Below are 72,089 nucleotides of genomic sequence, written 5' to 3' on the forward strand. Positions count from 1 at the left end.
CCTTTTATAGTTTAAACAAACTCAAAACTGGGTTTCAAAAATTATAAGATCAAAGGACAATTTTAATGTTACAAGAGAGATTAAAAAAAACTTTGTCCCAGAATCCTCAGCATGCTGAAATTAATTTTTTTCTGAAAGGGTTTAGGGATTCAGGATGACTTATCACAGAGTAAGCAGATTTTCCAATCTATAGTGTTGACAACTACTATATTTAAGCTAATATCCTAATTTTAAGAAAGACAGTCTTGAATTAAAGACTGAATATCAAAATAAATTTAAATCAAAGTCCAGGCACCTAATCTCCTCAGTTAGAAAAGGGTATTCTCCATACAAAATGCTATGAAGGGAAAAACAGTATCTTGACAATGGAGAAATCTCAGAGATACTATCTTTTCCAAGATATCAAAGTTAATTTCACCAGTAATAGGACAAAGATACATTGTTTGCTACCTAAGAGATGAATGAGAAGACCACAGTATTATTTCTGTCTTATTCTGGCCCAAAACACAAGATCTGAATCAAATCATGAGGAAGTATCAGTCAAACCCAAACTGAGGGGTATTCAACAGAATAACTGGCCTGTCCTCTTTCTAAAAATTTAAGTCATAAGAGAAAGACTGAAGAGTGTTTCTAGATTAAACATCAAGAAGTCATGACAGGAATTCCTGCAATGGCAGAGTAGGTTAAGGATCCAGCATTGCCACAGCTGTGGTATAGGCTGCAGCTGGGGCTCGGATTGATCCCTGGCCTGGGAACTCCAACATGCCTTGGATATGCCTCAGGTATGGCCAAAAGGCAGGGGGAAGATATACAATCTGTAAGCCTGGATTTAAAAATAATTTCTTTTTTCCTTTTATTCACTTATTTATTTATTGTCTCAGCACCTGTTGCATGTGGAAGTTCCCAGGCCAAGGATCAAACTCTTGAGTGCCAAAGCAGTGACCAGAGCCATAGCAGTGATAACGCTAAATCTTTAACCCACTGAGCCACCAGGGAACTCCTCTTTTTTCCTTAAAATTTTTGCTACAAAGGAAATTAGTGGGACAAATGGTGAGATTTAGATAAGGTCTCTATAGATTAGGTAAAAGTATTGTTTCAGTGTTAATTTCCCCATCTTGATAACTGCACAATTGTTAAAGTCCTTGTTTTAAGGAAACATACACTTAAATTTTCAATGCTAAAGGATCATCATGGCTGCATTTGAGAGTCTGAGTATATATATAATAGCATACATATACATGAAGACAGTATGATAAAGCAAAGGTGGTAAATTGTTACAGCTGAAGAATCTGGGGAGTTCCCAACAAGCCTCAGCGGAAATGAATCTGACTAGTACCTATGAGGATGCAGGTTTGATCCCTGGCCTTGCTCAGTGGGTAAAGGATCCAGCATTGCTGTAAGCATGTGATCGAAGACATGGCTCAGATCTGGCATTGTTGTGGTTGTGGTGTAGGCCAACAGCTACAGATCCAATTTGACCCCTAGCCTAGGAACCTCCATGTGCTAAGGGTATGGCCCTTAGAAAGACAAAAAAAAAAAACAAAAAAACAAACAAACAAAAAAAAAGAATCTGGGTGAAGGATATACAGAAATTCTTTGTACTATTTTTGCAAATTTTCTCCAAGTCTGAAACAGATTCAAAATAAAACAAAAAAAGAAATACGTGATTCTTCCGGGGCAACAGTGTTTTTTTGTGGCTGCTCTGGACTTCAGCACCAGGGAGTTACTATAGGTGGGGGTAAAATGCCCTCGGCAGACCTCAAGAATTCAGCTCTCTATCCTCATTTTCAATCATATGCTATCGACATGGAGTTCAGATGTAAAAACATGTAAGAAATAGCTGTCCAAGGTATCAAGAATTTCAAGAAAAAGTACTTACCACTTTTTAAAATCCCTAAAGTAACGTACTAAAGTACGTTAATAAAAAGGTTCATGTAGAAGGTCATAAATCAATACTCCTTACCTTCCCACTATGAAGCAGAGCATGCATGGCAGCCTCCCTACAGAGTGCTGTCAGGTCTGCACCAACGTAGCCAACTGTCATTTCTGCAAGGAGGCTCAAATCCACCTGACTGGAGATGGGCATCTTTGAGGTAATCACTTGCAGAATCGCCTTTCTTTGTCCAAGTGTGGGAGTCCCAATGACAACCTATATGCAAAGCAAAAAGAAAGTTTACAGCTTAACTCCCTCTGTTTCTCTGACTCTCCATCTCTCTCAGCCCACCCTCGATTCCTCTAAAGGTAGCTTCTCTCCTACTAATACTTTACTTGCCTCACACACACAAAAAAAGTTTACAGTTTAAATTACTGTATTTTTAATCCTCACCAACATGTATAATAATTTAGTGAACAAATTTGGAACTATGACTATGTACTCTCAAGCATACCTTAGATTCTGAATATATGAAAATCTTTATTTTCCAGAGAGGTAACACTGGCTAAAAAGTTGCATAATTGGAGTTTCCCTTGTGCCTCAGCAGAAATAAGTCTGACTAGTATCCATGAGGATGCGGGTTCAATCCCTTGCCTTGCTCAGTGGGTTAAGGATTCGGCATTGACGTGAGCTGTGGCTCCCATTTGACCCCTAGCCTGGGAACTTCCATATGCTACAGATGCAGCCCTAAAAAAAAATAGTTGCACAATTCAAATTATGTATCACTTAATGTTCGTTATTTTTGAGAGTGCACCAAGTTCTAGGAGCTGTATCCTTGGGAGTACGGACCTAAAGCTTACTCAAGAGACAAGTTCTAAATAGTGCAAGGAAGAAATCCACTCAAGTGCTGAAAAGATTATGCTAAAGTGTGCAATTATCATCTGTCTCTTCAGAATCCTACCACTAGGTTTAAATAGCACTTAAATAACTACTATTCCAACTATTTAATAGAAATCAAGAATCAGGCTAAGGCTGACATTTGTAAAATAGGCCAGCTTTGAAGAGTCAACCTTTCCAGCAACTCAGGGAGCAACTGTGGGATAGGATGCCGGCGTACAGACAAGGAATGAATAAATCTAGAAAAGGTAATTTGTCTGCTCTGACTCACTTCTTCCCTGCCTTCTCCCTTATTTCAACACATTTGTTTCTTGAGGCTATCCTTTTACTTCAAATTCTAATTACAAGTCCGTTAAGAGTTTAACATCCTTGTAGCCATCCTAGTTCTCTTAAAAACCAAAATTACTGATTACAGCATTCATCTTCAGAAACTGCACAACTAAACCCTAATGGCCACTTTGCTTTTCAGAACACTCTGACTGGAGAGATTGGAGGGGGTGGGGGTTGTCTTCGGCTCAAAGATCACTTAGGGACCAGAGAACAGGTTCTCTGCATTACAAAGAACTCCACTCCAGCCTCAGCGACGTCCAAACCTACGCGGCAAACGCCTCGGGTCAGCCTACCAGGAATAGATGGAAGCGATGTTCCCAGTGGCCAAGCTATTTTACCTCTCTGTCAAATCTTCCAGGTCTGCGCAGCGCTGGGTCTAGCGCGTCCGGCCGGTTGGTCGATCCAACAACCACCACCTCGCGGTCCCCACTGATGCCGTCTAGCAATGTCAACACCTGGGCCACCACGCGACTCTCGGGGGCTTGGTGTGGGCCGCCCCGCCGAGGACATAGGGCGTCCACCTCATCCAAGAAGAGAAGGGTGGGCCGGCGGCCGGCCAGCTCCTGGGCGCGCTGGAAGACCCGCCGCACGTTCTCCTCGGTCTCCCCCGGCCGGGCGCCCTGCAGCGCGGGAGCGCTCACTGCCAGCAGCTCTGCGCCCGCCTCCCGGGCCACTGCCCGCACGAGCTGGGTCTTGCCCACTCCGGGGGGGCCAGCCAGGAGCACACCGCGGGGCACTGCTAACCCAAGGGAGGCAAAGGAGCGGGGGTAGAGGAGCGGCAGGCGGAGGAGCTCCCGCAGCGAGTCGGCCGCCTCCGCAAGGCCCCCGAGGGGCACCTCGGGCGGCGGCTCCGATTCCGATGGAGGCACTCCGCTGAGACCGATGTGGGTGCGAGGGGTGACCAGGCCCGCCGGATCGGGGCTTGGCGCCCCGCTCACGATGTGCAGGGCTGCCACCGGGCCGGGCGTGCCCGGAGGAGCAGCGACCACGTGGCCCAGAGAGACTGGACGGTTCCTCAACAGCTCCTGGGCCGCCTCCAGCACCGCGGCCGGATTTGGGGAATCCGGCGCGCCTGCCCGTTCCCGCAACGCCGGCCACACCGCGAGGCGCCGAAGCGGTGGGCAGGGCACTAAACGGAGGCAGCTCAGGCTGAGACTCCCCCGGGCCCCCGGATCTCCCATAGCAGCCCCTGGGCTCGCGCACTGCAGATCCAATTGCACAAAGCCGTCTGCTCTGTCCCGCCGCGGCCAGGAGGTGCAGAGGCAAGAGCCGCCATTAGGCAGGGAGATCTTCACCACTGAGCCCAGGTGCGCGCCCAAGGAGCGGAGGGCAGCTGGGCCCAGGCGACAGCGTTGGGTGCCCTGGTCCCCAGGGTCCACGGGTAGCAGTTTTAAGAGTGGCCCTTCAGCAAATGGACCTGTGTCCGGAGCCATGGCAAAAGAGAAGACCCGACGCCCAGGAAAGTGCGGTAGGAATTCCCCCCGGACGACAAAGGCCGGTACACCGTGCTCCTCGGCCGGAAGTAGGTGATGCGCAAGCGCCAGGGAGTCGCGGTTGCGGGCTTCTGACTGGAGACCGAAAGGACCAATCAGAAAGTTAGATAACGAGGTGCCTTTCCCGGCTTGTTTGCCGTGGAGTCTCATTTGATAAAATCCAGATTTACCCGCAAGGCTTTTCTTACGGATGTCAGGAAGGCAGCGTAAGCTAATTTAACTAGGTCATTAAGCCTGTATTTTAGGCTTAAAGGTTTGAGGAGTCACCGCAGAGCATACTCTTTCCTTGGCTGGTGGACTGGAGCATCACTATCTGCGCTTTTGGAATATCAGCCCAGAGACTGCTATTTTGTGAAGAAACCCCGACTGTCCTTAGGGACACAGTATTTTAGAGTGCTCTGGTGCTAATGCCTTAGGCGACTTGGAGTAGCTGAGACATACAACTTTGGCACCTTCCATAATCTGGGTTCCAACCTTTTTGGAAAAGCACCACCATAGCCAGAGAGAGGATAGCATTTTGAACATCTTGGAGCCGGGAAAGAAGGAAGACCAGGCCATCTGATGCATTTGTGGCACACCAATACATTTTTTTCATATTCCTGACTTCTCCATTGAATGTTCTTTGACAACAACTTAGTTATAACTTGTGTTCCTGAGATAAGTAATTACTGTCTCTCTGATGTACGGCAGTACTAAGTCCTGTATTGGGGCAGTGCTTGTTTACATTATTAAGACCTCCCACCTAACCTCTTTCCACATTTCCTCTCCCCTTCCCACAGGGAATTACTCTTTTCTCCTATTTTTTTTTAATTGTGCTTATGAAAAAGAGCTAGGAGTTCCTGTTGTGGCTCAGCAGGTTAAGAACCTGACTAGTATCCATAAGGATGCATGTTCAATCCCTGGCTTCACTCAGTGGGTTAAGAATCTGCTGATACTGCTGGAATTTGGGTTGCTGTGGCTGAGGCTGGGCCTTGGCTACCACTCCAATTCAACTCCTAGCCTGGGAACTTCCATATGCTCCAGATAAGGCCCTAAACACACACACACACACACACACACACACACACACACACACACACACACACACGGCTAAATAGAAATTCCCTGGTGGCCTAGCAATTAAGGCTATGGATAACAAAGCCAAGATAATATGCCTTGTTTTTACCCTATTCACATCTTTCTACCTCCATTTCCCCACTTTCACTGTAACCCAAATTTGTGAGGTTACAAAATTAAAATTGCAGGTAGATGCTTCAATCACTTGGATTTGGGTTTTTGCTCCCCTACTTATGCAATCAATTGCAGACTCTATACCCATGTCTTTTTTTTTTCAGGGCCACATCTGCAGCGGCCATATGGAGGTTCCAGGCTAAGGGTCTAATCGGAGCTGTAAGTGCTGGCCTATGCCAGAGCCACATCAATGCCAGATCCAAGCTACAGCTTCGACCTACACCACAGCTCATGGCAATGCTGGATCCTTAACCCACTGAGCAAGGCCAGGGATCAAACCTGCAACTTTATAGTTCCTAGTTGGATTCATTTTCGCTGCGCCACAACAGGAACTCCCCCAATGTCTTCTCAATGGAAAGTACTATCAGATCTGAGAATCTTAAGGCCAATGCCCATTCCTGGCCTCGCTCTACTCGAACCTCAGGGCAGACTCTATGACTGACTTCTGATCACGGTCACTTATCTGGTCTCTGCTGTATGACTCCAGTTCCTGTGCTGGAACAACTTAAAAAGAACCAGAAAGTAGCATTCTAGGAGGAGGTCCTGAAGTGGGTAAATCACCCATGACATCCTGGTTTCTTCTCTCTCTTAATCTTATTGCCTTCTGTTCTTTTTGGAGAATAAAGCCTCCATATTCAGACTTTTCAAGAACACCTTTGTATTTTCTGAAATAAAAAGTGTGGACAAAGTGCGCATTAAATTATTCTATCATGATGCCTCTACCTCACAGAGTTTCTTTTATTCTGGTTCCAAGAAGCTTGGGGAGCCAAACTAGGAAAAGAAGATCTAATGAGGACATAACTGTCCTAAATATGCAAAGGGAGGTCATATAAAAGAGTTGGCAGATTTATGTATATCTATGGTGTGGGACTTGCCAGGAATTCAAGGTTTAATGGTGTAAACCCAAGAGCCTTCTTCCTCATATTTGTAGTGTGGTCATGTGCAAGAAGTAGGTGACTTTTTAAAAGACAGAGCCAAAGGGCATAACCAAAGCCAATATAGGGAAGCAAATTTAGTTAAATCACTCTTAGCATTTTCTGAATTTAGTTTAAAACAAATGTAGAGGTGTTCCCATTGTGGCTCAGTGAAAATGAATCTGACTAGGATCCATGAGGACACAGGTTCAATCCCAGCCTTGCTCAGGGGGTTGAGGATCCGGTGTTGCCCTGAGTTGTGGTGTAGATTGCAGACACGGCTTGGATCTGGCATTACTGTGGCTGTGGCATAGGCTGGCAGCTATAGCTCCAATTCAACCCTTAGCCTGGGAATCTCCATATGCCATGGGTGTGGCCCTAAAAACACAAAACATAAAAAATAAAATAAAACAAATGTAGAGCCTGCAATATTAGGATATAATGTGAAGGAAATCACATGCTGCTCTGGACTGGTCTGAAAGGGTGTCTTTATTCAAGGACCTTGTAGGACTCATATATCCAGGAAATATCCACTTCTCTCTACTCCTAAAAGGTTGAGTTCTCACCTTAGGTTGCAAAGAAAAGCAATCAGGAATCCTGTTCCTGGACCTTTAGGTTTTATCCACACATTTTCAGTGAACTGGAAAAGTGGCTTTTACAGACAGTGAAATCCACTGTATCCCTTAAGGTCAGACCATCTGCAACACTAATATTTCCATTATTCCTTCCTTCCTTCCTCCTCTTTCTTCCCTCCCTCCTTTCTTTCTTTCTTCTTAGGGCCACATCTGTAGCACGTAGAAGCTCCTGGTCTAGGGTCAAATTGGAGCTGCAGCTGCCGCCCACTGCCACAGCCACAGCCACAGCCACAGCCACAGCCACGCCAGATCTGAGCCACATCTGTGAAGTACACTTCAGCTCACAGTAAAACTGGATCCTCAACCCACTGATCAAGGACCGGGATCGAACCTGCATCCCCATGGATACTAGTTGGGTTCTTAACTTGCTGAGCCACAACTGAAATTCCTATTTCCATTATCTTAATATCCACATTTATCATAACATTCAATGACACAGTATTCTCCTTGTATGAAACTATTCTAATAAGAGTTGTGTGGTTCTTCTGCTTATGTGTTTATAATATGACCCCAAATTTGGTAATTCTATGAACTGAAGAATAGCAATCAAAGCACCAAAAGGTTGAACCACTAGAGGGAGTCCAGAACCAAATAAGCTCAAAGCTACAAGATCCCTTGAGTTTGAAATGTTCTCAACTGTGGCTTCTAGGTTTTCCCCAAGATTCACACTGAGGTGTATGAAACAGTCTGTTGTCTATATACTCTCTTATTTTCACATAATTTCTACATGCCCCAGGCCATATATAACTTCCAAGTTTAATTTAATTGCCATATTAAATATCAAAATGAGACTCTCCAAATAAAAAATTTGGTAGTGGATCAAAATAAAAAGAAACTGAATTTATCTTGCTATAGCCTGAAAATAATTCTAGCTCTGAATTGTTTCAAGTAGCTTGTTAAAAAAAATCTTTTGTGAGATTTTCCTGAAGAGATACATTTAAGAAATAGCTTCCACTTGACCTCAGTTGCTACACTCAAGGTTACAATCTATCCAACATTAACTATGAACATTCATAATTAGTAATGTCTAATATTAAAAAGAAATTGTTGGTCTCATCCAAAAACTTCCTCACAGACCAAGTGGATATGCCAGTTCATGGCCAAATGGCACCGCCAGAGGCAGGAATTAGGCATGCTCAAATTGAAGGAAGCCATGAATGACTCAAGCTAGGCAAGCCCCTGGATGAAGTAAAGCTGGTTTGCAACCAAGGAACCTGGGACGGGAATGTAGAGAGCAAGCTGTAGCCAGGGCTGGAGTGGTCTGGCCTGGTTCAAACTCTGCTCAAGCAGGAGTTTTTCCATGACAAGGAAAAACCAGCTGGTTTGGGGTCTCTGCCTTTGCCTCTAAGTCCTGAAATGACTTTTCCCCCCAAGGTTGCTAATTCAAGCATAAAATTAAAAAAATAGTTGGAACCTATTTCTTTTTTAGAATAATGATTATGTATTATTTGTGTACCTTATCGTCAATAACATTACATATTAAATATTTTATTTCCAGATGTGAAACATATCATAATTGTGAAAAATCTAAAGAAATTGGTTAAGCCAGTAGAATGAGTCATCTGCAGATCCATAAATGCTAACCTCTCTTACGTTTCCATTTTCATGTTATGTTTGACCCTAACATATTTGAACAGGAGCAGTGATTGTGAGCTGTAATACATCTGCAAAGAGATACATTTAACCAGACTTGAAATGGCATGATTTGCAAATGCTTTCACCTCAATATGTTCATGCAGATATGTTACATGACTTATTCCCACAGACATTTAATATGCCAAACAGACTTTCTCCTTTTAAAATATATAATGAAAATCCCCTAAAATATGATGTAATTTAAATTGTTCTTTAAATTTTTCCATCTTTAGCCTTTCTCATATATCAGGAGTAGAACTGTTGTTGACAAGATTCAGGGGAAGCAGGGTGATTTGAGCCATCACAAATCTTTGCTGGACTACAAATGACCTGTAGACTATAGTACACAGAACATCCTGAAAGTCTGTACTTGCAAGTTTTCAGGAAACTGCTTGTTTCATCATTTTCTAGGAGTAAGTCTTTAAAATAATTATCCTCTATGATGTTGGTTCAAACTGTTCAACTAATAAAAGTAATAATATTCATGTATTTATCAAACAAATATTTATTGAACATCTACTTTGTGCTACTTTACCAGATGATGAATATAAGGTAATTTTAAAATATATATAATTCTTGCCTTCATGAAGTTTATAGTCTAGTGGGGAAGTCAGACACTAAAGGACTCAAAAAGTGAATAAACCAAATAATTAAATGCGATAATAACTGCTATGAAGAAAAATGAAATGAAAAAGGGTACCTTACACAGGGAAATAGGAAAGGTCTCACTGAGAAAGTGACACTTAAGCTGAAACCTGAGGGACCACAAGGAGGGAGGCAGAAGAACTGGGGAAAGGGGTGGGTACCAGAGAGTGCCCTGAGGGTAGTCTATGCTTATTGTGTTTAAGAAATTAAAAGAAGGCCAATTTCATCTTTACCATAACTTTGACACTTATGATCTATTTTTTCTTAATTGTTCTACATAGATGGATATTTTGTTACTCTAAGTAGATAGTAAGCTGTTTAAGGATAGGAACTAAATTTAAGAATACCTATCTATGGAGTTCCCATTGTGGCTCTGCGGAAATGAACCTGACTAGTATCCATGAAGCTGCAGGTTCAATCCCTGGCCCTGCTCAGTGGGTTAAGGATCCTGCATTCCTGTGGCTGTAGTGTAGGCCAGCAGCTGCAGCTGTGACTGGACTCCTAGCCTGGAAACTTCCATATGCCCCAGGTGTGGCCCTAAAAAAAAAAAAAAAAAAAAAAGGTATCTATGGGAGTTCCTTGGTGGCCCAGTGGATTAAGGATCCAGTGTTGTCACTGCTGTGGTTCAGGTTCCATTCCTGGCCCCAGAACTTCCACATGTAAGTGTGGCCAAAAAAAAAAAAAAAAAAAAATATATATATATATATATATATATATATATATATAAATAGTATACTTTACAGGACTCTAGTACTGTGGTGGAATAATATACTTGTGTTAAATAAATACTTAGTGAATCGAATTTGAAAGAAATTAGGGGACAGAGTCTGGTGACCCATGCCAGGCAGGTTTGATCTTGTTCTTTCCAGACACATCAGATTCTATCCAGGTAGACCTCGAAGATAATCTTCAAGAAGGATGTTCCCGCTCCTGACTGAGCTCACCCCTCTTGCCACTTCTGTCATTCATTTTTCTGTCTTTTGACATTAAAAAAAGCTCAATTAAATCAATCATTACAAGAGAGTCTGCTAAAATTCAAGACTGTAGCCATAATCATGAATGTGCAAATACTGTATCTCAACGATGAATAACATGCAATTGGAAACCCATGAGCTTCTGACCTTCTAAATATTTATCTCCCCTTTTCTCTTCCTACTATCAACAGGGATCTAATTATTTTTATTGGATTATTGCCATAGCTTCCTCTAAACTCCATACCTCTGGTTTCTTCAAATGTTGCCACTATATTAATCCAGATAGGAGACTACTATATTTTGGTTGGTTTGGGGGTTATATTTCTCTCAATAAGTCCTAGATCTTTCAAACTTGTCTAAGAGAGGTCCAATATTATATAAGATCTGATCTTGGAAACTGAACCAGAAACAAGGTCTACAGAAATAGGAAAACATTTGAAAATGGTTTATTCGTAGTATCTAGTTCACCAAAGTTTCCTCTAGTCCTTTGATACACCACTCCATCCAAGAGTGGGATGAAACCTTTAATTTCTTTTCTTTTTTTTTTTTTTTTTTTTTGCTTTTGCTTTTTAGGGCTGCACCTACAGCATATGGAACTTCCCAGCCTAGGAGTCAAATCAGAGCTACAGCTGCTGGCCACAGCTACAGCCACAGCAACGCCACATCCAAGCCACCTCTAGGACCTACACCACAGCTTGGGCAATGCTAGATCCTCAACCCACTGAGCAAGGCTGGGATTAAACCCAAATCCTCATGGATACTAGTCAGGTTCATTTCCACTGAGCCACAACAGGAACTCCTGAAATCTTTAATTTCTATTTTCCAAGGCATAAAGGTCAGGCAGAGGTGAAAACATTTTTGTTGCACCATTATACCTCACTGGTTGGCAAGATCTTGCTGGAAGAAGCCCTGACAGAGGAGAAGGGGAGAACTCTTATAACCTTTTGGCCTGAAAATGGGAGGACTGACTCCAGAAAAATTGATCCACTGGGTTCCAAAGTAGCAAAACTAAAGATAAAGGGAAGAAGATACACATTCTGAATCCTCTCAAGCAGATAGGGAACTTTCTTTAGAATAATCGCATTGTTCACATTATCCTCGGTCCTGAATACTGTATTTGTCTGTTGAAATGAAGGTCACTAGTTCCCTCCCACTCCAAAAAATGTGTGGGAGTGGCTATGAATGCTTAGGCATTTTTCAAAGTGTTCTTTGGGAAACTTCTTCCCACGTTGTTCTGCTACTCCCAGACCTTCAAACTCTTCTGACTTCAAGCACACTCAACATGTTTCATTGCCATGAAACAGTCTGACCTGTTTTGGTGCCTTTGAGATGGACTTTAGGCAAACATTCATCAATTCTTCCTCTGGCTTTCCTCATCATGTGACCTGCACCTCTTTGAGTGAACGGCTTCATTATGCCTTGAATAAGCTAGGTGTTTTCCTATCTGTCTTCCCTCTACTCCCTCCTATTTTTTTTTTTTAAATGGCCACACCAGGGCATATGGAAGTTCCTAGGCCAAACACATGCCTCTGCAGCATCTTGAGCCACGGCAGTCAGATTCTTAACCCATTGCGCCACAGCAGGAACTCCATACTCCCTCCTTATTTTAAGAGTTGACACTCTGTTTTGGTTATCTTTCAGCTTTCATTCTGCCTTTCCCCAGCAGGGTCCAACTACTTGCTGTGTAACCTTGAGCAATCTATTGAACCTTTCTGAGCCTGATTCTTATAATCTATAAAATAGATTATTGCAAGGAGTGAAATACTTTTAAAAATTGAAATATAGTTTATTTACAATATGATAACAGTTGCAGGTGTACAACATAGTGATTCAATATTTTTATGGATTATATTCCATGAGATACTACTTATTAATTGTAATGATTATCATCTACCTTATTAGGATATTATGAAATAATGGAAATTTCTTTTGAAAGCTAGAAAGCTCTATCGGTATGTAACATAAGGCTCTACTAATCAGTAACAGTTATGTTTACAGAGTGCCAGGAACAGTTCTAAGTGTTTTACATATATGATCTTATTTAATCCTCTCAATAACCTTGGGAGGTTGGGATTATTATTTCTAATTTACAGATGAAGGAACTGAGGCACAGAAAGGCTAAGTAACTTCCACAAGGTCACATAGTTAGTAAGTGGTAGAGCTAGGATTCAAAACTAGGTAGTCGGGCTGGCTCCAAAGTTCCTGCTCTGAACCACTACACTGTGTTACACTGCAATCAAATTTGGGTTTACAAACTGGATTCACTAGTTACTCAATAGTTATATGACCTTAAGCAAAGCTTAAAATTCTAAACCTAATTTTCATCATTTTTAAAATGGATAAAATCCCTATCTCATATATTCATTTACTCAACAAATATTTATTAAACTCCTACTGTTTGCTATATGCTAGGCATATTATAATATCATGTTGATTATATTCACATAAAACACTTGGCATACTGCCAGGCACATGGTAAATGGTCGATGTTAATCATTATTTAATTCATAATAATAAGCCAAAAACTTCTCTGATACCTGTTTCTATTACTTGGCTAGAGATTATGTTCTATCATTACCATATAGTCATTTTTCACTGGTCCCCCAATTCTATTTGAAATGTTTTTGTGGCACTGTTCCATAGGATATTGCCTTTCTACCACAGCAAAAACCAACAAAACACAGAAATACAAGTATCTTTCAGGGCTCAACAGAGCAAATGCTTTAAATGGCTACTTTCTGATACATAGCTAAGACTAGACAAGGCATATGCAAAATACGTTTACTACCAGGGAATGTGAAGTACATTTGGTGAATGTGAAGATATGAGGATGATCAAATACAATGCTTTAAGGAAATATCCAACAAGGTCCTCCTGGGAAATAAAATAGCCCTACATTTCATCTCCAGGGACATGTAAAGAACCCAGTAACACCTCTTGGAATCCACATAAGAAGGGCTGGTCTGCTGTGCTCTCCTGAACTGTTCTTTGCAGCTCTAAGGGTCCATCCTGTGCTTGCCTTACCCATGTTCTGTGAGAGTGGGCAGTATTTGCAAAAGACTGAAGAAGAGATTGTTATCTCCCTCGACTACTGATAATCAAACGAGATGATACATACGAAATCACTTTGAAATATTACACACACACACACACACACACACAGAGTGAAGAGTTACACACACGAGTGTTGCAGTCCTGAGCAGAGAATACTCACTGTAGAAGCAGATGTGGAAAGTCCTACTATCTTCCCCATTTCTGAAATTGCTCTCAGCAATGTGACCTCACTTGTCTTCCTGTCTTGACTAGTTCCCCTTCTCATTTCAGTTCCTATTAATAATAGCGATAGCTAACATGTAGTTGAGTGGTGTTTTAAATGCTTTACATGTATTATTTAGTCATCATAACAACTCTATGAGTTACATACTGGGACTATTTCTAACATTCAAGAAAGCTGAGATAGGAGCTCCCGTTGTGGCACAGTGGAAACGAATCGACTTCAGGCAGCAGTCAGCATTTTGCCTCTTTGCCTTTTATTTTTTTGTATTTATTTCATTTTTTACTTTTGTCTTTTGTCTTTTTAGGGCCTCACCCTTGGCATATGGAGGTTTCCAGGCTAGGGGTCTAATCAGAGTTGCAGATGCCGGCCTACACCACAGTCACAGCAACGCCAGATCTAAGCCACATCTGTGAACTATACCACAGCTCAGCGCTGGATCCTTAACCCATGGAGTGAGGCCAGGAATCGAACCCGCCATGTCATGGTTCTTAGTCGGATTCGTTTCCACCACACCACGACAGGAACTCCCTCTTTGCCTTTTATAATTCAGTCAATGAAACAGAGTCATTTTTCCAACTAAAGTCAACTATAATATAAATTTGTTACCCAGAATGAGAAATTCAGAATCTTGCCAACTGGTAATAATTTACGGTATAAACTTTGATTTTTAGCCATTATCTGGGGAAAAGGAGAGTTTAGCAATAACTCTGTATAATATTAACTAAGCCCCACTAGCTTAGCTAGCTTACAACCACAAACATATCTACTCAAGAAATGAGGTTGAATCTCAGCTATTTTTCCTCTGATAACTACTTGACATAACATTCAAGCTGCTACCTGCTCAAGGGTTAGGCACAAAGTTGGCAGAATCAGCTTTATTAATGGCATTATAAACAGGGGTAAGCATTATTTTGAAATGTATGCAAAATATCTTTCTGAGAAACAGGAATGGAGTGGTGGAAAACTAGGACTTGAAAGAGAGCCTGAGATCATGTAGTTTGTAAAGTTAGGACTGTAGAGGTTAAGTGACTTGTCCAAGTGGTTAATGTCATCCAAATAGTTACTGGTTGAGCAGGGGCTGGAATTCAGGTCTCTAGATCAGCAAGCACAGTATTGGTTCCTCAGTACTGCATTTCTGGCTAGAGCTATCTCATACAGGCTGCTGTTATACATACAATGAAGTGAAAGTCTTCTCACAGTCAAGCAACCCTAAGAAAGACACTACATTTCACTCAGGAACCATAATTTTATTGTACAGTCTGCCCTCTGTATCCCCAGGTTCTGCATCTGTGGATTCAATCAACTGTGGGTCAAAAATATTTGGAAACCCACTATACTTCAGTAAAACTTTAAAACATGAAAAAAATTTGTAAAAAAAATTTCAAAAAGTTTTAAAAAGCAACACTTGAATGTGCTGCACTCTGGTAACTATTTACATAGTTTTTACATTGTCTTTACAGCTATTCACATAGCATGTATGTTGTGTTAGGTATAAGTAATCTAGAGATGATTTAAAGTATATGGCAGGTAGCACAGGCAACTATATCTAGTTACTTCTGATGGAGGATAATGTGAGAAAAAGAATGTATATTTCTGTGTCACTTTGCTGTACAGCAGAAATTGAAATAACATTGTAAACCAACTATAATAGAATAAACCAAAAATCTTAAAAAATAAATACAGCATATGACAGGATATGCACAGATTATTTGCGAACATTTTATAAAAGGGACTCGAGCATCTGCAGATTTTGGTAACTATGCAGGTCCTGGAATGAATCCCCTTTGCTTAGTGAGGGATTACTGTACATTTAAATAAGTAGATTCCATATGTCACATTAGCTTAATTTGAAAGCAGCTAAGGGTTTGGCTTCCCTGTCTTCGATCTTGAAGGATAGACAAACCCGCTTACTGTTCGTGAGAAAATAGTAGAAGCAATCATATAAAATGTACATTAGTGCTGTCCTAAAATCCTCAAGCATAATTTTAGGATAAGAAGCCTCAAGTTCTAGAACAGGACCCCTCTCCACTAAACTCATCTTTATGTAAAACTAACTTATTGTCCTTTTGATGTGGTTTGGGTGCTTCTTTTCAACATCAAAGGAACCAGAGAGTCCAGGTTATGTTTGTCTCTAAAGCAGTTTTTTTAAGGAAGAGAATTCTCTTTCCTTCCTTCAGCTTATATTAGAAGAAACAGTGATTTATTTTTGTCACCAAGCTTCTTCTTTCTCTAAGTTCTGACTGTACTTTGTGAATGATCCATGTCTATTCAAAGGTCTTTGCAGCATGAGAGAAAAGCTCTGCTCTGTCCCAGGAATTTCTGGCCTCATGAAAAATCCTTGCCAACAGCCAGACTACAAAGTTTGGTCTGTACAGTCTTCTGGGTCCTTGCTACTCAGAGTGATCTATGGCCCAGTAGCATTGGCATCACCTGGAAGGATTTTAGAAATGAAGAATCTCAGGCCCGGAGTTCCCGTCGTGGCACAGTGGTTAACGAATCAGACTAGGAACCATGAGGTTGCGGGTTCAGTCCCTGCCCTTGCTCAGTGGGTTAACCATCCGGCATTGCCGTGAGCTATGGTGTAGGTTGCAGACGCGGCTCGGATCCCGAGTTGCTGTTGCTCTGGCGTAGGCCAGTGGCTACAGCTCCGATTCGACCCCTAGCCTGGGAACCTCCATATGCTGCGGGAGCGGCCCAAAGAAATAGCAAAAAGACAAAAAAAAAAAAAAAAAAAAAAAATTAAGAATCTCAGGCCTGAATCAGAATCTGCCTTTGAACAACCTCCCTGAGTGATTCGGATGTGCTATCCTGAACGCCTTTGTGTGAACCCCTGTTTCTTCTCTATGGTCTAGAAAGAAGTAAGGCTGAGACCACTGTATTCCATCCCAAGGTAAAAACCTTAAGTTGAAAAAAGTAGTCTTTGGTTATTTGAGGACATGGCTTCATTAACTTTGTCTGATAGCTGTTAAACTTGGATTGGAAAAAACTTCAGAGATCATCAAATTTAACCACTTTCATGGCTGTGAATTTCAGCATAATGATCAACCTTTGCAAAGAGGTTAACTTTGTGTTCAGGATATTGTGTTCAAGAAGATAAACGCATACAATACCTCTTAGAAAGGCAAGCATAAGAATGGTAGACATTTATACATATAAAAAAATCTTTGGTAAAGAAAAATATAATACAATGAAAATTTTTAAAAAAATCTTTGGTGATGAAAGGAATACATTTCACTTATCTGGAACATTTACCAATATAAACTCTCTCAGCTATGGTGGTGCTCCCCCAAAGAGGTATTTATTTCTTAAATTCATATTCTAACACCCCATGATATTATCTGCCCCAAATTACTGTCTTATCCAATTATAATTTTAATTTCCCACAAATTCAAGAAACTGCTATTATCTATTAAACTAAAATTTCCATAAATAAAGGGAGGAGAAGAGATAAATCTTCCTAGCAAAAGAATTCCAAATAGTATATGAAGATAAACTTCGCTTCCCTTCCAGGCTGGTCCTAGTGATTCACTTCCAGAGCATGGAGTGGAAAGGAAAAATACTAATGTCACAGTGGAGAAACCTGGCAAATACCACCTTGATCAACTGATCAGGGTCAGCCTCACCTGTGAAGCTTGGGGATCTCGTTTACCTCCTGACATCATGTGATGAGGAGCCACTTCACATTTGTAGTGTTCTTTCCCCAAACCCCAAGCTCCAGTCTAACTACAAGGAGTTAGACCAACCCAATTTGAGGGCTAATCAACAAAATACCCAACAAGTACACTTCGAACTGCCATGGTCATGAAAAGCAGAGACAAAGAAACTGTCACCTACCAGAGAAGACGTGACAACAAAATGTGATTCAGATCCTGGCTGGGATCCTGGAACAGAAAAAAGACCTTGGTGGAGAGACCAGTGAAATCTGAATAAAGTCTGGAGTTTCATTGCTAGTAGTGCACAGTGTAAAGTCCTTAGTCTTGACAAACATGCTGTAGTAATATAAGATGATAACATTAGGGGAAACTGACACTGGGTATTCCTAGGTATATAGGAATTCTGCACTATCTTTGTAACTTTTCTTTTTTCTCTCTCTTTTGCTTTTTGGGGCCTCACCCTCAGCATATGGAGGTTCCCAGGCCAGGGATCCAATCAGAGCTGTAGCCACTGGACTATGCCACAACCACAGCAACGTGGGATCCAAACCATATCTGAGACCTACACCACAGCTTACGGCAACGCTGGATCCTTAATTCACTGAGCGAGGCCTGGGATCAAACCCTCAACCTCATGGTTGCTAGTTGGATTTGTTTCCATTGCACCACAATGGGAACTCCGGAACTTTTCTATAAATCTAAAAGCTGTAATGGAAAGTAAGCATAAAATGTCACACAAACTCATGAAAATAGTTTTGAACACATTCAAGTACGATTTCTCTTGATACCTATCTTCCACAAGTTTAGAGGGTGGACTTGGGCCAAACACGGACTTATACTATCCATGTTTAAAACAGTTCTTGAGGCCTGTTAGCACCATTTTGCTAAGCCTGAAAGTTAAAGGTTTACAGATTTGAATTCCCAGAGCATAAAATCAAAGTCCACTTTCCTAAAGCTCACTTCACTCTCATAAAGAGAACTGCACCGATGAGTGATCCCAGCGATATCTGATGGATTTGGCTGGGTCATTGGGCCTTTTGAAGCTGTGGTTACCCCATTGACCAAAGGAGGGTCCCCTCCAGTTCTAAAATCTATCCCTATGCCTCTCTCGAATACGGTATACATTATTTTAAAGTGCGGTATCAATTCTGAGGGGGAAAATGAACAGTTTGATTAGGTAATTAATTCTGCAGTCATTTATTAAGCAGTAATCGCTGTGCTCACTACAAGAGCTACAGCCCTTGCCCTCCAGATCTCAGTCTGGTGATAGAGACAGATGTATGAACAAGCTGTGACAGACATGTGTCAAGTGCTATAAAAGAGGTACTAATAAGGTGTGTGCTGAGGCACAGGGAGGAACTGCTTCACATTGCCTGCAGAGGCTAGAGAAGGATTTGGACCTGAGAAACCAGGAACATCATGAAGTATTACTGTTTGATCTAACCAGAGCCAGTGAGGAATCAGTCCTAGAGCAGAAAACATTTATCTTAATAGGCTATGTATGGAAATTTGGGATTATTGGATTGACCCAGTCATAAATTGGCTATTGAGTCAGAAATTTGGCTACTACAGGAAAATTTGTTTCCTGTTGTGGCTGAGCAGAAACAAACCTGACTAGTATCCATGGGGATGTGGGTTCAATCCCCGGCCTGCTCAGAGGGTTAAGGATCCGACGTTGCCGTGCGCTGTGGTATAGGTCACAGATGTGGCTTGGAGCCCACATTGCTGTGGTTGCGGCATAGGCTAGTGGCTACAGGTCTGATTGGACCCCTAGCCTGGGAACTTTCATATACTACCAGAGGCCTTAAAAAGACCAAAACAAAAAAAAAGAGAGAGAGAGAGAATGAGAGAGCAATTTGGCTGCTCTAAAGCTGGGCCGGCAAAACACACCGTCCCCTTTGCAAATGCTCTCTCTGGGGAATGTTGTTAGGCATGAAATCTGTCCTTTGGGGTGACTTAATTGCCGTCACACGAACTTAACTTTATAGAAATGGCCATGTGTTGGCTGCATATTCCGCCATTTCTAAATCAGGTCTTCATAAAAATTCATGCCTCTCAGATCATTTCATTTCCATCTTATGGTTGAATATTTGTGGCTCAGGCCTTGCAATCCTCAGTCTCAGAATATACTTTTACTCTTAAATTCTGAACAGCATGGTAGAAACAGAAATTTAGGATTCCAAAGCAAAAGTTCAAACTTGCCTCCTACCCTGACCCTAAGCTTGCAAATTCTAAATAATTCTATCTAGGCAGGCCTTTTAGGACATGACTGTGGGGGAAGTTTGCCACTTAATGATCTTGGGGGAGGAAATGTGCTTTCTCCTGGGATGTTGCCCAAGACAACCTGAGCGAGGAATCCAAAAAACTGTCAAATGTTACATCTCCATTTCCCAAGGCCCAGTTAGAGAAGTGCCTTTGACTGGGAGTGGTAATTCTGGAAAATTCCTCACCAGCAACAGGTGAGACAGACAGGGGTGAAATAGCAAGCACAGACCTGAGAGAGCTGGGCAAAGTGCAGGACAGACAGAAGTGCCTTCCCACACTAATCTCCCCGCGCTGCCGGATCTCCAGATCTCCACGTGTACGTACACGCGAGGAGCCAGGTGGCTGTGGGAGGTGTTCTCCCAGAGCAGTGTTTACAGTTTTCCTGGAGCAGAGCTGCCGGAAAAACATCTGTGTCAATAAGAGAGTTCTTTATAATATATCCAGAATATTTGACTTCTAAAAAAATGGACATTTACAGGGTTTTTTTTTTATTATAAATGTAATAATAGCTTGTAGCGAAAACTACACAAGTTGTGGAAAAGCAGAAAGAAGAATATAAGGAATACACTTTATATCTCTACTCAAGGATAGTAACAACTAAAATTTTAGTGAATTTCTTTCCAGGACTTTATACATATAGATATTCATCGTGGTTGAGAGAACATTATACACACATTTCATATTCTGTGGTTTTTCTCGTAATATCATGACATAATTATTATCTTGGAATTCCCTACATGGCTCAGTGGATAAGCTAACCCAACTAGGATCCATGGGGATGCAGGATGGATCTCTGGCCTTGCCTGGTGGGTTGCAGATCCAGTGTTGCTGTAGCTGTGGTGTAGGTCACAGACATGGCTCGGAGTCTGCGTTGCTATGGCTGTGGTTGTGGCTGGCAGCTACAGCATTGATTCGATCCCTAGCCTGGGAACCTCTGTATGCTGAGGGTGCAGCCCTTAAAAAAAAAAAAAAAAAAAAAAAAAGGTATTGTCCGAAGTTATTAAACTCTATGTAAGCATTCTTCTTAGTGGCTGTATGTTTTATCCTATGAGGAAAGTTCTTTATTCTAAATCCTAAGTTTATTTATTCATTTAAGAAATATTCATTAGGACAAATTTATTTACCCACTTAAGAGCCCAGTGCTGAATGTGTTTTAATTTCCTTACCCATTCTCTAGTTTTTGGTCATTCAATCTGTTTCTTATTTCATAGAGCCAGGTCAGAAATTAAAATAGGGAGCCAGATTTAAGGAGGGGGGTTGAAAAAATACTGGAAGAGGAATTGAGGCTGAACAAATGAGATGAAGGAAGCTGCTCTCCCATCACTAAGGCATCCAAGGGTATTTCCTGCAAAACCAGGAGTCACTCAGGAATCTTTGTGGCACTGACATTATGTAGCATGATGATGGTGATTCGGTAACTTCTCTGCTTTTCAATAATTTCTGGAACTGGCCAAATGCTTTCTTCATTCTTGGGTGCTGACGAGATGTGACCACCTCTGGGTAGCACCAACAGTGCTAGAGGCTGTTGGGTTAGGAAAGGGAAGTGCCACCTTAGGGGGAAATGTTAGGCATAGCTTTTTCAGCAGGCTGAGTGGAGCCAATTTTAGCCCCTGTTAAAAGTCTTGAGGTTGGACTCAAGTGGGGATGAATACGTAGTCTATTTCCAGAACCATCCAAATGGGATAGACCTTTCTGGAACATCTGTCCCACTCCTAACAGTCTCCCTTCTTTGACTGCAGTACAGTGTGGGGGACAACAGCTAAAATACCCCTTCCTGCCTCTGCAGGAAGTTCTCAGTAAAGCATCCGAGCCATTCCAGTGCTTGTTTAGAGTCATCATACTACGTTCTGGTCTTTCTCTGTCTTCAGGATTCGGCCGTAGCTGACCTACAGAAGTTCACATTGTCAAAGACTCTACCACAGTCTTTATAGGTACAGTGTTACCCTGAGAAGGGGAATCTGATAAATACTCCCAGAAAAAAATACTCAGAGATATCCTGTAGGATACATGGAAACATGTAACACAACATGAAGCTTATGGGAGAGCATCTAATATTGGAAGTAGCTGGACTACACATAAACCTGGCATTGCAACAGATACTTCCCTGAGAATCTGGAGAAAATCAAGAGGTATAGAAGGGAAGGGCACTGGCTTTGGGGTTGAATTTAGCTCTGGCGGTCACTTGGCAGCTGTTTGACTCCCGACAATTTATCTAACCTCTCTAAGGCTTTGTTTCTTCATCTATATGAGATTTGAGATTATCATAAGAATACCTCCTCACAGATGAACAAATGAAATAACGTACATGAAGCTCTTATCTGACACATGTAAGTGCTCAGTAAATGGTAGTTACTGTTAGGGGCGGGGCCATGTGACAGTCACCTCCCCCCCAAACAAACATACACACAAACATTTTATCCTTCATGTAAACTGAGTTTTTCTATATAGGTTCATTTATATTAAAATGATAACTTTATCAGAATTCCCATGGTGGTGCATTGTAAACGAATCCAACTAGTGTCCACGAAGATGAGGGTATGATTCATGGCCTTGCTAAGTGGGTCAGGGATCCAGCATTGCCCTGATTTGTGGTGTAGGTTGCAGAAAAGGCTTGGATCCTGAGTTGCTGTGGCTGTGGCCAGGAGTTGCAGCTCCAATTGGACCCCTAGCCTGGGAAGTTCTATGTGGTAGGGGTACAGCCCTAAAAAGCAAAAAAGCAAAACAAAAACAAAACACACCAAAAATCCACAAACCTTTATCTTTTCAAAACAGTAAATTTGTTACATTATTTACTAACTTCTAAGCAAGTTTCAAAGGCTCCTCCAACATATAGGAATATTGGTGATAATGTCTCTTACAAGCCCATTATTTAATTCCTTAACAGTAAATGCGTTTACTACTTATTTATCTACTCTAAAAGAGAAATTTCCTTTCGATCATTTAGCTTTGAGGTTACCTTTTGTAATTTTTTTAAAGACAAAAGTGTGTTTTTAACCTCATAATCCTATGCCATGTATTTAAAGAAGTATTCCCCGTTTATATTTTTAAATAACTATTAATTTTGCCTCATTTGAAAGGACATTAGCTCCCATAAATGGGCATCAGTTACTTTCTAAATAAAGGAATTTTAATTTTTGTCTGTCCTAAGACCAAGGTGACCCAAAGAAGATGTGCAAATGGCCAGCAAGCACATGAAAAGATCATCAACATAATTCTTTAGCCACTGGGGAAATGCAAATTAACACCACAATGAGATATTACACCACACCCACTAGGATGGCTATAACAAAAAAGGATGGACTTACAAGTGTTGATGGGGAGGTGGAGCAACCAGAACCCTCATATACCACTGGTGGGGATGTAAAATGGGCACAGCCACTTTGGATAACAGTTAGTTTGTTCCTCAGAGTGTTAAACATGGAATTACCATATGACTCAGTGATTCCACTCCTAGTATATGATCATGATAAATGAAAACATATGTCCACATAAAAACCTGTATATAAATGTTCATAACATCATTATTCATAACCGCCAAAATGAAAACAATACAAACTGAGGAATAGATAAATAAAATGTGGTTTATCTATACGACGGAATACTTTTTGGTCTTAAAAAAGGAATGACGTGCTGACACCTGCTACAACACAGATTAACCTTGAAAGCATTATGCTAAGTGAAAGAAAAAGACCACACGTTGCATGGTTCCATTTATACTAAATGCACCAAATAGGTAAACCAATAGCTAAAAAGTAGATCAGTGGTTGCCAGGGGCTGGGAGGAGGTGGAAGGGGGGTGTCTGCTAATGGGTACAGGATTTCTTTTGGGGATGATGAAAATGTACTGGAATTAGGGATGACAAATGAACAATTCTGGGACTATACTAAAAACTGCTGACTTGTACTATTTAAAAGAGCGAACTTTGGGAGTTCCTGTCTTAGCTCAGCGGAAATATATTGACTAGTATCCATGAGGATGTGGGCTTGATCCCTGACCTTGCTTAGTGGGTCAGGAATCCCATGTGGTTGTAGTGTAGGCCAGCAGCTGTAGCTCTGATTCGACCCCTAGCCTGGGAATTTTCACATGCCCTAAAAAGCAAAATAATAATAGTAATACAAAATAAAAGAGTAAACTTTATGCCAGGCAAATTATATCTCAGTCAAGCTACTATTTTTTTAAAAAACTGGGCTAGGATAGAGGCAACTGCAATTAAGGAAACAAAAACTGCCTGCCATATACTCATGTATTAAGACATTATCGAAAACAAAAACAAAAAGGAGTTCCCGTCACGGCGCAGTGGAAACGAATCCAACTAGGAATCATGAGGTTGTGGGTTCGGTCCCTGGCCTTGCTCAGTGGGTTAAGGATCTGGCGTTGCTGCGAGCTGTGGTGTAGGTCACAGACCATGCTTGGATCCAATGTTGCTGTGCCTCTGCCATAGGCTGGCGGCTACAGGTCTGATTAGACCCTTAGCCTGGGAACCTCCATATGCCGCAGGTTCAGCCCTAAAAAGACAAAAAGACAAAACAAAACAAAAAAGACATTATCACATATTATCATTATGACCTTTGCTTTTTAGTTTAAGGTTACTTAAAAGAGAATAGTGTTCACTGCTTTTAAATTCCAGAGGGTATCTGAAGACTAAAGTGAAAGAAATTAGAAGATTCCTTTGCAGAAGACTCTACTTGTTTCTTTCTCATTTTTCTTAAGGTCAGCCCAGTTTGAATGCTGATGTAAGCAGAGATTATTTTAAATACTTGGAGAAAGCACAGTTTACCTTAGTTGGAACTCCTGTTTCACAGCTGTCATCAATGAAAGAATCCACCACATTTAGAAAGGCTGGGCAGTAGGAGCCCAACTGTTGACAACTAATACAAATCCTAAAAAGATCTGTAAGAGGACAGTGCAGAGACTGCTTTCATAAAATTTTACTCATTGGATATGGAAGACTAGATTAGTGGGAGGAAGCAGATGCCTGGAGAGTTTCAAGCCTAAATGACCGGGAGAAAAAATGATGGAGCCATTGACGAGAGTTAGGAGGGAGGGCTGGCACAATGAGTTGGAGGTGCTAACAACATACCAATATAGAAGTATGGCATTTTTAAAGCTGGAAGGGACCCCTTGATTATCTAGTGACCAGTGCCTTTATTCTCAATGAGAAATCTCAGGCTGAGTGAAGGGAGAGTGACTTGCCCAATGTATGGCTGAAAATTGGTATGAGAGCTCCTAGGCTAACAGTCTGACCTGCAGGTATTTGGAAATGTAGATCAGACACCCAGGAGAGAATGTGGTACTCTTTGGATCAAACTACTTGGAAATAACCTCAATAGTGGGGATAGTTGAAGTTATGGGAGAGGATTTCTAGAGACATAAAGAATGTTGAAATCCATGACTTAACTTCAAGATAGATACCAAGCAGGGAGGTCCAGTGATCCTAGCTTGGAATGGTACCTCCTTCTCTGGATGATTGATTTGTCAGACACTGTGCTCAGGATACAGCATCAGATAAAGGAGACTCCCTGACCTTTTGGAGCTAACAGCCCTTGGAGAGACAAAGAGATCAGCAGGCATTTGCAGTGCAGTGTGATAGATGCTGTGATGTAAGAGAACATATGTTGTGGGAGCAAGCCAATCCCACAGCATTTTAGGACCAGAAACTGAATTCATCCTATGACCCAGAATTTTTTTTTTTTTTGGCCTTTTCTAGGGCCGCTCCCACGATATATGGCGTTTCCAAGGCTAGGGGTCGAATCGGAGCTGTAGCCGCCAGCCTACAGCAGAGCCACTGCAACGTGGGATCCGAGCCGTGTCTTCGACCTCCACCACAGCTTACGGCAAGGCCGGATCCTTAACCCACTGAGCAAGGCCAGGGACTGAACCCACAACCTCATGGTTCCTAGTCGGATTCATTAGCCACTACACCACAATGGGAACTCCACTGACCCAGAATTGACTACACCGGCAGGAAATGGAGACCACTAAGAAGGAGAACATACTTTGAGAACGACTGAACTACACCTACCAAACACACCAGAATTAGAAGAAAGAGCTAAAAAATGATTGAATACTTTACAAAGAAGGCTCTACTTTTCCAGCCTTATCTTTCATTTGTGCTCAGCTTGCAGGGTCACCCACTCCCCATGTCAAGGTTCCCACAATGAGAAGGTTGCTCGGTGAACTCAGACTCTGAAGGAGGTGAATATACGTAAAGGATATTTCATCAAAACCCATGAATTTTTTTTTTGTCTTTTTGTCTTTTTAGGACTGTACCCAAGGCATATGCAGGTTCACAGGTTAGGGGTCGAATCGGAGCTTTAGCCACCCGCCTACACCATAGCCACAGCAACTCTGGATCTGAGCTGCACCACAGCTCACGGCAACACCAGATCCTTAACCCAATGAGCGAGGCCAAGGATCAAACCTGCATCCTCATGGATGCTAGTCAAGTTCATTAACCACTGAGCCACGACAGGAACTCCAAAACTCATGGAATTATTTTTGACCTCAATAGGTATCACCTATCCAGGGACCAGAATCTTCTGATCCCTTCCTTAGACAGAGGTGGATGAAGAGACTCTGATACATTGTGCACTCTGACTTTCTTTGTAAAAACTCCATTTTGACAATCATGCCTCTGTAAGTGCAGAAGCATTTAATATTTATTTGTTTATAAGTAATTCATTCACATGTTCAAAATGTAAAGGTACAACAGGGTATATAGTGAAAAATCTTCCTCTTGATCCCATCCTTCAGGTTCCTGCCTCAGGGCCAACTTACATTATCAGTGTCTTATGTTCCCTTTCAGAGATTTAATATTTTATTCCATTTCATTTCATTTTATTTCATTTCATTTCATATGGCCGCACCTGTGGTATATGGAATTTCCCAGGCTAGGGGTCGAATCAGAGTCGCAGCTACTGGCCACAGCCACAGCCACGGCAATGTGATGTGGGATCCAAGCTGCATCTGCAGCCTACACTACAGCTCACAGTAAAGGTGAATCCTCAACCAACTGAGCAAAGCCAGGGATTGAACCTGCATACTCATGGATGCTAGTCAGGTTTGTTTCCACTGCGCCACAATGGAACCCCCATGAGAATATATTTTAGGTCACCTTGTTTGAACTTGAGTAACTCCCCCCTTTTATGATTTAATTTGAGAGATACCCTATTTCTTAAACTATAGGTACAAACATCTCTTTGAATGGGTAACTTCTGCTGAAAGGCAATCTCGTGTGAGTGCGCGCACGTGCGTGTGTGTGTGTGTGTATACTAATTTAGTTTCACAGAGTATCTATATCTCTAAGTTCTAGGAACATATTATGATTGCTTCCTATGTACAGATTCTAATGTCAAGCATGATAGTGAAATAATAAATTCTTACAATAGGCTCTTTTGTTATTCATCTTCTTGACCCAGTGACTTTACCAGCTTTTGGTTTTATCCAAATCTCAGGACACATTTCAAAAAGTCTGTACTTCAGAGTTCCCACTGTGGCTCAGGGGAAATGAATCTGACTAGCATCCATGAGGAAGCAGGTTCGATCCCTGGCCTCGCTCAGTGGGTTAAGGATCCAGCGTTGCCATGAGCTGTGGTGTAGGTTGCAGGCACGGCTCTGATCTGGCATTGGTGTGGCTGTGTTGTAGGCCGGAAGCTACAGCTCTGATTCAACCCCTAGCCTGGGAACCTCCATATGCCATGGGTGGGGCCCTAAAAAGTCTCCCCCCCAAAAAAAGTCTGTATTTTGTTGGTTAGAACCAAGTAGAGATGGGCATATTCCCAAAGTAACAGTAATGAGGGAGATATTGCAAAGCAGAATCATTTGCTAAGCTTCTTAATATTCTCCCTTCCTTGTCCTCTTAGACCAACCCCCTCCGCATTACCCTAAATTATGCCTCTAGAGTAACATTCAAAAGAACATTACTATTAGACATGAATATGCATAACCATTAATTATGAGCCCACCAAGATCCTACAATTATTGATTCAAAGTTATTGGTGTCACACTAACCTATTGCCAGTGAGGAAGAAGAAAATCATTTCTTCTGAAAAAAAGCAGCAACCAAAGACCAAGATGTTGCCGAGTACCACCATCAATACCAACAAACAAACCAGACTTGTGCTTGCAACAGATGATGTCAATCTAAAAACTGTTACAGAATTTCTTCAAGGGCAAATAAAAAAAATAATAAATTAGTAAGTAGGAAAGGAAAAGTAGGGGGGTATGGAAAGTACTTTGATTTGCTTTCATAGCAGCAGGACTTGTTTGGGCAGCTCCATCCATTCACTTTTCACTGCATCCCAGGAAAAAAGGGTATATATCCTATGGCTAAAGGAAGAGGGTTTTTTGTTGTTGTTGTTTTGTTTTGTTTTGTTTTTGTTTTGTTTTGTTTTGTTTTAGGGCTGCACCTGCAATGAATGAAGGTTCCCAGGCTAGGGGTCGAATCGGAGCCACAGCTGCCAGTCTATGCCAGAGCCACAGTAATGCCAGATCTGAGCCATGTCTGCAACCTACACCACAGCTCAGGGCAACGCCAGATCCTTAACCCACTGATCAAGGCCAGGGATTGAACCTGTACCCTCATGGATACTAGTCAGATTCGTTTCCTATGAGCCATGACAGGAACTCCCAAGACAGTTTTTTTTTTTTTTTTTTAATTTTTTTGAATGTCATTTTATTGATTTGAGAGGAATTATACATTCTTGGAAGAGCTTGAGTGCCTGGTTTTTTTTTTTTTGTTTTTTTTTTTAATTTTATTTTCCCACTGTACAGCAAGGGGGTCAGGTTATCCTTACATGTATACATTACAATTACAGTTTTTCCCCCACCATTTCTTCTGTTGCAACATGAGTATCTAGACATAGTTCTCAATGCTATTCAGCGGGATCTCCTTGTAAATCTATTCTACGTTGTGACTGATAAGCCCAAGCTCCCGATCCCTCCCACTCCCTCCCCCTCCCATCAGGCAACCACAAGTCTCTTCTCCAAGTCCATGATTGATTTTCTTTTCTGAGGAGATGTTCATTTGTGCTGGATATTAGATTCCAGTTATAAGTGATGTCATATGGTATTTGTCTTTGTCTTTCTGGCTCATTTCACTCAGTATGAGATTCTCTAGTTCCATCCATGTTGCTGCAAATGGCATGATGTCATCCTTTTTTATGGCTGAGTAGTATTCCATCGTGTATATATACCACATCTTCCGAATCCAATCCTCTGTCGATGGACATTTGGATTGTTTCCATGTCCTGGCTATTGTGAATAGTGCTGCAATGAACATGCGGGTGCATGTGTCTCTTTTAAGTAGAGCTTTGTCCGGATAGATGCCCAAGAGTGGGATTGCAGGGTCATATGGAAGTTCTATGTATAGATTTCTAAGGTATCTCCAAACTGTTCTCCATAGTGGCTGTACCAGTTTACATTCCCACCAACAGTGCAGGAGGGTTCCCTTTTCTCCACAGCCCCTCCAGCACTTGTTATTTGTGGATTTATTAATGATGGCCATTCTGACTGGTGTGAGGTGGTATCTCATGGTACCAAGACAGTTTTTTAAATGTAAAACTTAATAACAGTCTGGTCTCATTATTTCCAGATACTCCCAATTCTTACCTCTACAAAATTAGTGTCTGTAATGAGTGACATGAAGATGTCCTCAAATCTCAGACAGAAGTAGTACAAAGTAAAGTCAATACCATGTGTGTATATATACTGTCCCCTTATACCCCTTTATTGAGGAGCAGTACATCTCTGGCCACACTAAGTACACTGCGAGAATTAGACCTTAAAGGCAGCTGCATTTATATGTTTGGAGAAAGTACTTAGCAAAATTTGAGAAATGTTAGAGAGTCTCCAAAGCCTTTACTGGAAGCATGATATCTTCATTAAAAGGAGAAAGAGGAGTTCCCGTCGTGTCTCAGTGGTTAATGAATCCCACTAGGAACCATGAGGTTGCGGGTTCGATCCATGGCCTTGCTCAATGGGTTAAGGATCCGGCATTGCCGTGAGCTGTGGTGTAGGTTGCAGACAAGGCTCAGATCCTGCGTTGCTATGGCTCTGGTGTAGGCTGATGGGTACAGCTCCGATTAGACCCCTAGCCTGGGAACTTCCATATGCTGCAGGAGCGGCCCAAGAAATGGCAAAAAGACAAAAAAATAAAATAAAAGGAGAAAGAATTTGGTTCCAGATCACACAGCAAGTCAATAGCAGAGCTAAGATAGGAACTTAGATTTACTGACTCCTAATCACCTGATTATCGCTTTTGGAGGCCTCCTTATCATTAGAGCTAGCAACATATTACCTCATTTTCATATAGCTCTTAGTGCCACATAAAGTTCTATGTGTACAATCTCTCATTTTGGTCCATCCTGTGTGCTGGGGACAATAAATATGATTGTTCTCCTTCTGAGGATAAGAAGATTGCAACTCAAGAAGACACATAGTAGTCTATAACAGAGTCAAGACCAGAACCCAGTTTTCCCAATTCCCTCATCACCACTGTTTCCACCATGCCACCTGGCTTGTCTAGTGCCTTCCATCAGTGAAGTGGAAAACAAGCACGAGATACCACAATTTAAAAAACAGCCTGTTAAAAATAATTACATATTTCGTAGGAAGTGAAATACTCAAATCTCTCTGTCCCTTCTCCCGCTAGCAATTTAAACATTAAACTGAGCTCTCTGGTTTTGCACAAATCTGTAGCAATTAAAACTGCGCACTGTTAAGTTACTATTTTTCTAACAAATGTATCCTGCTCAAATTGAAACAAAAATTTAAATACATGAAATGGAAGGGAAAAAACTCTCTGCAGTCCTCCCTTATTTCCGGACCGCATTTATCTCTATTTTCATGATTGAGTTTCTCAAGCCAGGGGCACATGGCCAAAGACTATTTGAAAAGGTAAGTATGCCGAAGAACACCTAGCAGGCTAGTGGGTGGACCGCGCAGCATTCCAGGGAACGGATGACTGAGTTCCAGACTTGGTCCCCTCCGGGCTCCATCCCCGTGTTGCCCGAAACTTGCGGTGGTTTCCTTCAATGCAAAATGATGGGTCTGGGTCAGTGCACAGAGATGAATTTAAACGTGTGATCATACTCACGCTCTGCATATTTAAATCCATAAATACAAATTTAAGACAATACAAGTATACATCATCATGTTGACTCGTCAAAAGTCGCGTCGTCCTCCCTGTCCCTGAGACTGGGGCCCTTGGTTGGCCGCCCCGGGCCAGACTGGGAGAGCGGGGCAGAAGCCAGCGGGCGGACTGACAACCAACGAAGGGCCAGCCCTAGGGAAATGACCCCGCGCCCCCGCGGCCCCATCCGTTTCCAACTCCTGGCTGCCCCGCGCCCAGCCCTGCTTTCCGCCGGCCCCACCACCTGCTCCCGCCAGCCAATGGGACGCGTGGGGGCGGAGGGGGCGGTGGGGGCGGAGGGGGCGGGGTAATGCTACAAAAGGCCGCGGGCCGCGCGCCCAGACACTCCGCTGCGGGCGCGCTCTCGGGAGGCACAGGGAGACGCTGCCGAGCGCTGGGCACTATCGGCTCGTGGATCAGCTGGGCGTGGGGCGATGCTGCGGGTGCGGTGTCTGCGCGGTGGAAGCCGCGGTGCCGAAGCGCTGCACTACATCGGGTCACGGGTGCGTGCGCTGCCGCCTCCTCCTCGTCCGGCGGCCGCGCGCTCTTCCCCTCTCCTTCCCTCGCTTTCCCCTGGCAGCATTGCACGACAGTGTCCCTTCTGGGTCCCCCTGGAAGCTTGGTTTCAAGAGCTTTTGCGTGATTCCGGGAGCGTGGCGGTGTCCCTGGGGAAGGGGGCGTGCGTCGGGCCACACCCCGTGGGTACAGCGGATCGCTGCGCACCTCCGGCCGTTGTGGAAGTCAGCGCAAGGGGCTCCGCCCTCCCTAGTGGGACCTCGGCTCGCTCCGCGGGGCTTCCAGCCTGAGTGAGGGAGTTGGGGCGACAAGCAACACCTCTTAGTGAAAGATTGGCTTTAAGGGGGCTCTTGCCCTGGGAGGGCAGAGAGTTGGGCATGAGTGTAGGGTGGATGGACGGGAGAAGGGACAAAGTAGGTGACAGGGACGGAGAAGGAGCGAGCAGGCCCACTCCTAGTGTAACATGGAGTCCTGAGTCACGAGGGGTGTTGGAGCGAGCTCGGTCTGTACCCAGATTTCTGCCTGGTCCCGCCCTCCGTTTCCCGGGTTTGTAAGCAGGCGCCTGCAGATCCTCCCTAGCTCCCGAGACTGGAATAGCCGGGCAGTTTGGCTCCCCCACACACCCCTCCGCAACTGGTTTCAGAACAGCTGTCACTCCCTCTGGTTTTGGTCTCTACCCTCGCGCCCCTCCTGCCACCTTAAGGCTTTTAACAGGGTAGGATAGAGATGGCGGGGGCGGGGTGTGAGGAGGATGTTGAGGTCTGCCCAGTGCATGAGGGACTCGCCTTACTCTAGAGTTTATAGGCCCTACATTTTTAGAAGGCTTATCGGAAGTTCTTAGATCTCCTTTCCAGGGCTTTTAAATTTGTACTTGGATTAGTTAATTCTTATTTTGCCTGGGGTACTGTGGACCTTCTGTAACTTGGCATAATCCAAGTGCCAAAGAATGTGAAGCGTGTGTCGGCGATGAAAAAAATTTTGGTTTGAAGCTGATTGTTCTGAGAGATAAAAGCCCTTTACAAATGTTCTATGTTTTCATTGGGAGGAAGGAGGGGGACCCTAATACTGGTAACCTTTGATATTGAGGGGAAAGGAGGCTCCCTCCCCCAGCTGGACTTGGCAGGGAGTCGGGGGCTGCTTTCTGTGGTTTTCTGGGAAGAGGATGACCCAATGTATGCAGAAGAGTTGCTTAAAGTTTGATTGAAGAAAACCATTTTGAGATATAAATGGGGGTGTATGGTCTTTGGGGATAAAATCTTCTGAGGAGTTTTAAAGAGCTCCACCAGTTGACACAAGAGATAAAAAGATAATTTATAAATACATTGGAAGGTAAAAATCTGCTATAACCCCACTACCCACTTATACACTACCACCTCGGTTTACATTCTCCTAAAAGATTGAAATGTTATCCTGGGTTTTCATCCCAACTCTGCTTCCCCTGCGCCCAAGTACTTTACAAGAATACGTAATAATCTTTTCTTTGTTCTTGGAAGCTTGGAAGAACTGTAACAGGATGGGTGCAGCGAACTTTCCAGAGCACCCAGGCAGCTACAGCTTCCTCCGGGAATTCATGTGCAGCTGATGACAAGGCCACTGATCCTCTGCCCAAGGACTGCCCTGTCTCCTCTTACAACGAATGGGACCCCTTAGAGGAAGTGATAGTGGGTCGAGCTGAAAATGCCTGTGTCCCACCATTCACTGTGGAGGTGAAGGTAAAGCACGTCTTTCACGTGTCTGAAGTGGGTTGATTCCTCACCATCTGCAGTCTGGCTTCTGCTCTCACTCTCCCCTGTAACTGCGTTCATGTTAGCTTACTCAGAACCACCCAAATCCAGCTGGTGATGTTAAGTGAGCTGTCTTGGCACCTCTGCAGTATTTGACACTACTTACACCAGTGATTATTCCCTCCTTCAGGTTCAGAGAGACCACCTTTTCTGGAGATATTCATTCTTTCACTACTCCTCACAGCTTCCTTCACTGTCTGTAATGTGGTGGGGGTTGAATAGAATTTCCCTTTTATTCTCACAGCTTCAGCCCCCTCCCATTCCACTCTAGTCCAGATGGACATGTTAAATTCTTCACTGGATATTGCCACTGTACCCCTAATGTTACACATTTGAGTTCAACTGCACTGCTCCGCTAAATTGGGCCCTTCGTCCTTCTTTCCAGTTTTTGGCCTTTCTACTTATTCAAGCCAAAACATCAAAGAATCATCTTTTATTTCTCCTTCAGTCACATCCTCCACATCCATGCTCCGAGATCTAACAAGTCTCCTGTCAAAATGAACCTTGCCTCCATCCCTCTGCTACTGCCTGACGTCAGGATCTCATCCACTGCCTGCACTATAGCAGTTGACTCCTAACTAGTCTCCCCTATTTGCTAAACTCTCCATACCACCACCAGCTACAACCAGTGATTTCTTAAAACAAAATTCAATGTTGTTACTCGTCTGCTCCTAGCAACCCTCTATTTCACTAGGCTCTCACCTCTACTATTTCACCCAGTTTTCAGCAGACTTTATAAGATGACCACATAAACAGCCAAACCAGACTGCCTTGGTTCTTTGCTCCCACCCAGGGCTCTCCCACCTACCTTCCCACACCCCTCTTGTCTGCAATTTAAACCTTCCCCTCTTCCTACTGCCTACTTCCAGAGGCACCTCCCACAAAGCCTTCCAGGATTTCCCTGTCAACAAGTTATATCTTCCTTTTCTTCTTATTTTTTTTCTTTTTTGGCTGCCCTGTGGTGTATGGAGTTTCTGGGCCAAGGGTCAGATCTGAGCCGCAGTTGTGACCAACACCACAGCTGTGGCAATGCCAGATCCTTAACCCACTGGGCGGGGCCAGGGATCGAACCTGCATCCCAGCACTCCAGAGATACCACTGTTCCTGTGGCACCATAGCCGTTTTAAAAAAAACTTCCTTTTAAAAAAACTCTTAGTGCTCTTTAGCTATAATATTTTTATGACCAGAGCCTCTGTAGGCTAGTGATCAGGTTTTATATTGTGTAAGGGTTCCATCCACACTGCAGACATAGCCTACATTTCTATTAATAATGGGTTACAAATATATCTTCAGTGTGCTTAAATTCTTCCTGAATATTAATATTTTTATTTGTAATGTGGGTTGAGGAACTGAATTCTGTTACATCTCTGTCATCATCATCAGAAGTGTTACATACCTTGTATCTGGGCTGCAGAGTTATTAGCACAAAAGAATTTGCTTTTTATCTGGAAAGATAGGCTATTTACGCTATTTACCTAGAAACGTAGAAATGAAGACTAATACGAAGTATCTTATGACTATCAATTGGCAAGGCAGTTGAACTGAAGTGCCAGGAGAGCTAAGCGGAAAGCAGTGACCAAATGCTGTATAGTTAGGAAGTTTTCTCAAAGAAAATGAGACTTAGACCATAAAGACAGGATAACAGAAAAAGCAACAACTTCTAATTGTTCGCAACTACTTTTGGTTCTGATATTTGAGATTTCATGAACAAATTAATATACATACTATCCACATTTTTTAAAAGACATGACCTTTTTAAAGCTTTTTCTTGAAAAAAGTCCCATTCCTTAACCATTTTAATTGGGTGAAATTAAATTTCAAACTCAGGCAATAGTTATACCCTTCTATTTGTCTTTAGAATAACTTTTATACCACATGATCTTATGGAATCAGAATTCTAAGACATTATTTTGAGTTTTTTGTCACATGATTTATGACTTCAGATTTTTTTCATTTCATGGACTTGTGGAAAATGTGCCAGGCTAAAGTCAGGAGATCACTCAGATTGAATTAGGTATCTGATAAAAGCTTAGTAGCTAATCTCAGTTAATCAGCGGTTTGACATTGAGTCTACAAATTTCTGGGCCTCAGTAAAATAAAGATATTAAGAAGTGTGCTATCTACTTAATGAGGTTAAATAGAAAGGTAAAAGGTTACATGTCAAGTACTTCAAAGGACGAAACCACAACTCATTACAATTGTATGGATACAGTTTGCCAATTCCATAGAAAAGTCCACTGAGGGTGTAATGATTGTAGATAATAGTAGCATTAGCACTATTGCTTTCATTCATTTAGTTATTTCTGCCTTTGCCACAGACGAAACTAGATGTTGCAGGAGAGGAAATTAGGTCTAAGACACACATGGCCCCTAGAAGGCAAGGTCTTACCTTTAAGTTGGAGAAAAATAGCACAGATTTATTGATCGGTTTGGGGCCAATGAAAGATAAAATAAAATAGTAAACTGTTTATAGGCAACTAGAGCATAAGATATGTTGGAAGATAAAAGTGCTTGAGAAATTTTATGCGAGTGAGAAACAGCGGTCAGGCAATACGATTTTTTAAAGCTATATGGCATTGTATTCTGCAAAACAGTGAGTGCTTTCCATCAAATATGAGCTTTTTGCTTTACTTTTGTCTTTTTTTCTTAATAAGGCCCTTGATAAAGGACCTTTTATAAGAGCCAAAGTTTTTTTTAACTTTTTTTATTACTCAATGAATTTATTACATTTATAGTTATACAATGATCATCACAATCCAATTTTATAGGATTTCCATCCCACAATCCCAGCGCATCCTCCCATATAAGAGACAAAGTTGATCAGGGTTAATTTAAGTTTGCAGCTGGATAAATAATAAGTTCCTGTTGAGATTTCCTAACCTTCCAAAGACAGTATTTAAATTTCACTTGGCAAACATACCCTGAAGAATTTTAGGCTCTGAAAAACTATCAAGTTTCTAGGAATGCAGCCACATCTCTGCAAGACATTATTAAAAACATCACATGCTAAACATTTAATACAGTTTTTTTTTTAAATCTTGAAGATACTTGGTAAATGATTGCTAACTCATTTCACAGGGTCATAAAGGAAGTGTAAATAATTTCTAACTATCTCTTGGAAAATGTAGTGTGGTCTGATCACTTAGACTTTGTCCAACCTTAGCCAGAGTATGACCTATATGAGAGCATTCACACTTGTTCAAATAACTTTTTTCTCCCAGGAAAGTTTACTTCATATTTGTAAAGCAGGCTCCACTCTGCACAAATAGTCACACGGGATATTTTGGACTGTGTCCAGCGAGACAGCGTGGCTGTGTATCTGTTGGAGCCCAGTGTTAAATTTTCAAAGGCTTCTTGTCCCCTCGTGGACTGTAAGAGATGTGCCTGGCATGAGAAGGAGGAAGTGGTGAATGGAGGAGTAGTACCAGGATGTGTCTGAGAGGAATATAAAGAGTCATTATTATCCTCTGGTTGCTGCTGCAGGACTTCCTAGGAGTGGAAAACAGCAGAATGCTTTTATTTCATTCTGTTTTTTAGAAGAGTGGATTGATCTTCACAAGTACTCACATTTTTAATACTATAACATTTTCCATGGACCAGGAATTGAGCTTATTGTTTCCCTATTGATCCTCAAAACTAAAGCAACCCACTGATCATTTAGACAGGGGTTGGCAAATTTTTTCTGTACAAGGCCAGATAATAAATGTTTCAGGCTCTGCAGACCATAGGTCTCTGTCACAACCACTCCACTCTCAACTCTGCCACTGCAGTGCAAAACCCCCTCAGACAATATGTAGACAAATGAGTGTGTTTCCATAAAACTATTTACAAAAACAGGCAGCAGGCCAGATTTGGCCCATGGACTTTAATTTGCCAGCCAGTTTTAAAGCTTCACTGGCATCCTTCCTTTTTGCTGAATACCTGTTTTTCAGATTCTTATTCCATCTCCAGCAGGCTCAGCTCCAGCCTAATTGATGTGAACGTAGATACTGAACTAATGAGAGGCAGTCTGCTTGATGTTTATCAGGCTGAGCTGAAAGGAGAAGTAGAGACAGAAAATCTGGAAAAGTCACTATCTTTGACATTAAAGAGTTAGACATCCAGACAGTCTATCTCATTACCCATTTTCCCCTTCTTTATGTCACTCACTACTGTCTGAAACTTATTTGTGATGGACACCTTATCAGACATGATCAAGACTAGTGGTTGGTCACCAATGATATAGGTAAACATTTTTCATATATATATATATATATATATATATATATAAATGTAGATTGCTTTCATATATATATATATATATAAATGTAGATTGCTTTGCCAATCTTTTGATGAAGGTCCAAGACTCTTTCTGAGCTTTTGGATCTTCTGTTTGGAATTCTGCTTTTCTCTCTTGATTTTTTTTTTGGTCTTTTTAGGGCTGCACCCACAGCATATGGGAGTTCCCGGGCTAGGGGTCGAATTGGAGCTTTAGCTGTTAGCCTACACCACAGCCACAGCAACACCAAATCTGAGCCACGTCTGTGACCTACACCATAGCTCATGGCAATGCCGGATTCTTAACCCACTGAGTGAGGCCGGGGATCAAACCTGTGTCCTCATGGTTCCTAGTCAGATTCGCTTCCACTGAGCCACGATGGGAACTTCTCTCTTGATAAATTATATCCGTACGCATCACTTATATTTCCCAACATATTTCTTTAATTTGACTGAGAATTTTGTGTGCAAAACAATCTGAATGAAGAATCCTTCTAGATTTTTATACTTTTGAAAACTAGTATTTTACAGTTGTTGTACCTACCCTAAATCAGTAGCGATTTTTAGCTAATTGACCCTTTTAAAGCATTCAGCTGCTTTCTGTTCAGTTGTCTTTTTTTTTTTTTTTTTTTTTTTTTTTTTTTTGGCCTGAGTTTCCTGGGGCCAGAGATCAAACCTTCACCACAGTAGCAACTCAAGCTGCTGCAGTGACAATGCCAGATCCTTAACCTGCTGTGTCACCAAGGACTCCGGGCTATATGCATTTTAAAAGACAACCTTGTGATGCAGTGGGTTAAAGGTCCAGCATCGTCACTGTAGCAGCTCGGGTTGCTGCTGTGGTACGGGTTTGATCCTTGGCCAGGGAACTTCCACATGCTGTGGGCATAGCCAAGAAGAAAAAAAAAAAAATGCATATAACCCTTGGACACTTTCTAAATGTTAAACTTTTTTCCAGCTACTTAAAAATTAGTACATTTGCTTATGAGACCACTTCCTTTATGGCAGAAGGACTTGAGGCAATATGAGAGCTCAGATGGATTAGAGAGGAGAGCAGTGGTAGGGTGAGACATGTTGGTAGGAAAGCGTAAGAAGCACCAAGGGCAGACTTGCGCTGCTGCACAATTTTGCCAAGTGGTGATTCTTTTGAATGAGAAAATAGTAATGGGTTTTTAAGAGAACAAAGCATGTTTGAGGGTATGTCTCTAACTTTTAAGGGAATAGTGTCCTATTTTCCTAAGGAGTATCTTGAAGTGCTGTTTTTAAGGCAGAATTATAGAAGGCATGGCTAGCTCATGGTTTAATCTTAGTATGGCTGTGCTTTTATTCACTTAAGCTATTCTGTTTGTTCTATTTGATTTCACTGAGACTAACAGCAGCACCCATGTCCTGTTTTGCCTCTGAAGCATGTAAAAACTGGCCCAAAAGAAGCATTCAGGGCCTTGTGAGGGGTGACATGTTACGAGTGGAGGTGTATGAGATCTCAGGCACATGAGATCTCAGACAGAAGGAAAAAAGGGTCCCCAAACATCCAGAGAATTTAGAGATCGTCATTCAACCCATAGTTAGTATCTTCCCAGAGAGTCAGTATGCTTGGTTCTGGGGATCAACACTGGGTCAGATGTAGTCTCAGTCTCAGTTCTGCTAAACAGTACAAATTACTGTTCACCACCTATGAACCTAGAGTTGTATTTCTTTCCTATAAGTATTTAACTTACTTTCTTCTGATTCTAGGCCAACACATATGAAAAGTACTGGCCTTTTTACCAGAAGTATGGGGGCCATTATTTTCCCAAAGATCATTTGAAAAAGGCTGTTGCCGAAATTGAAGAAATGTGCAATATTTTAAAAATGGAAGGCGTGACAGTGAGGAGGCCTGACCCCATTGACTGGTCAGTGAAGTATAAAACTCCTGATTTTGAGTCTACGGGTAAGTGATGTTGGATACTTAAACTGCTAGTGTCTTGCTTTTTATTTCTCTCCTAAAGTATAAAGAGAACACTCTGAAAATTTCTCAGAGATTGCTTTTGTTTTAATAACCCTTCAAAACTTTAAAGGTTACATAGGAACAGCCTGGTTCTTTTGGATAGGATTAAGAGGTACATGTTCTAAAATCCACTGTAAATCTAGAATCTTGAAAGAAGCAGTTTTTCTGAACTTGATGGACATTTCCTTATATAAGAACAGTGGATTCCATTTAATTTTTCTCAACAACAAAAGTTAAAAGGGAAACAGAAACATTCCCATTTTATATTTAATCGACATTGCTATAGGACTGTTCTTGTGCCTGAGTTCACTGTGTTCTAATTTACATTTGTATAAGTGCTCCTTGGACCAATTTTTATCTTGTGAGACTGAAATTCTCTGAAAAACTCTGTTAGGAGTTAAAAAAGGTGAAAACTTGGTTCAAGATCTCTTTGAACAGGCACCTCATTGCTTCTTTTTTTTCTTTCTTCTTTTTTTTGCTTTGCTTCATCCCCACACAGAATTCATATTAACAATCTAGTTATGTACCACTTAATATTTTTTCATTTGCATATAATTATATACATACACAATACGGGTTTTCTGAATTTTTTTTTTTTTTGCTTTTTTTTGCAGGGGGCACACCCGTGTCCTGTGGAGGTTCCCAGGCTAGGGGTCTAATGGAAGCTACAGCTGCTGGCCTATGCCAGAGCCATGGCAACGCCAGATCTGAGCTGCATCTGCGACCTACACCATGGCTCATGGCAACACCAGATCCTTAACCCACTGAGCGAGACCAGGGATCGAACCCACAACCTCATGGTTCTGATCAGATTCATTTCCGTTGCGCCACACCGGGAACTCCATTTTCTGAAATTTTTATTTTCTTTTTTAACGAAAGAGTGGGATCATATTAGATAGACTCTGCTATCTTGGAAATTAGCATCACTGAGGTTGCTGTGGCACTTTGTGGCCTGACAGGTTTATATGGTGCGATGCCTCGAGACATCCTGATCGTTGTGGGAAATGAGATTATCGAGGCTCCAATGGCCTGGCGCGCTCGATTCTTTGAGTACCGCGCATACAGATCGATTATCAAAGACTACTTCCGCCGTGGGGCCAAGTGGACAACGGCTCCTAAGCCCACAATGGCTGATGAGCTTTATGACCAAGTAAGTCTCCAATTATAGGTGAGTAATTAGTAATTTTTCTGATAGAGAAATTGAGATAGAGATTCTCGGATACCTTGTTTATGTACATCAGAAACTGAGAACATCGCCTTTTAAAAACATGATTGTTTCATGATGAAAATGAGAGTAAATGATATCATGATGATAATAGTAATAATAATAAGAGCTAACACTCATTGGCGCATACCCTGTTCCAGGTCTTGAGCTAAAGCACTTCATTTACATCCTCAGTTGTGTATATTCTTCACAGCAAGCCCCTGAGGGAATAGCATCATTCCATTACAGGGAGGAAAACTTGCCTAAAAACACACAGCCATTCACTGATGGAGACAGAAGAGTCACTAGGCTGAACTCCATTCTCTTCTTCTAGAAAAAGAATCTGGTATACAAGCCATATTCACAGGAAAAGGAAGTATATGTCCCTTATTAGGTCACTTACTGTTTGATTATTTATAGAAAGAATCAAAAAATCAAAATTTCTTCTAGGGGGTTAAAGACAGAAGTCAGTAATGAATCTGTTCCACCACTCCCTGTCAAATTTGGGAGGGGGTGGATGGGATTTCATTTTATGGTGTGAGTTAGGCTCTGGACCAAATTCCTTTTCTAGAAGAACAGAATGCCTTCATCCTGCTGACTTTCGGTGCTGTGGGTAACTGTATAAAATAACGTATGGCACATGGAATATTTTCAGAATCGGCACTGCCTCTGGACCCCTTACTTCCAAGTATCAGGGGCCTGCTGTCGTGCCTACTTTTTAACTTTTGCTTGTCAGTTTGCTTTATTTCAGTTTGGTTAGCATGGACCTACATCTTCTCCATGCATGTGTTAGCCTACAACAGGGTAGTAGTGTTTGGAGAAATGATGATGTCGACCTAATATTCTTAGTACTGAAGGCAGTAGCAGTCATTTCCTCATGAACCAATGCACTGTGGGTGTTCGTTCTTGTCCCAATCAGGATTACCCCATCTATTCTGTAGAAGACAGACACAAATTGGCTGCTCAGGGAAAATTTGTGACGACTGAGTTCGAGCCATGCTTTGATGCTGCTGACTTCATTCGAGCTGGAAGAGATATCTTTGCACAGAGAAGCCAGGTTGATAAAGCCCGCTTCGGAAATTTCTCACTTTATTATTATATTTTAAATTTCCAAATTAAAATATTTTCATCCTATTTTTAGTTATCTAAACATAAAACCAAATTTTAATCCAGTTACATCTTCCTTTTATTTTCAGGTTACAAACTACATGGGCATTGAATGGATGCGTAAGCATCTCGCTCCTGACTACCGAGTGCACATCATCTCCTTTAAAGACCCCAATCCAATGCACATTGATGCCACCTTCAATATCATTGGGCCTGGTCTTGTACTTTCCAACCCTGACCGACCCTGTCACCAGGTAGGGCAGTCCTTAGGATTCTGGAAAAGCAATAGAGTCTGGCAATGGAAGGTATTGCCACTTTTATTTTAAACACTTCCATGACTCTTAACGGTTCTAAGTGACAGTTCAGCAGTGCTCAACATGATTATGGTCAAACATTGGATTGCTGATGTTATATTACTACCAGATGTCCAATACTCAGAAATATCCACAGTAGCCGTGATAATTAGCATATGTCAGCAGACTTTGACTTTGGCTGCTTGTTGCTGTCAGAGCCTCAAGTTTGTGTGTATGTGTGTGTTTTTATCAAACAGAGTGGTAGTATCTCATAACTTGCAGCCAAGCTTCCTCAGCAGCTGAATTGCAAACAAGATGATCTCTGCCTATCTGGGGGAACACCACTGAGTAGTGGGTGTCTTCTTCCCTCTCCAGTGGGTCAGGGCCCCTTTGGCCAGCCCCACCCTGCAGGGAGAAACAGAGCCGCTGCCCCCCAGCAGGTCTGTTCCCCCTGCAGCCTCCTCCTTCTGCCCGCTGCCCCCTACTTCCAGTTGGGCGGTGAGTGATTTTGTGTTCTTTGCTAGGCTGCAGTACACCATTGCAAAAATCACAATTTTACTCTATTACTGTTCATTTCTATTCCATATATTTAGATCTAGTGACCAATATGACTTTCATTTCTTTTAAATATAATTCAGGGATCTACTAAGTAAAGTTTGTGAACCCAGGGATGGCTGGGTTATCACAGGTCTCTAAGGACAGTTCTGGTGCTTTGGGAGTATATGCCTACCATGTGCCTTTATACTCCAGTCACAGATGCAAAGTGATTGACGATGAAGTAGATGGACTATGGGTTTGATGTAGTCATGGTTTTGTTTTCTTATAACTAAACAGGAAACATTTTCATTTTCCTTAGTGTCTTTGGTATTTTAAAATCTCTGAAATCTGTGGAAACTGCAAGAAAAAAATACATATATATTTTGCTTTTGCTTTTTAGGGCTGTACCCTTGTCAGTTGTATCATTTGCAATTATTTTCTCCCATTCCATAGGTTGTCTTATTCTTTTTATGGTTTCCTTTGCTGTGCAAAATTTATAAGTTTGGTTAGGTCCCGTTGGTTTATTTTTGTTTTTATTTATTTTCTTTTTTTTTGTCCTTTGTCTTTTTGGGCTGCACCCATGCCATGTGGAGGTTCCCAGGCTAGGGGTCTGATCGGAGCTACAGCTGCCGGCCTACAGCACAGCCACAGCAACTCGGGATCTGAGCCTTGTCTGCTACCTACACCATGGCTCATGGCAACACCAGATCCTTAACCCACTGAGTGAGGCCCGGAATCAAACCCACACCCTCATGGATCCTAGTTGAATTCATTAACCGCTGAGCCACGAAGGGAACTCCTCGCCAGAATATTTTTAAAAGCTTTAACATTCCTGTTACTTTTTAACTTTAATCTGGCATTCTAAGGATTCTGTGAACATTTTAATTGTAATTCAGACAAACATCATCCCAGTGTTTTAGATTTTAATTTTGATAGTTGAGAAGCCAGCTGCTCAAAAAGAATGATTAATCATACCGGCTGTCAGAGACTGCAAATGACAAGAGTTTCTATAGGTTTAAGCCTCTTGGGATTTGGGGTTTTTTTTGTTTTGTTTTGTTTTTTTGCTCTTGCAGATTGATCTTTTCAAGAAAGCAGGATGGACCATAGTTACTCCTCCAATACCAGTTATCCCAGATGGTATGTTTACTTTTATATACTCGTAGCCTAAAATGATTACCTCAGTGCCAAGAGTCTTTCACCTGTAGACAGCAGCCTGCATGTTAGCAGTTAGAGGGTTTCCCCAGGAAGGAGTAAACTGGTGCTTGGGACAAGGGGTATGAGAACAAGCCTGGACCTGTATTCACACCTCTCCTTCCATAGAAAATGGGAGTGAAAAGACAGGAAAAGTCAGTATAAAACAACATCAGAGAAGGCAAAATCTGGTTTTTTAAAGAAAACAGGATGAGATCCAAGTGTGTAATGAGTATAGATTGTCTTATTTATAAACAGTCTTAAGAGTAAAGTCTCACATGGAAAGCGCACTATTGAAAGAACTGAACTGTCACTGGAATATTCTTCACTTCTGAATCCTTGTTTTAAATAAAAATGAGAGCAGACATGATTTAACAGTTGATGCTATTTTTAGATCACCCACTGTGGATGTCGTCCAAGTGGCTTTCCATGAATGTCTTAATGCTGGACGAAAAGCGTGTTATGGTGGATGCCAACGAGGTCCCGATCCAAAAGATGTTTGAAAAGCTGGGTATGTACTATAAGTGAAACACTCTGCCACATATGACAATATTAAATGACATGCTAGGTCTGATGTATGATTTATCCAATTCAATTTCTGTTCCTTTAAGAAGTACCAAGTTATTATTTTGTAGAGGGACAGTATATTTATTTTCAACAGTCATAACCTCAGAAGGTTGGAGATGCAGCCAGGCTCCTCAGACACCCCCTTAGCAATAAGTTTATCAGTATTCTGTGACTTATCTAACCTGGTACCCATGTGTAGACAACTACCCCTTTGTGAATGAACACAGATGATTCAATCCTTCCCCAAATAAGAAATGTATGGATCCTTTGTCATTTCATATTTTAAAGGACATACAACGTTTCAGATACAAAAGTGACTTTTATATGTGAAAAGCACAGTGAACAAAGTAATAAAATACAGTAGAAATTACAATCAGTACATAATTTAGCTTTGAACTAAAAAGCAGAACTGGTTATTACTGGGGTGGAAGTTTGTTTATCCTGATAGTCAAAATTTAGACTAGTTATTCTCAACTGAGAAGTATGGGAAGAAAGACTTTTCATACAGCTGTTTTTAGGATACAGAAGTATCTTTATCATTTTCCTTGACATATCCTAAGTGTCGGATAAAGTCAAGCAGTACACTTGTTGAGGTCAAGTCATGTTTAGATGTATGTCTTGTATTTCAGGTATGCTACCCAGAAGATATTGTTTGCCCCTTTGAAATATCCCTCCTCAATGTAGTGTCAGCCTAAAAGGATTAGCCTATATAGTTTTAGACTGAGGCCAATTTAATGATTTTATTCCCAATGCTATGCCATTTTTTTTTTTTTTGGCTTTTGTTCAGTAACCCAATTGCTGCGTTCAGTTTTCCTTGTCCATTAAGATTTTATTATTTCTCAGCTTAACATATTATTAAGTACTAAATATTTGATTTATAATTTTATTTTTAATAAAGTCTTTTTGGACCCAGGGAACCTGTTAAAGCAAAATGAATTCTCTCCAGTTAAGTGTTAACATGGCTCTAGCCATCTGACTAAGATAGATATGTCTTTCAAATATCAGGAAAAATATGCTCATGTTCAAAAGCCCACCCCCCGGGGGAGTTCCCCTTGTAGAGCAGGGAAAACGAATCTGACCAGGAACCATGAGGTTGCAGGTTTGATCCCTGGCCTCGCTTAGTGGGTTAAGGATCTGATGTTGCAGTCACAGCTCGGATCCTGCATTGCTGTGGCTCTGGCGCAGGCCAGTAGCTATAGCTCCAATTCAACCCCTAGCTTGGGAAGCTCCATATGTCACAGGTGTGGCCCAAAGCAAAAAGCAAAAAGCAAAAAATAATAATAATAAATATATATATATATATATAAACAAAAAACAAATAAAATAAAAGCCCGCCCCTGGAGTTCTTTTGTGGTGCAATGGGTTAAAGATCCAGTGTTGTCACTGCAGTGACTTGGATCACTGCTGTGGCTCGAGTTCAGTCCTTGGCCTGGGAATTTAGACATGCCTCAGGCATAGCCAAGAAGAAAAAGAAAAAAGAAAAGCCCACTCCTTAACCTGTGTCCAAACTCTATTTTTTACTATTCAAAGCCCTGCTGAGTCTTACTTTCTCAGGAAAGGCTTTCTGGATGACTCATGCTGCCTTTCTGACGATACCAGTGGACCCTTTAACAACTCTGCAGCTTAGCTTTCCCCTCAAAATAATGAATTCCTGGAGAGAAGAGAATAGATTTTGTTTTTATTTCTTTTTTTTTTCATTAAAGTATAGTTGATTTATAATGTTGTGCCAATTTCTGCTGTACAGATTTTGATTCTAAAACCCCATTGTGGGACGTTACCGTTGTGGTGCAGCAGGATCGAATCCAGTTAGTGTCCATAAGAATGCAGGTTCAGTCCCTGGGCTCACTCCGTGGGTTAAGGATCTGGCATTGCCATGAGAAGATGTGGCTTGGATCCTATGTTGCTGTGGCTGCAGAGTAGGTCAGCAGCTGTAGTTCTGATTTGACCTGGGAACCTCCATATTCTATGGGTGTGGTCCTAAAAAGAAAACACACACACACACACACACACACAAACACACACACACCTAAAACCCCATTATGACAAACACAACAGATTCTTCCTAAATACCAATGGTTGGCCCATGCACATCATAACCATGTTAATACAAATGGTGCTGGATTAAACCAGTTGCCTGAGTACCTTTGATACCTATCTGACCATACAACCTAGATTTTAAAATACAAGCGCTGTTCCATTTTTTTCCTTAAGGTGGCTTGGTCAAGTTAATTGTGCCAGATAAACTCTGCTTATATGTGAGTAGGTAAAGTCAACTTTTCAGGTTGGCTAAATTATACCTTTCTTAGTAAATTGACATGGTAAAATTAGAAACAGTCTGACAAAGTAGTTACAGCATAATCTGAAAGACCCTGAAATTTTACTGCTTCGATCAGATTTGAACATTTGGCAGATCCATCTGCTCATGCAACCATGCTGACTTGTGAATAGTCAATAGAAGAATATAGACTTTAAAGTCTCTGCCAACTTTCTGGTGAAGGTGTTATAGTAGCAGTGGGGAATAGCTGAGATGAAACCTAATTGGTGAAAATACAATGGAAAGACAGTCCTGTGTTGCGGTGGACTGAAGGGTGAGAACCACCAGATTCCTACCCACTTAGGCTTACTTCTATAGGAGAGTCTTCATGTGAGTCCATCTGACTGGCCGTGTCTCTCTTTCCATGCAGGTATCAGTACCATCAAGATTAGCATTCGTAACGCCAATTCTCTGGGAGGAGGCTTCCACTGCTGGACCTGCGACGTCCGGCGCCGAGGCACCCTGCAGTCCTACTTTGACTGACTGGGCCTGTGGGGGCTTGGGGCTCAGCCTCAAATAAACTTAGGAAGCTTAGGGATAAGGTTCATTCTCCTGCTTTAAAACATGCATGAACTTTAGTGCTTTAAACAATCATATCTTTAATAGGGGTTTTAAGTCTGGTTTATTTTTATCACTTTTCTTGGATAAAAGGAAGATAACTTGTACTAGATCTTACTCTCTACTCCTAAATTTTTTACCGTTTGGCTTCAAGCATAAAAATCTGGTGAATGTCAACCAAAACAAAAAGTACTCATTTAAGTAACTTGGCCACTAATGTATTTAACCATCTACCTCTATTTTTAATTTTCTTTCCAAAAGGCAGCTTGAGATGTTGATCCTAATCTTTTTTTTTCCTTTTTGCTAGACTTGTGAATGTTTGTATCACTTCTTTTTTCTAAATAAAAGACTTAAGATGTACAGAGATCTTAAGTAGAACCAGATAATAGTTTCTTTTTCTAATTAAAATTTTTGGTCATTTTAAATTTTTTGTTTTAAAAAATAACCTAGACTATGCAAACATTTAAGTGAATTTTTTCATGAATGTTTTTAATACTCTCATCTCAACACTGGTGATATTTGCTACTAAAAACCTCTTCATATAACTTACCTCATTTCAAGTGATTGATTTTAATCTTTTTTCTTCTACATCCAAAATTTTCCAGAAATATTTAGTGCAATAGGATATAACCATCAGTTCCCACTCCTAAATTTTGATGTTCAGTATCTAATAGATACATTGCATCTTTGGTCATCTAAGATTTGTTTACAGATGTGCAAGTTATTTAAAGCACAGAACTTTAAAAGCATTAAAAAAAAACTAATGGAGGTAAAACCTACATGCGATGTGAAATAATTTGAATGTTGGATACTGTACGTGTATTTTTATTCTAATAAACTTTTGTGTTACAGAATAGATTTTATTAGAGTTTGGTGTCAGTCTATTTTAAGCATAAGTTAACTGTAGGAATGCAGCTCTTGGGAGAGAGTTTTAATGCTTTGAATTAATCAATATGTTCACCCTCAGTACATAAAAACTTAAACTAAAATGCTTATATTCAGAAATGTTTAACAAAGTCAGATTTTATTTATTAATTCAATCATTCAACAGTACCTGAGTATCTTCTGAACATAAGGAACTAATCCTAGGCCCCAGAAAAGAAAAAAAGTGGGAGGCAGGGTTGGGGGGTGGTGAGAAGGGAATGTTCTTTGAATGGTCATGGGCTTTGACCAAGCCTTTTGTATCCTGGTATCTTTCTTCATCCCCCACAGAAACTCACCTGTCAGTTCTACACTCAGACTTAAACTTATACAATCATGTGAACTGCTGCACGATTAGGGTATATATTCTCAGGTCTAAATACTATTTAATGATCTATTACACACCCCTCCACATTCTCCTCAGTGGCTACCTGCTCTTATCTGATCATATTGTTTCATTTTTCACAGAGAAAACAGAGGCCATCAGGTGTCAGTTCCCTCAGCTTTTCTGCTCCAGTGCCATAGAAGTTTACCTGCATTTGCATACTCTGGTTCAGTTCTTTCTCTCCTTGCCTCTAATAGCTAAGCTTCTAAAGAGAAATGTCAGGTCTTCCTCCCATATCACTCACCTTTACTTCTCAACCCCTCTACAAAGAGGCATTTCTCTCACCGCTGCAGAAAAAGAGGTGAGCCTTCTGACCAGGGCCAATCCACACAAATGTCCTTTGTTCTAATCTTTTCCTCCTCTTGCAGAAACATGATATGTCAATTACCATCTTTCTTCTAACTCCAGCCCGTGAAAGAAAAAACTTTTCCTCTGGCAACTTCATTATGCTTTAGTGCTAAACTGCCAGCATGAGTACATCTACTGTTCCCACTTTATCACCTTCTGTTTACTCCTCAATCTCTTGCTAGGTACTACTGATATCCCTGGCCTGACCTCTCAGGTGTCATTTCCAGTGGATACTATCCAGACCTTCCTGACCACTCCCTGGAATATCGGTCCTCTTTGGTGTTTCTGAGGTGCCACTTTCTCCCATTACTTCTTCCTGATTTTCAAGCTTCTCCACTGGATCATCCTCTTCCTACATTAAGGGCAGATGTTCTCAGGGTCCTGTCCTCAGGCCTCTCCTCCACTCCTGGGTCCTCCTGAGTGATCTCATCTCTGGACATCCACCAGTCACTGCCAGGGGCCATGTGTGAGGGGGGCCTGATGGCTGGACCTTCTAGGCTAGGCCTGATGCTGAGCCCCAAGTCCTATTCCCAGCTGTCTCTGGATGTGCAAAGGCATCACAGACTCAACACAATATCACAGCCGACTCAGTTGGCCATACCATCTTGCACCCTTCCCTCTTCCTCGTCTCACCTCATCTCTTCCATTGGCCTTTTGCATGGTTATGAAATAAGATGATTATTTGTGCAAAGGTACTCAACTGAATGATTTAATAAAGTCTCTACTTTTAGCGCCTCTGGCACTGTCTGTGGGAGTCCTCTCTTTTCAAAGTTGGGGAGGAAAACAGAAGGAGCCTGGTCCCTACCACAGTTGCTACCAGCTTTCTTTTATTGTCATCACCCACCACTCCTGCAGCCCAGTGGCTTCTCCGGGATCTGTAGCAGGCAGTGGGCTCACTGTTTGCTGCTGTAGATCCCAGGGTTCCAGATCACATGCCAACAACTGTGGATCACCACTCTTCCTAGGGAACATCAAACCGTTTGTAACTCATTATCTAGAGGAAACAGCTATGTGTATTAGGACGAACCCACAGTATGAAAAAAAAAAATGAACTTAAATAAAATTATCTAACATTGCCATTGTAGGGCAGATCTAGTTCCTAGTAAAAAGCAAGGTATTCCTTGCAGGAATAGCCTTTTAAAAATAAAGTTTATGATGATGGAATATGAGAAAAAGAATGCACATGTATGTATATATGTGTGGGTGTGTATGGGCCACTTTGCTGTACAGCAGAAATTGACAGAACACTGTAAATGACCTATAATAAAAAAATTTTAAAAAATAAAGTTCATGGATCTGACCGCCACAGTGTGTTAACTTGTAACTACATAGGAACACCACCCTAAGGTTCAGAAGAATGTAAAAACATACTACTTCAGATTATTTTGGTCAACTTTTTGGACGCAAAGCATCTTTTTTTGGAGAAATTAGAATAATATGAAAAACACTCAGGTTCCCATCACTTAGTGCCCTAATAGTAACAGTCAAATAAAGTTTGATTGCTAAAGAATCAGAGAACTTAAATGACAATGCTTATAAATCTATAGGTTATTGCAAGAAAAAGACACAATATAGCAATAGCATTAAAGTAAAAATATGCATCACTGCCAAACCCTGTCCACAGCAAAGAGTTCGGGGCAGCCAAGCCCGAGCTGCATTTGTCAGCCCCTCTGTAAGCACTGTCAAGACACTCTCTCAGATCTGGAAACACCAGTGTGGGCATGAACCATCTCAGAAGCAAGGAGCCCAGAGAGAATCTCAACCAGGATTTCCCAGCCCCTGTTGGTCATGTGGGCATATACTTGTTATGTAACTATCTCCAATGACAGAACCCTCTGGGTGTCCGAGAGGAGGTGCAAATCATCGACTTCACTGTTATCAACAGACAACATCAACAGCTTGCCCCATGGTTAAAAAGCAGCACTAATAATCAGTAGACTTTATGCCTGGACCAGAGGTCAGTGTCCGGTGGGTACATTTCTTATTTTAATAAAAGAGCTGAGGCCAATTTCAGACCTGCAGGAATAAACCCTCAGGGCACAGTCTATCTCTCTCATCCACGGTCAAGACCTTTTTAGGACAAAATGATCACTCTTAGTTTGAGAGCTGTTACTTGCCCAACAATATCATATAATTGAGTGGACAATCAAAACATACATGCAGATTCCACACATTTGTAATAACTTGTGAGGAGCTAGTATGAATGGGACCCACCCAAAAATTCCAACATAAACTCTCTTATATTTTTGAACTAACTTTACAATTTGTCTGTCTACCTGTCCTACAGCCATCTGTATTTTATGATATGTATCTCTGAGGGATACATACCTACCATTGTTCAGTCACCTACCATTGTCAGGTCAAAATTTTCTTCATGCCAGTTCCCTTCCAAAGGGATAATACCCTAAAGGGCCTTAGTTCAATCTTCCAATATATTTGATTGTCAATATCAGTATTATCATAAGTTTTATTAGCTTCTACAAAATTAGTTTTATCCAGTTATCAAATAGAGATCTGCCTTTAATACCTCTCATGTTAAATTATAAGACACCGTGCTGTAAGTTTGTGGAACAGTCTTTCAATCACTTGCTACCCCTCATTTTTATTATTTTTAATTTTATTTTATTTTATTTTATTTTATTTTAATTTTTGGCTGTGCCTATAGCATGTGGAAGTTCCCAGGTCAGGGATCGAACCTGTGCCACAGCACCAACATAAGCTACTGCAATGACAATGCCAGATCCTTAAGCATCTACGCCCCAAGATCTCCCCTCTCATTTTTATTTTATTTTTTATGGCTGCACCCTTAGCATATGGAAGCTCCTGGGCCAGGGACTGAATCCAAGCACAACTGTGACCTACACCACAGCTTTGGCAACGCCAGATCCTTTAACCCACTGTGCCAGGCCAGGGATCAAACCCACACCTCAGCAGCAACCCCAGCCACTGCAGTAATATTCTTAACCCACTGTGCCACAACAGGAACTCCCCCTCTCATTATTTTTTTTTAAGGGCTGCACCCACAGCATATGGAAGTTCCCAGGCTAGGGGTTGAGCTGTAACTGCCGGCCTACACCATAACAACAGCAATGCGGGATCCAAGCTGTGTCTGCAACCTACACCAGAACTCAGGGCAATGCCAGATCCTTAACCCATTGAGTGAGGCCAAGGATCAAACACACATCCTCATGGATACTAGTCGGGTTTACCACTGAGCCTCAATGGGAACTGACTGCCCACCTCCTCATTTTTAAAAGCAGATGTTTTAATTATTTATTACAATTTTCTATCACTTTGAGAGTGACAAGTAATATGATAAACCTACTGAACGTGATGTTTCTTTGCTCATTATGTCACTGTATTTATAGGCAGTTAATTGAGGAGTTCCCATCGTGGCTCAGTGGTTAATGAATCCAACTAGGAACCATGAGGTGGCCGGTTCGATCCCTGGCCTTGCTCAAAGGGTTAAGGATCCGGCATTGCCCTGAGCTGTGGTGTAGGTTGCAGATGTGGCTCGGATCCTGCGTTGCTGTGGCTCTGACGTAGGCCGGCAGCTACAGCTCCGATTAGACCCCTAGCCTGGGAATCTCCATATGCCGCTGGAGCGGCCCTAGAAAAGGAAAAAGACAAAAATAAATAAATATAGGCAGTTAATTGAGTGTCTTGATCTGATCTGATGAAATATAACTAGGAGTGCCAAACAAGAAAGACACACACACACACACACACACACACACGAACCCCTCACAGGTCATATATGTGTTTGCTGTTGTTGCAGTTCTTCGATAGAATTAGTAACACTGATTTCAGCCATGGATATGTAAAGTCAAACCTTTAAGGCCAATATCTAGGTTCTCAAACCATAGGTAAAGGAACAATGTAATCTCCCTGCCAGCTCTATGACGGACCTTTTCTCCTGGGACTACTTCCCCAGAGGAACTGAAAATTCTGCCTTTCCTCAAATAGGTAAATTTTGATTATGAGTTTGAGGCTCAGCAGGGGCCAAATAACAGCTGGCTAATCCACTTCAGGAGACTCTATATTCAGTCCTTGGGGAAGAGAGATGTCTTACCTGCTTATATTACAGTGAGTTCTTCCCATGGAAACTCCCAAGATGTTCCCATATGCACCAAATGCATTTTAGGATGGAACTTCTTTGGGCACTGTCCTTGTTGGAATGCTTTTCTAACATACCCATATATTTGGGGTTTTACTCTAATCTGATCCTCCTGTTATTGGAGCTGTTTCATAACTGCTTGATAACAAGCCTATACACTGTCTTCAAAGGGAGTATATTAGAGAGTAGCATTTGGTACTTTTCTACTTCAGAAGTGCAGGTCACCACTGAGCAGAAGCTATGGGTTTTTGCCAGAAACTCCAGTTGGCATGAGTACAGGTGGCTAACACTTCTAATTTTATTTCATTATTAGGCTCATAAGGTCCTAATGGGATAATTTGGTCCACAGTCTTATGCAGGTCTAAGAAGCCTTGTTGCTCTTCAGATCCCTAATTAAATATAGCCTTTTCCTGGGTAATTTTATAAATTGAAACTAACAGTATTCCTAAGCGTGGAATATGATTTTTCCAAAAGCCAAGCAGCCCCACTAGGTGATGAGTCCCTATAACCTGAGAGGTAGGAAGCCACAATTCATTTTTAGTTGTCTGCAGAATGCACCCCCCCCACCAAATTTCAGTCTGTGCAGGATGGGGGAGGGGTTAATCATTCCTAATCAGTTACATGATTTATGACCTTGGTGAGGTCTCTTTTAGCTTGATCCTCAGATTTTGAGATAATCATAATATCATCCACACATCATATTAGAACACTGTCCAGTTGTATTAGATCTAGAGTCTACCCGACCAGATTGCGACAATACATGGGAGAGATGAAATATTCATGAGGTGATGTAGGTAAATGTGTACAATGGGCCATTAACATGTGAATGCAAACTGTTGTTGCCACCCCCTGGTGACTGATAGTGGGAACAACACATTTTCTGCGGCATTCTGTGTGGTGAGGGGCTCTGCTTCCTGTACCCTGCTGTCTGGGTTAGACACACTTCTCCATCATTGTCTTGTCTTCCAAAAACGCATGGCAGTTCTCACCTGCTGCTCTCTCCTTTCCCTGCTCTTAGTCCTTGTGGGACTTTAAAATTACCTTGCTATCCCACTACTATCGTTTTAGGCCACATTCAGGGGGAAGTGAAGATAAATGTTTATGTTTAATCCATTTCAGTCCCTAATCATGTGTTAGTTTCCAGACAGTTAATTCTAAATAGCATGGTAAGGGAAGAAATTGAGGGAATTTCCCCCAAAATCTTTTTGAGATTTTATAGGAAATTGTGGGATAGGAGAGGGAACCCACACCTTCGTCCCTTCAAACTCCCAGGATGTAAAAATCCCAAGGCTGGGAGTAAAGTGAAGGAAGTAAAATTCTCACTTTGAACAGAAAATTTAGAGAAACGAAAAACCTTCGTAATCCAGATAAGTATTACTTTAATAGAGTGTTATTAATGAATATTAATGGAAAAAATCCATGATGAACAAAATATCAAATTGGAAAATACAGACAGGATCAGTATTACTGATGTTTCTTTTGCTCTAGGCAGCCACATGGCTGGGCACAACCCTGCTGCAGCTAGGAATTAGGTGAAGTGGAAGGGAACCAACACTTGCACTGTCTGCACCCCAGCTTCAAATCATCTGAGTAGCTCAGAAAACCTCTAGCCTGGAACTGGATTCAAGTGACACTTGATTGCCGGCACTCCCAGGTGCCCAAAGAAAAAGCAATTCAAATTCTTCTTTGAAGAAATAATAACATCTAACTAGGCTTCAAATTATTTGTCAAAATAAAATTTTACATACAAAACCCCGCATAAACCAGAGATAGACATATGAATGAGGAGAAAAGACCCCTTTGGCAAAACATCCAACAGAAACATATCTACAGGGATTCCAGATATGAGCTGATCAGACAATGGATTATAAAGTCCCCTCTCACAAGGAAGCCCCTTAATCATTAGTAGTCACTCTTCATTTCTCTTCCAAGCCCCAGGCCATTACTAATCTATTTAATGTCTCTACAGATTTGCCTATTCTGGAAAGGTTATATAAATGGAATCATACAATAGGCGGTCTTTTGTGATGAGCTTCTTTCAGTGAGCAAACAGTTTTCCAGTTTCATCCACTTGTACCTCGTAGCACTTCATTTTTTTAAAGCATGTCATTTTTTATGGATAAACAAACTATTCTTTCTTTCTTTTTTCTTTTTCAGACCGCACTTGAGGCATATGGAAGTTCCCAGGCTAGGGGTGGAACCGGAGCTGCTGCTATGGGGGTACACCACAGCCACAACAACGCCATATCTGAGCCACATCTGTGACCTAAGCTGCAGCTTGTGCCAACACCAGATCCTTAACCCACTGAGCCAGGCCAGGGATCAAACTCACATCCTCCTGGACACTAGGTGGGTTCTTAACCTGCTGAGTCACAACAGGAACTCTGGATATTCCATATATATATATATATATATATTTTTTTTTTTTTGTCCATTCATCTATTGGTGACTATGTAGGTCATTTCCACTTTCTTGGCAATTATGAATAATGCTGCTATGAACATTTGTGTGCAAGTTTTCATGTGGACCCAGCCATACCAGATTGGTATTGCTAGGTCATCTGGTAATCCCATGTATGACCTATAGAAATAAAACATTACATTAAAAAAACTAGTAAGAAGATGGGATTAAGATGGTAGAGTAGAAGGATTGGAGCTCACTTTCTTATATAAAAGCAACAAAATTACAACCAACTGCTGAATAACCTTCAATCAAATAGACTGACAACTATAAAAAAAGATATCCTACTCCAGAAGACAAAGAGGAGGCCACATCAAGAGAGTAGGAGGCATGATTACACAATATAAGCAAACCCACACCCACCGGTGGGAAGCCCACAGACTGGAAAATAACTGTATCACAGAGACTCACCTATGGGAGTGAGAGTTCTGAGACCCATGTCAGGTCACCATGCCTGAGAATCTGGCATTGGGAGGAGGAGCCCCTGCAGCATTTGGCATTGAAGGCCAGTGGGGCTTGTGCACAGGAGCTCCAAGGGACTGGGGGAAACAGAGACCCCATTCTTGAAAGGTGCACACAGCCCTTTCATGTGCACTGGGTCCCAGGGCAAAGCAGAGACTCCATAGGAATCTGAACCTGACTGCAGTTCTTGGAGGATCTCCTGGGAAAACAGGGGATGATCATGGCTCCTTGTGGGGGAAGGATACTAGAGGCAAAAGAGTCTGGAGTAATCATCAGCATGTGTTCCTTTAGAGGTGGCCATTTTGGAAAAGTCTGGCCCTACGCATCTGTGCTGAGAAGCCCCAGGCCAAACAATAATCCAGGTGGAAGCACAGCCCCTTCCATCAGCACGCAGGCTGCCTAAAGATCCCCCAGGCACCCAGCTGCATCTGATCTCACCCAGAGACAGAGCCCTCCCACCAGAGGGATAAGAATCAGCTCCACCTACCAGTGGGGAGGCACCAGTCCCTCCCATCAGGAAGCCTACAGCAAGCCCCAGTACCAACCTCAGCCACAAGGGGGGTGGACATCAGAGGCAAAAGGCTACAATTCTACTGTCTGAAAAAAAGGCATCACACCAAAGATCTATACAAAATGAAAAGGTAAAGGATTATGACTCAGATAAGGGAGCAAGAGAAAAACACCAGGAAAAGAGTTAAGTGATCTGGAGTTTACCAACCTCCATGAAAAAGACTTTGGACTGATGACAGTGAAGATGATTCAAGATACTGGAAATAGGAGTTCCCATCATGGCTCAGTGGAAACAAATCTGATTAGCATCCATGAAGACACAGGTTTGATCCCTGGCCTTGCTCAGTGGGTTAAGTATCTGATGTTGCTGTGAGCTATGGTGTAGGGCACAGATGAGGCTTGGATCCTATGTTGCTGTGGCTGTGGTGTAGGCCAGCAGCTACAGCTCCAATTCGACCCCTAGCCTGGGAAACTCCACATGCCTCAGGTGTGGCTCTAAAAAGACAAAAAAAAAAAAAAAAAAAAAAAAGATACTAGAAATAAACTGGAGGCAAAGATTGATACATTAAAAGAAACAATGAGAAAAGAAATACAAAATTTAAGGATTAAGCAAGCAGAGATGTAAAATTCAATAACTGAAATTTAAAAATTCATTAGAAGCAACCAACAGCTGAATACAGGAGGCAGAAGAACAAATAAGCGAGGTGGAGGACAGATTAGTGGAAAATACTGATGTGGAATAGAAAAGAGAAAAAAGATTGAAAAGAAATGAAGACAGTCTAAGAAAACTCTGGGACAATGTTAAACACACCAACATCTGTATTATAGGGGTGCCAGAAAGAGAAGAAAGAAAGAAAGGGCCAGAAAAAATATTTGAAGAGGTAATAGCCAAAAACTTCCCTAACATGGGAAAGGAATCACTCACTCAAATCCAGGAAGCACAACAAGTATCATATGAAATGAACCCAAGGAGGAACATCCCGAGACACATATTAATCGAACTGACCAAAATTAAAGACAAAGAGAAAATCTTGAAAGCAGCTAGGGAAAAGAAACAAATTACATACAAGGAAACCCTGATAAGGTTATCAGCAGATTTTTCAGCAGAAACTCTGCAGGCCAGAAGGGAGTGGCATGATACACTTAAAGTGATGAAAGGAAAAAAACCTCCAACCAAAATTACTCTACCCAGCAAGGCTCTCATTCAAATTTGAAGGAGAAATCAAAAGTTTTACAGGCAAGCAAAAGCTGAGAGAATTCAGGACCACTAAACCAGCTTTACAACAAATACTAAAGGAACTTCTCTAGGTGGAAAAGGCTACAACTAGAAACAAAAATTTTACAAATAACAAGGCTCACCAATAAAGGCATATACATATATATACAGTAAAGGTAGGAAATCATCCACACACAAATATGCTACCAAAATCAGAAATTGTGAGAAGAGGAGGGTACAAATGCAGGACACTGGAGATTCACTTGCAATTAAGAGACCAACAACTTAAAACAATCTTGTATATATATAGCCTCCTATTCAAAACTTCAGAGTAACTGTAAACCAAAAATCTACAACAGATAACACACAAGTAAGAAAAAGCAACTCAAATACAACACTAAAGATAGTAATCAAACCACAAGAGAAGGGAAGAAAGAAGAGCAACAAAACCAAATTCAAAACAGTTAATAAAATGGCAATAAGAACATACATATCAATAATTACCTTGGAGTTCCCGTCGTGGCGCAGTGGTTAACGAATCCGACTAGGAACCATGAGGTTGCGGTTCGGTCCCTGTCCTTGCTTAGTGGGTTAAGGATCCGGCGTTGCCGTGAGCTGTGGTGTAGGTTGCAGACGCGGCTCGGATCCTGCGTTGCTGTGGCCCTGGCGTAGGCCAGTGGCTACAGCTCTGATTGGACCTCTAGCCTGGGAACCTCCATATGCCGCAGGAGCGGCCCTCCATATGCCGCAGGAGCGGCTCTACTCTGGGTAGAGTAAAAAAGACAAAAAAATAATAATAATAATAGCAAAAAGACAAAAAATAATAATAATAATAATAATTACCTTAAATATAAATGGACTAAATGCCCCAACCAAAAGACACAGACTGGCTGAATGGTACAAAACCAAGACCCATATATATGCTGTCTTCAAGAGACCCACTTCAGTTCTAGGGACAAATACAAATTGAAAGTGAGAGGTTGGAAGAAAATATTCCATGAAAACGGGAATCAAAAGAAAGCTGGAGCAGCAATACTCATATCAGACAAAATTGACCTTAATATAAAGAATATTATGAGACAAAGAAGGACATTGCATAATGATCAAAGGATCAATCCAAGAAGAAGATATAACAATTTTAATATATATGCACCCATTATGGATCACCTCAATATATAAGGCAACTTCTAACAAACTTAAAAGGAGAAACTGACAATAACACAGTAAGAGTGGGGGACTTTAACTTACAGCAATGGACAGATCATCCAGATAGAAAATCAACAAGAAACATGGGCCCTAAATGAGGCATTAGACCAGATGGACTTAATAGATATTTATAGAACATTCCACCCAGAAGCAACAGAATACACATTCTTCTCAAGCACTCACAGAACATTCCATAGGATTGATCACATTCTGGGCCACAAATCAAGCCTTTGTAACTTTAAAAAAACTGAAATCCTATCAAGCATCTTTTCCAACCACAACACTGTACAACTGGAAATCAACAAGAAAAAAAAACTGCAAAAAACACAAACACATGGAGACTAAACAACATGCTCTAAACAACCAATGGATCACTGAATAAATCAAAGAGGAAATTAAAAAATACCTAGCAGCAAATGACAACAAAGATACAACACTCCAAAACCTATGGAATGCAGCAAAAGCAGTTCTAAGAGGGAAGTTTATAGCAATAGAAGCCTACCTCAAGACACAAGAAAAAGCTCAAACAAACAACCTAAATTTACACCTAAAGCAACAAGAGAGAAGAACAGACAAGACCCAAAGTTAGCAGAAGGAAAGAAATCATAAAGATCAGATAGAAATGAAGAAAACCATAGAAAAGATCAATCAAACTAAAAGCTGGTTCTTTGAAAAGATCAACAAAATTGATAAACCCTTAGCCATACTTATCAAGAAAAAAAGAGAGAAGACTCAAATCGATAAAATTAGAAATAAAAAAAGAGATGTTACAACGGACATCACAGAAATACAAAGGATCATAAGAGACTACTACATGCCCTACATGCAACAATATTCTAATAAAACAGACAACCTAAAGAAATGCACAAATTCTTAGAAAACTACAATCTTCCAGCACTAAACTAAGATGAAATAGAAAAGATATATGGACAAATCACAAGAACTGAAATTGAATCTGTGGTTTAAAAACTTCCAACAAACAAAAGTCCAGGACCAGATGGCTTCACAGGCGAATTCTATCAAACATTTAGAGAAGAGCTGACACCTATCCTTCTGAAACTATTCCAAAAAATTGCAGAGGAAGGGATACTCCCAAACTCATTCTATGAGGCCACCATCACCCTGATACCAAAACCAGACAAAGATACACAAAAAAAGAAAATTACAGGCCAATTTCACCAATGAACATAGATGCAAAAATCCCCAACAAAAGATTAGCAAACCAAATCCAACAATACATTAAAAAGACTGTACATCATGATCAAGTGGGATTTATCCCAGGGATGCAAGGATTCATCAACATCCACAAATCAATCAGTGTGATACACCACATTAACAAACTGAAGAATAAAAACCTCTTAATAGATGCAGAAAAAACTTTTGACAAAATCCAACACCCATTTCTGATTAAAAAAAAAAAAAAAAAAAAACAAACAAACCCTAGGGAACCTACCTTAGCATAATAAAGTCCATATATGACAAACACACAGGTAACATCATTCTCAATGGTGAAAAGCTGAAAGAATTCCCGCTGAGATCAGGAACAAGACAAGGATGTCTGCTCTCACCACTACTATTCAACATAGCTTTGGAAGTCCTAGCCACAGAAATCAGAGAAGAAAAAGAAATAAAAGCAATCCAAATTGGAAAGGAAGAAGTAAAACTATCACTGTTTACAGATGACATGATACATACCTAGAAAATCCTAAAGACACTACCAGAAAACTGCTAGGGCTCATTGATGAATTTGTCAAAGTCGAAGGATCCAAAATTAATACACAGAAATCTATGGCATTTCTATACACTAACAACAAAAGATCAGAAGGAGGAATTAGGGAAACAATCCCCTTTACCATTGCATCAAACCTACCATAAACTAGGCATTATCCTGAGTACAAAACACACTTTTTATCTTATTTGACCTTTCTAACAAACTTCAAGATAGGCATTATTTTCCTTATCAAAAAAGAAAAAGAAAAGAAAGTGAAGAGCTCATGTTCAAATCTCTCCTATTTTAGGGAGTTCCCATTGTGGCGCATTGGAAACAAATCCAACTAGTATCCGTGAGGATGCAGGTTCCATCCCTGACCTCACTCAGTGGGTTAAGTATCGGGCGTTGCCATGAGCTGTGGTGTAGATCGCAGACACAGCTCGGACCCTGCGTTGCTGTGGCTGTGGTGTAGGCTGGCAGCTGTAGCTCTGATTCAACCCCTAGCCTGGGAACTTCCATATGCCACAAGTGTGGGCCTAAAAAAAAAAATCCTGTTTTAACAAAAAACAAATTCTCTTAAATCACATTATTCCCCAGCTACCTCTCATTTCCTTCCTCCCTTTCAGAGAGAAATTTCATGAAAAGATTGCTTATGTCTCCCATATTCATTTTCTTACCATTCACTTCAATTCACTTATTTCTGAAGTTTGCCCCACAGCATTGTCAGAAAACTACTTCCTCTGAATCAAAGAAGAACTGAGAGTTCTTGTGCCATTTTCTGGACTTGCTCTGAAAACACTCTTCCCTTGGCTCATCCTCTAGAGGAAGATAGAGCAAATTCTGGTCTGTAGGCCAAATCTGGACTGCCACCTGTTTTTAACATCTTGTGAGCTAAAAATGGCTTTTACATTCTTCAAGAGTTGAAGGAAAAAGTTGAAAAAAGAAGACTATTTCACAACATGCAAACATTACATGAAACCCTAATTCCAATGTCCATAAAAAATGTTTTAAGGGACACAGACACTCACGTCTGTACTGTCTATGGCTGCTTTTGTGCTACAGTGGCTGAGTTGAGTACCTTGCAACAGAGACCTTATGGTGGGCTATGAAGCATACTGACACAATTATAATCTAAAACTTGACAGTGTTTCAAATGCCTTATGTATCACTGTATTCTGACATTTCTTTTCTTTTCTTTTTACTGCCAGTACATACCATCATTTCAAAACAATAAAAGAAAAGTGGACTTCAAATGCCGTGCCTCTAACGCACAGTGAAATGAGGGGCTGTTTTGATCAAATTAGATGGCAAAGCTTTGTGCTTATTAACAATGACATCATAGCTATGCTAAAAGAATTCAGTGTTTGTTGACATTACCAAACTAAGCACTGATTACAATACTCCCAACTCCCTGGAGAGTAACAGAAAAATTGGGAAATTTTAAATGGACTAACATCACAGCAAAATTTCTTCAGAAAAATTAAAAAATGAAAATAAGGCTGTACACACACCCGTACTTTTCTCAGATTCTTTTCCCAGACAGAGCATCACAGAATATTGGGTAGAGTTCCCTGGGCTATACAGCAGGTCCCCATCATACGATCACTTTGTTGTACAGCAGAAATTATCACAATATTGTAAATCAACTATACTTCAATAAAACTTTAAAAAACTAAATATAATCCTCAAAAAAAATCATAAAACTGAAAGAGACTCAAAGATTTTGAAACCAAACTCATGGTTACCAAAGGGGAAATGGGGGGAGGGATAAATTGGGAGGTTGGGACTGACATATACACTAGTCTGTATGAAACGGATGAGTAGCAAGGACCTCCCTGTATTGAGTACAGGGAAATGTACTCAATACTCTGTAGTGACCTATATGGGATAAGAATCTGAAAAGGAATGGATATTTGCATAGGTATAACTGATTCACTGTGCTGTACACCTGAAGCAACACAAACACTGTAAGTCAACTCTACTCCAGTGAAATTTTAAATAATATAAAATAATAAAAAAAAGAAAATAAAAGAAGGCTGTAACAAAATCAAGTTTTCTACTGGCTCATTTGTTAGCCAAGCAAGGAAAGCCATTTACTGCTGGTAAGTTAACTCAACCATATGTGATTGCAACAGCTGAGGAATTGTGCCCAGAAAAACAAACTTGCTTAAAACTATGAGCCATTTGGTGTGAAGCATTTCTCTATGAGTTGAGGACATTGGGAGCAACATCAACAGTCAATTAAACCAGAAGGCAAATGATGCCAAGTGGTCCCTTCTACTTCCCCTGAATCCCACCATCTCCCCATCCTCCCCACACCCTGCTCTTGATGGGTCAACAGATGTTACCCATACTGCTCTGTTGTTCACTATTCATGGAGTCAATACTGAGTTTAAAATGACTGAAGCATTGTCTGAATGTCCTAACTTGCCTTTGCATGAAGCACTTTAATGGCTTAGCAATGGTAAAGTGTTTTTTTGTTTGTTTGCTTGCTTTTTTTTTTTTTTTTTTTTTTTTTTTTGGTCTTTTTAGGGCTGCATCTGCATGTGGAAGTTCCCAGGCTAGGGGTTGAATCCAAGTTGTAGTTGCCAGCCTACACCACAGTCTCAGCAATGCCAGATCCTTAACACACTGAGCGAGGCCAGGGATCAAACCCGAGTCCTCAGGTACACTAGTCAGGTTCATTACCCCTGAGTCACGAGGGGAACTCCAATGGTAAAGTTTTTATCGCAATTTTTTGAGCTCAGGCTAAAAGTGAAATTTCTCTGAAAAAGAACTACCCTCAGCCACTACTATCAAACACCAAACAGCTTCAAAAATCAGCTTTTGCCACAAACTTGATGTTGTTTCTTAATAAATGCAACCTAAAATGACAAGGCAAACCAGTGCTCATGTGCAAAACATAGCATGGTAAAGTCATTTCAATAACTAACCCTGTTTTAATCACAAGCCATATCAAGTTGCTTTATACACAGATAAATTTTCTGAGCTCAAACTACAGTTCTAGCAGTGTTTCCAAAACTTGATGCAGTACAAACAAAATGTCCATATTCCAAAATCTATGTAACTGTGATTTGGGAGTTTCTATCTAATCTTCAATTGAAAGTGACTTATCTGGAGTTCCTGCTGCGGCATAGCAGAAACAAATCCGACTACTATCCATGAGGGTGCGGGTTCAATCCCTGGCCTCACTCAGGCTTTGGGATCTGGCGTTGCCATGAGCTGTGGTGTAGTTTGCAGACACAGCTCAGATCTAGCATTGCTGTGGCTACGGCATAGGCTAGCAGCTGTAGCTCTGATTCCACATCTAGCCTGGGAACTTCCATATGCCTTAGGTGTGGCCCTAAAAAAGACAAAAAAAAAGAAGAAGAATAGACTTATCTGCAATGTAATAACATGCTAAATGTCAACAATCAGGAGTTCCCGTCATGGCACAGTGGTTAACGAATCCGACTAGGAACCATGAGGTTGCGGGTTCGGTCCCTGCCCTTGCTCAGTGGGTTGACGATCCGGCGTTGCCGTGAGCTGTGGTGTAGGTTGCAGACGAGGCTCGGATCCCGAGTTGCTGTGGCTCTGGCGTAGGCTGGTGGCCACAGCTCCGATTAGACTCCTAGCCTGGGAACCTCCATATGCCGCGGGAGCGGCCAAAGAAATAGCAAAAAGACAAAAAAAAAATAAATAAATAAATAAATGTCAACAATCAAGAGATGAGTCTGGAGTTCCCGTCGTGGCGCAGTGGTTAACGAATCCGACTAGGAACCATGAGGTTGCGGGTTCGGTCCCTGCCCTTGCTCAGTGGGTTAACGATCCGGCGTTGCCGTGAGCTGTGGTGTAGGTCACAGACGCGGCTCGGATCCTGCGTTGCTGTGGCTCTGGCGTAGGCCGGTGGCTACAGCTCCGATTCAACCCCTAGCCTGGGAACCTCCATATGCCGCGGGAGCGGCCCAAGAAATAGCAACAACAACAACAACAAAGGACAAAAAGACAAAAAAAAAAAAAAGAGATGAGTCTAATAATACTTTCTCTCTTCCTGGTCATTTAATTGTTACTGGAAAAAGTCATGAAATTTTCCTTATTTTCTTGTCTTTTTTCTCTGATTCTTTTTATTCTGGATTGATCTCTTTCTTACATTCTTCCAGAAAATATTTAAATATATAAAACTCTTTAATGTGTATGAGAGCCAGCTGGAAGTCCTGCTAAGATGCAGATTCTTGAGCTCTACAGCCAGAGATTCTGCTTTAGTAGGTAGGCGGGCTCACATTTTAAAAGAGGTGCCGGAGTTCCCGTCGTGGCGCAGTGGTTAACGAATCCGACTAGGAACCATGAGGTTGTTTGTGGGTTCGGTCCCTGCCCTTGCTCAGTGGGTTAACGATCCAGCGTTGCCGTGAGCTGTGGTGTAGGTTGCAGACGCGGCTCGGATCCCGCGTTGCTGTGGCTCTGGCGTAGGCCGGTGGCTACAGCTCCGACTCAACCCCTAGCCTGGGAACCTCCATATGCCGTGGGAGCGGCCCAAGAAATAGCAACAACAAAAAAGACAAAAGACAAAAAAAAAAAAAAAAGAGGTGCCGACATAGAACATACCATATTCCAACTTGCATTATAATTTTTATGTGCAGGTTTTATCTCCTTTCTAAACTTCTCGAGGTCAGAGATAATTTTTAAAAATTAATTCAATTCCTTCTTGCTACCTCGCACTTATATGTCATAGATGTGTAACAGTTACTGAATGAATGAATACTGATTAATGTCATGACATTTTTATTCTGATGACAGCACTGCCACCAGTAGAGTTTCACAAGGTGGGTTTGGCATACTTATGTTTTTCGTAATAACTGCTGATAATTACACTCTGATCATCACCTACAAAATGAATAACATAATTATCAACAATTATTCAAAAGCAGGGGCAAAGAGCCTCTAAGAAAAAAATTCCTAGAAAGGCTCCTTTCTTTACAAACTTCTCCATTTTCCCTGCTCTGGTTATATAACATCGGGGGTGGGGGTGGTAGGGAAAGACAAGAAAAGAGTGATGAATTCATTGGCTGGTTCAAAGAATGAGAAATAGAGTGGAGAAAGAAGAGGGAAAGAAACAAAAATATTTACACTTTCCTCCAAGCCAAGAATTAATGGCCTAAAACCTGCTAACAGGGAGAGGGATCAATCTGAAGCCTTACACACGTCATGCCCTCAAGTGTTTGTCACCTTTCCTTCTCTTCCCAGTAAATATATACACACAAAGCCTTCAGGTCCCTTCTGTTCTCAAGCAGGCACTTAGGCTTGCAGGATTAGTACTTAGTCTTGTAGGATTAGAACTGCAGTGCTCAAAGCTCTAGGATAACAATGGCACATTTTCAGAGAATTTCAGCTTCATTCCAGGATTTAGAGAAATAATTGTTTAAAATGTTTGCCCTTTAAAAGGTTTTGGTGACATGTGTGCAAGTAAAATCAGCAAAATTCTGCTTTTTGATGTCAGTCAAACCTGAGTTTTTCTTGAAAGCCTGCTGTAGATTAGAAAATTTTTATCTGTAGAGGACCACTGAAAACTCTGCCATTTTTTTGTGAAATGGGGGAGAACCTGTTGATAATGGATCTGGAGTCTCTTCAAGTGAAATAAATGCAAGGTTTTGCATGAGGCAAAAACAAATTTTGTGGCTATCTGTGGCCTGCGTGGCTTATACTTTGACCAGAGGAGATAAACTCGGAACATGTGACCTCTCAGTGAGTCCAAGAAGGTTGACATATCTATTGTACACTAATATTTATCCACCTTATGAGTGTCACCTCATAAATCACTGTTACTACTTGGATTACACTCAAAACCACTGGCTCCTGCAAATCAACTCAATTCCCTGATGTAACTGCCCTTAATCAGATGTTCCAGCAGACTGAAATACTTATGGATAAAGTCTATGGTATTCAGGATTTGGCTCAAAATAATACGGGATGGAGAAAGTACCCCAGGGTAAGGTTTCAAACTCAAAGTTGACTTGCTTTTTATTAGCAAGAAAAGAGGACAGAAAACAAAAACCTGGATAGTTTAATTAAACTGTTCATCTTGATGATAAAGTCTCACTCAGTTGCCTTATTTAAGCTTTTTGTTTGTTTGTTTGAAGTCTGAACCATTTCAGATAACAGCTGCAAAGCAAAACTGTTCATTTTTTTCCCCTGCACATCAGTAAAACTGCTATGATAAAAATAAAGATTACGAGTTAGATGGAAATCGTGAGGATTAGAAATTTGAAATTCTTGGTTCATTTAAGCATAGTGAAAGTTACAACTTTAGTAAAACAGAAAACATCATTAGTCATCTTTCTTCAAAAAGTGCCCTGGCAAGAATTCCATGGAAACAGTAAAAAAGGCTGACCAGATTCGAGAACAGATCTTATGACATGGTTACTCTGCCTGTAAACAGGATGATGCAACTCTCAGGACTGTTTATCACAGAAACCTGAAAATACTGCACCATAACTTTCTCTCCAGCAGCACCCTAAGAATATTTCCTCAGATAATGTGAGAAAAAGAATGTGTGTGTGTATATATATATATATACATATATATGTATATATATGTACAAATGGGTCACAATGCTGTATAGCAGAAATTGACAGAACATTGCAAATAAACTATAATAAAAAAATTTTTTTTGGAGTTCCTGTCGTGGAGCAGCGGTTAACGAATCCGACTAGGAACCATGAGGTTGCGGGTTCGGTCCCTGCCCTTGCTCAGTGGGTTAACGATCCAGCGTTGCCGTGAGCTGTGGTGTAGGTTGCAGACGCGGCTCGGATCCCGCGTTGCTGTGGCTCTGGTGTAGGCCGGTGGCTACAGCTCCGATTCGATCCCTAGCCTGGGAACCTCCATATGCTGCGGGAGCATATGGAGAAAGAAACAGCAACAACAACAACAACAAAAAAAAAAAAAAGAAAAAAAAAATTTTTTTTACTATTTCCTTAGCATTCAGCATTTACCATCTTATAGCCCATAAAGTAATGAAAAACTGTTTGCCTCTTTTTTTGGGGGGGGGGCAATAATAGACACTGAGACTTCAAAATAGAGAAGAGAAATTGCCAAGATGATAAATCTAAGATTGCTGTCAGCTGTCTGAGACAAGCAGAACCTTTCTTTTTTCCCAAATGATAATTTAAAACATTTTAAAGGGTGTTCCCATCATGGCTCAGTGCAAAGGAATCTGACTAGTATCCATGAAGATGCAGGTTCGATCCCTGGCTTCACTCAGTGAGTTAAGGATCTGGCGTCGCTGTGAGCTGTGGTGTAGGTCGCAGACATGGCTTGGATCTGGTGTTGTAGCTGTGGTGTAGGCTGGCAGCTACAGCTCTTAATGTATTTTGAAATATGGTGTCATTGTAGTATAAAATGAAAAATTCACATGATTGTAATATTTAAAAAGGAAACTTCAAAGAAATTTAATGATTTTATTGGCTACTTTGGCCATACCTCAATACTCTCTAGAGTGTATGATTTGTTCTCCACTGCTAGGAGGGGTAACTGGTAGAAAACAATGAAAAGTCCTGATTGAACTGGTTTTCTTTTTCTAAGGAAAGCTTGGGAAGGTATCAATTATTTAAAACTTCTCTAAACCATACCTACAGAGAGAAAGTTTTCTCAGTTATTTAAAAATTAGGCTAACAACAACAAAAAAATTTTTTTGGTCTTTTTAGGGCCACACCCATGGCATATGGAGGTTCCCAGGCTAGGGGTCGAATCAGAGCTGCAGCTGCCAGCCTACACCACAGCCACATCTGAGCTGAATCTGCAACCTACACCAGAGCTGACAGCAACACCGGATCCTTAGCCCACTGAACGAGGCCAGGGATCAAATCTGTGTCCTCATGGATACTCGTCGGATTCATTAACTGCTGAGCCATGATGGGAAGCCAGGCTAACAAAATATTTTTACAGAAACATTAGTTTTACTATTTTCTAATGCTATAGTGTAGTAATTCAAAGTACGCTAAAAAGCATTGCCTAATAGCGAATCTCAGTGAAATGGGGGGAAAAATGGATTTGATATATGAAAGCATGGGCTGACCACAAATCAATTTCCAAATTGAAATTTATTATTTGCATACCCATTGAAGATACTGCCTTAAAACTTTCTAAAAACTAAGTAAAATTTCCCATGTAATTTTGTAGACAGACTTAATTTTCTATGGAAACAATTATCTCTGAGGTAAAAGGGGAAACTGATTCTGTCCCTTCAAATAATTACAAACAGTAAAATCTGTTTTAGGGAGGTTTTGTTATAACCTCCATTGCATAGGAAGGATGCTTGGGTGATATTTGTGTGGATGCCTACAATAAATGTATCCTTGGGTCACAGCTGAGACACTGAGGTCAGCATTTTCATCCACACACCCTGTCCTTGGACTCCAGGATGTGGGGACTGTGGCTTTCACATGAGCCCCACAACTCTCTCCACTCTGTCCCTATAGAAACTATTTCCTTAACCAGAATTTCTGGTGCTTGTTGTGCAAAGTGTGAGAACAAACTTTGGCACAGAGTTAGAATGTGTGTGACATCCTGAGAATTGCTTTAGCAATTCTCACCTCTCCACAATGCATCAACATTTTTTTCTCTCTACTAGACATTTCCATTGGTAAACAAATATAGTATTATTTCTTCCTCTTAAAAAAAAAACACCACTCCTGATCTCACTTCCCCCTCTAGCTTACTGCTCTATTTCTTTTCTTTTTTGGCTGCACCCATAGCATGTAGAAGCTCCCAGACCAGGGATCAAACCCATACCACAGCTGAAACCAGAACCACAGCAGTGACAATGCCTTAACCCACTGAGCCACCAGGGAACTCTTTACTGCTCTATTTCTGTTCCCTCTGCAGAAAAACTCCTCAAAATAATCACCTACCCTCCTGGTCTGAAATTCCCCCCACCTCTGTCTTCTCTTCTGAACCCAGACCTCCCTCAGGCCTCTACCCCACCTCTTCACATGAACTGCCCTGTTACGCCCCACCCCCTGTTGTCAGAGTCAAGGCACACCTCCTTCACCCTCACTTGATGCATTGCCAACGACCTCAACAAGTGATCACTTTAGGTTTCTTCCTTGAAACATTTCTGCCTCTGACTTTCAGGACAGCTCCTCTGCGGGCTTTCCTCTCTCCACGGTGGCTGCTACAAAGTCTTTTCCTGTCTCTCTGACTTGAAACACAGGACTACTCCAGGGCTCAGCCCTGGCTCTATCTTAAGACTACCATTTCTCTAGGGGAATCTCACTCAATCTCATGTGTGTAGACAACTTCCCAGCCCTGACCTGTCACACAAACATTCAGCTGCCTGCTCAGTGTTTCTACTTGAATGTCTATTAGGCGTCTCAATTCTCCTATGTCCCAAACTGAACCCGATCTTTCCCCCAAAACCTGCTTCTTCCTCTGTTTATTTAGGTAAGGTAATTCCATCCTTCCCGTAGCTCAGGCTAAAAATTCTGGACTCATCATTCACTCTTCTCTTTCTCTTGAGTAAAAAGCTGATGAAAGAGGGAGTTCCCGTCATGTCTCAGTGGTTAATGAATCCCACTAGGAACCATGAGGTTGCGGGTTCGATCCCTGCCCTTGCTCAGTGGGTTAACTATCCGGCGTTGCCCTGAGCTGTGGTGTAGGTCGCAGACATGGCTTGGATCCCGTGTTGCTGTGGCTCTGGTATAGGCCAGTGGCTACAGCTCTGATTCGACCCCTAGCCTGGGAACCTCCACATGCTGCAGGAGCGGCCCAAGAAATGGCAAAAAAAAAAAAAAAAAAAACTGAAAGAAAAAGCTGAGGTCTGCTTAATCTAACACTTAAAGACAAAGGGCCAGAATTTTCACCAATGCCTAAAAGTTGCAAAAGGGCTGCCACTATCTCTTCTTCTTTGGAAATGCTGAGCTTCCAACTACCAGCTATTGTCACCCTTTGGATAGACCAGGAAGCTTCTACTCAGATCTGCAGCTTCTACTAACTGGGTAACAAATGCTCAGACTGCTTCCAGTTAGGAAGGAGGAAGGGAAAACACAAGGCTGGACATCTCATCCCTTTATGCACACCACTGACATATACCAAATATTTGCACACGTTTCTTTTACTCTTTACTCTCAAATGGTCAGCTTTCCCACCAAGTGCTCAGGAGAGCTCTGTGGCCCTGGAGAAACCAACTTCTGAAAAATCCTTTCAGAGCACGTAGGGTCACAGTCACTGTTGGGCACTTGTACTGGAGAAGCAGAGCTGCCCAGCTTCCTCTGGGGACAGAGAGGATTCCCAAGAAATGGAGAAAACTGCTCCCATAGATAGAATATAGAATTTAAATCCCTCTGGGGGTTTTAAACAGAAAGGTGTGTCTTCTGCTTTTTGAAAATCAGCCCATCTGTAATTTCTGTGAAGATAAGAGAAGCATTTTCTACTTTTTTTGGACCACTCCCAAGAGCCTGAGTGAGGTGCTTTATATCTGATGGGTGCTCAAAAAATGTTGTAAATTGGAGTTCCTGTCGTGGTGCAGTGGTTAACGAATCCAACTAGGAACCATGAGGTTGAGGGTTCGATCCCTGGCCTTGCTCAGTGGGTTAAGGATCCGGCGTCGCTGTGAGCTGTGGTGTAGGTCACAGACGCAGCTCGGATACCGCATTGCTGTGGCTCTGGCGTAGGCCGGCAGCTATAGCTTTGCTTCAACCCCTAGCTTGGGAACCTCCACATGCTGCGGGAGTGGCCCTAGAAAAGGCAAAAAGACCAAAAAAAAAAAAAAAAAAGTTGTAAATTATTCTATACTTTATCCTCTCTCTTGTGAACTGGGTGGCTTCCTTTTTATTCTTTAAGGACTAAATCACATTTCTGTTTGTTTCTGTCACCAAGAACTGAAGAAGCACATAGTTGCCACCCAACTCTAAAGATATAGAAGCCCCAGTGAAGAAGGCACACATGCATTCTTGGAAAGCTGCTCTTCTGGTGGGACACTGCTGATGCCTCAGGCAACAGGGGAGATGAGGAGAAAGAAACTTAAGGTAGCCACATGCTTTGTTTGTTTGTTTATTTGTTTGTTGTCTTTTTTAAGGCTGCACCCACAGCATATGGAGCATATGGAGGTTCCCAGCTAGGGGTCAAATCAGAGCTGTAGCCGGTGGCCTAGGCCACAGCAATGTGAGATCCAAGCTGCATCTGCAACCTACACCATAACTCAAGGCAACACCGAATCCTTAACCCACTGAGCAAGGCCAGGCATCGAACTTGCATCCTCATGGATGCTAGTCAGATTTCCTTCCACTGAGTCACGATGGGTAGCCACATGTTTTATACACTACCAGTTTACTAGAAGAAATTCTGGTAGGATTCTGAGTTTATCACTATTAAAAGCTCTGCCTTCTCCTTTGCAAATTTGCATTTGTACTCTGCCACCATTTTTACTATCAATCTTGCAGTCTTTGGTGTCTTAAATTCACTCAGATACATTTCTTATTCTTCATCCATAATCCACCATATATAATTAATTATATTCT

At 41.4% G+C, this 72,089-nt stretch overlaps 2 protein-coding genes across 2 annotated transcripts in view; one reads left to right on the top strand and one right to left on the bottom strand.

Moving 5' to 3' along the window:
- Window positions 1-4,545, bottom strand: part of SPATA5L1 (spermatogenesis associated 5 like 1) — a gene marked incomplete at its 3' end in the record, with an annotated part of 20,621 nt that extends 16,076 nt beyond the window's left edge. Inside the window, 2 exon segments of the mRNA NM_001177911.1 lie at window positions 1,964-2,149; window positions 3,439-4,545. Of these exon segments, the coding sequence (NP_001171382.1) occupies window positions 1,964-2,149; window positions 3,439-4,533 (1,281 nt within the window). The 5' untranslated portion in view covers window positions 4,534-4,545.
- GATM (glycine amidinotransferase) lies at window positions 31,320-48,057 on the top strand. The gene is given in 9 exon segments (NM_001128442.1): window positions 31,320-31,455; window positions 32,962-33,180; window positions 39,241-39,436; window positions 40,453-40,643; window positions 41,617-41,754; window positions 41,894-42,058; window positions 43,708-43,771; window positions 44,220-44,336; window positions 47,077-48,057. Coding segments are annotated over 9 exon segments (1,272 nt in total). The 5' UTR covers window positions 31,320-31,386; the 3' UTR covers window positions 47,190-48,057.

This window comes from Sus scrofa, chromosome 1, assembly GCF_000003025.6.
Source record: "Sus scrofa isolate TJ Tabasco breed Duroc chromosome 1, Sscrofa11.1, whole genome shotgun sequence".
Lineage (NCBI taxonomy): Eukaryota > Metazoa > Chordata > Mammalia > Artiodactyla > Suidae > Sus > Sus scrofa.